Genomic DNA, 72089 nt, shown 5'->3' on the forward strand with positions numbered 1-72089 from the left:
AAAAAAAAAAAAAAATCTGTTTGTTTGCTGTTTCCCTCCAGTATATATTTTAAATATGCATGCATAGATCTTGGTTTATATATAGCTTTATGTGGCATGCTTGGGAATGTTCTTAACTGAAGATTGGAAAGAGCATTAAGATAAAATACCCGTTTTCTTAGTGTTCTAAGCTTTCATTGTCCATGTCTCACTTTCATAACACCACTATCTTCCCCTCACCCAACCCTTCAGGGCCTTGATTTCTTTTCCAGCATCATGACAGCACCCTTAAGGCTCTTTTGCAGTTCTGTGCTTAGTTTGTCCATGCAGATTTGCAGATGATATCTCAGACTGGGCAGAAAGTGTCAAGGTTATTAGTCTGATTTGTGACACTGTTCATCTTGCCGCTACTAATGCTATGGCTGGCATCTTTGTTATTTTTCCGTCCACTAGGAATCACAGCTTGGTATATACTAGAACATTAATTTCAGATGCAAATGAGACAAGATCGGAATTAATGAAAGGATGTGAACATGATTTTAGGGACATATTCTTCAAGTCAGACATCCTTTGCTTTAGTACTGCTTGTGATAAAGGTTTATTCTTGTTTGGAATTTTTTTTTTTGCTCAAATAGGCTTGCTCAATTATCTTTATCCCAAAAAGAGACAGTCTTTAGCTTACTTTATTTGCATACAGGGAGAGTCTGCTGGGGGCATGTTCCCATATGGTCTTTCAAACTGTCAGAGAATGCAGCCTTTTTATCCTTTCTTCCTGTCCACATTATCCCTCCTCGCTTCTTCACCAACTGAAGTACTCAGAGGTTACAGACTTCTTGGTTTGCTTAATACAGGTTCCCCCTTGTATGTGAGTCCCCTGTGTATCATACATCACCTGTATAATTAACTCTAATTTTACATCACCTGGGGCGAAGAAGTTAATATTAATTAACCTGTTAAGCCTGTGTAGTAAGTCCAAGTTTGTAAATTCAGGTTGTCAATCGGCCTTCATATCTGAAGCTTTATTGGGCCAGAGTATAAATACATCAAGTGAAGAGGAATTTGTAAGCTTCTGCCCAACTTGCAAGAAAGGATACCTTGTTTACAAACCCCTTTTATCTCATTTTCCATGTCTTTTTTTTTTCCTCTGCCAAAATTATATGCAACTTTTTCTTTGATTTTTTTTTCAAGTTTGTCCTTATAAATTGTAGGTGTCACTTCTTTGAAGTGATTGTGAAACCTGAAGAATTTACTTAAAATTACTTTTTTGTCAGTTGTACAAGAGAAAGAAACACTGATTTATTTATTTATTTATTTCAAAGAATTTGAACTATTACAGATTTTTTTCACCTGGAAGTTTTTGATATGGCCACTCTCAGGGATACCCGAAGTCGAATCTCTTAAACCTAAAATTCTTTGCTTAGGATTTTGGAAAGAAAATCTTGCACACAGTGCCACAAAAAGGTTTTATTCTATTCCTGAAAAGCTGAAAATTATCTATTTTTTGTCTGTTCAAAATTGTGTATCCTTGTAAAAGAATACCTGTAAAAGCTAACAACTGAAACTGGACGATAATGCGGTATGTATGCATACTTAGAAATGCACTGTGAAGAACTAAGGGAAGTTTCCTGAGAAACACTAGAGTAAAGCTGATGATAAGAGCACAGTAGAATCATACTTACTTATTTTGCTATTCTCTCTTCTTTCAGCAATCTCTTACTGTGTGAAAGTTCAACTAAAATAACCTCTGTGCCATTCCAGTTCTTATTATTTTTAGGAAAGTTTATATCAGACAAGTGATTGGTCATATATACATTCTATAATGTGTTTAATAGAATAAATCTAAGGTTTTGTATCCAGGTGTTAACGTTAGAAACTTGAGTATAATTAACAATATTTCTTTGAAAACTCGATTGGTGTGAGATACTTATGAATCATTATAAAAACTGTCAAGTCAGATCCTGGGAGGTGCTAAGAGAACTTATGCAGAAGCTGCAACATACATTCTGTGGTTCTTGCTACACATTTTAATTCAAGTACCTAACCAGCAAAGAAGGGATCTTTAATTTGTATCTTTAATTTTAAAAGTCTGACTACTGTTTTTTTTCTTAATTGCAATAATAACAAAATGGATACTAACCTTTTGATAAGCATAGTAGAAATATGATGGGAAGGAATGGGAAGAGTCAAAGGAAACTCAGGGCAAAGGCCAACAGTTTGTGGTAAGGAAGGTAAACTGGGGTGACAAGTAAAGCTGTGACATATAGCCAGGTAATGAGAAGAGAAATTTAAAGGAAAACACTGTGGTTAGCTAAAAAGGTGCCAGTTCTGAGTATGGGACAGGCTGAAAGACTGCATGCACAGACAATTCCTCTGATATCTTTAGGCTGCTCGGCATACCAGGAGGAGTTTAGTGGTCCGTAGTTCTTCTTTTTTACACAGTTAAACATTTCTCTGTGCTGCTGTATGTTCTCTGGTGATTAATTTTGTAGAAAATCACATTAACTTCGTGATTTTAAAACCCTTAGTGGTAAGTTATGTGCTATTCTACCCTCGTTTGCTTCCTGTTTGAGGTATAGAAAGATTTCGGTGAGTAATGGTTAATGTAACTATGCTTAAAAAAGAAGGTAGGCAGTATTATGTCATGTACAAAGTGCTGCAGACATTGAGTGACAGCTTTTTGCATCCGCACTGTAAGCTGAGTGGATAAGCTTTATCCTAGTAAGGTGCATGATCATAGTTGCAAGGGCATCTCACTGTAAAAGAAGTAGAAGAAACCTGAGGGAGTAAGAGGCCTCTGATTTGATGTATGGCACCATCATGTTTTCCCATTTAACATGAATGGGAAGGAAGTATAAACTCCTAAACATGATGAATCAGTGTGCAAACTGTAAATTAATTGATGAAGTAGTTTATTCACTCTTCTATAGGTTGTGCTCATTTATCTCCACAGAGGGATAATACACATTTAGAAGTCACAGTGCAAAATGTGAAAAAGGGGGAAAGGTTATACTAGCGCAGATGTTGTGCATTTGTTTTGCATATAAATGCTTTGTATGAGGAAGAAGTATAATAAATATGAGGGACGTTTGTTGAATTAAGTGTATTATAGGAAAGCTCATTGTACAGGCCTAGAGGAGCCAATTAACAAAAAAAAAAAAAAAAAAAAGGAAAAAGAAGCATTCTTTCAGTGGGACAAAACAAGATGATCTGGAAAAGTTCTTAGATTTGAGAAAGTTTTTTTTAAGTATCCTGTGTGGGGAAGTTGTACGCAAACATTGGATTTGGAGGAAAGGATAGAGGCTTCTATAGCAAGGACAGGTAATCTGAAAGCAGTTTTGGAAGAAATAGTAAGCTGAGAAAGTCACAGAAAGGGACTTGTATGCACAGCAGAATTGGGCAATGTAGAGGTTGAGATAGTTTGAGGTTTCTGTTTAAGTAGTTTGTTGTAAGGAGGAAACAGTAGGGGAACTGAAGAATTTTAGATGGGTGTCTTTGAGCGCAGTCAAATTCTGCGTGCATCAAGTGCTGGCAGGAAAGGCACAGCAGTAGTTAGCAGTGTGCAGGCCTGGCAGTCACTATTTCAGGGAGGCCAGAACTTTTCTCCAACTCCTCTATGTGCTTTGTTGATATTCTCCTTTACCCTTCATTGTGGTAAAACCATTTTTTCATCAGGCTGTAGAAGAGGCAGAATCCAAAAATCTGACAGATTTACCTTTTTAACTGCTAAACTAAATCTAGCTTTTTGCTTTAGCCACAATTAATTTTGGGGAAAAATAACTTTTGAGTATAGTCCAGACAGAAGCCATATGGTGCATTATAAGGAGTCCCAAAATTTACGGGACACAGGACCTAGTAAAGTAAATTGGACACGTGTTGAAAGAGGCATAGATGCACAAGCAGGGAGGAAAGGAGAAACAAAAGATCTCTATGGGGACAGAATTATTTCCATGGCTTCATGGTGGAAGACTTGCTTAGTTGTTTTGCAGTAGCAATCTGATTTGCTCTTTACATATTGCACAGTAATTTCACAACTAGGATGAAATACCTGTAGCCAGAGCAAATTTATGTTCTGTTTCCTGCTTTGTCATTCAGAAGTTGTGTAACTGAAATAGTCTGAACAGTGGACTGCTTCCATCCCACTAATGGAAATGAAAAGATATTTCTTCAATTTTTGATTTTTATTTCTGCATTTATCTGTTTTCAAAATTAATGTTTAAAAGTCCCTATATCGTAAAATTTGTCTGGCCTGAAAAAGGCCTTTTGGGTATTAGAATATTGGAGATTAGCTGGGAGGCAGAAGCTGAGTATTAATATTTGCACCTAGAGCAGTCAGACAGGCAGTCTTGTTTCATATGGCTCAAGAAATAGTCTGCAACCCTTTTTTTGGAAGACACTGCTATGTGCTAGCAAGACAGGTTGGTTTGTTTAGCAATAGAGATTAGTACATCAGTTTAAGAACCAACATATTTGTTTGGTGAAAGGAATCCATAAGTAATATTATGAAACATTTCATTTCAGCTTTAGTGAGTGATCAGCCTTGTTTTTCCTCCATAATTTTGCACTGGGGTCATTATAGAATACTTTTCTGTCTCAATGATTTTGTCTCAGAAGAAGTATTGGAGTCACAATAGAATACTTCTATCTTTTATCTGAAAATGTGCAGGGACATTTTCCTTGGGTTCCACGTACACTGTTTTTCAAAAATTGGCTCACTGTGGACTACTAAGCAACTGAAATTTTCCATGCTGGGGAAAAGTGGATGAAAGCAAGTCAGAGGTTTCAGTGACGAAGCTGATGGTGAAAAAAGGGAAAGAAGTAAGTGGCCACTCGACTACCCTCAATGCAACTGAGCATGCCCAAAGAGACATTGTCACATATCTGTGAGACCTTGGAAAAGTGAATATGTACTCCAGTGTACTGCATATGTATGTCTTAACTGTTGAAACCTAGAACCTGAACTCAGAGAGGGTGCGTTTGCTCCTCAAGTCACCTGGTGTGTGTGCATCTTGAGGAATAAAGGAAGGCCGCTTTCTAACACCACATAGGAGTTACAGTTTTCTTCCCAGATTTCAGATGACACAGGAGGGTTTTCTGATCATTCTGCCTGAAATTTTTCTCCTTTTTAGTCTTGTATTGTGATATTTTTCTCCTGTGGTATTTACAAGATTATTAAACTAATACATAGCACCTACATTACCTCCATCTCATTGTGTAATCTTCACTTTTACTCAGTCATGTGTAACTGATTTTCTTTTCTTCATAAATAACTTCCTTGAATCAAAGTTTTCTCTTCCCTTCAGTTTCATACATCTTTTTTTCTGATGTTCAGGATGCTTCTGGTTTGGTATTTTGAGTTCTCAGTAGGAGTAATGCAGAAGAGAACTATCCCATTTCATATGGTAATTTCTGTTCATCTTTAACAAAGCAAATCGAATTCCGCTCCACTGCCTGATCTCATACTTTCCAGGCTGCTGCTTCTCTTCCACTTGAAAATTGTTCAGTCTCCCCTTTGCAGGGTTTTCAGATAATTTCATTGAACCTACCCTTTTTTAATTACAACTCTTCCCTTCCCTATCTCAGCTGAGCTACTAGACCGTTTCTTATTTATATTGCTTGATATATATATTTTTCTCTTTATCTCCTCAGCCATGCTTCCCTGTCTTCCCTGTTTTCAGCGAATTGGGCAGATAGGGCCAGAAATACTTTCCTTAGTAAAATTGTTGTACTGGGTTGATGTAATGCAGTCTTGGATTAGGCTCCACGCTTTCCCTCGCTGTGAGAGCAGCCTTGATGTCAGGTACTCAATAGCAGTGTTGTCATGGGCTTTTTTGTTTACCTGTTTTTTACTAATATAATAAATTTGGATTTGTAGTCTTTTCTTGGCTGTGATGCAGGCTCGCTGTTTGACCTAAAAATCATTTGTGCTTGCTTCCTGACTAATGACACATTTATAGGAAAAAAATGCTGTCCATCTTCAGTACTGTTGTGTAGCAAGATGTTTACATGGACATATTCATGCTTTTGAAACGTAGTTACTTTTACAGTGAAATATGTCAACAATGCAGATTTGTTATTACCAGAAACGATGAAAACTCTTCTGTTGTGGTTACTGCCAAAGACAAAGTGTAATTACAGGAGGTGAAATTTAGAAACAACGCAGAGGAATTGGAATGGAAACCTTTTACAGTACATTGCCAAAAATACAAATAAATGGTTAAGACTCAAGAATACACTGTATATCATCTAGGAAATCCACTCTTGCTGATGCCATGAATGTCTCAAAATCTGTGTTTATTGGCAGCATACAAAACAACTGAGAATGAAGGGTGATGGGTGGGAGGTATGGGAATATAGTATCTACTGGGTCTTTGCCACTCTCTTACCTGTAGCTCAGTAGTAAATTATACAGTAAGACTATAAATGTCAGGTCTGTATTATTGTGACTTGACTTTTGTTTCCATCTCTCTTTCCTTAACCAGTATTTCAGTGTGAAGATCTCTGCTTTGACTTGATGTCAACGGTTTATGGGCTGGTTCCAAAACACTCAAAGGTATCAAAGCACTCCAAGCAACCTCTGAACAATTCAAGTGAGTCGTGTGTGTTTATTTGATATGTTGGAGTCTACAGAGAATCTTCATGGATTCTAATGCTGACATCAGTGCAAGAAGAGTGTCAGGAATGGATTGGCTCTGGATGGTCTGCTTCTTTCATCTAGTCACTTCGCTAGAAGGTAAGAATCAATTTCATGTAATTCTTAAGAGAATTTTCTTTAGAGGAAAAAAGTGTTTTCAGGATGCTTGTTCTACTAAAGATGATCATTAAACAAATGTCTTTCTTGGTTATGATGGTAATCACTAACTCCTGAGATATAAAGAAGTATTCATATTGATTCTAGAGGAAAGGGCAGTATTGTATCTAGAGAGAACAACACTCATATGAAAAACTAGAAATATTCATTAGTGAGACTGCTGGCTACCTCAGAAGTGAAGGTCTTAAATAATAAACCTACTTGCCCCAGGAATAAGCTGATTGTTCATGCTTTGCATGTATTTGGTTCTTGTGTTCCTGTTCTTGCTGCGTATTAGTGAAGTAGTCTCTAAAGATTTATACTGTTCTACAGATGTCACGGAATTGTCTCTAGATCTATCTGTGTCCATGATGGGGACAGCAGGCCCACAGGCCTACAAAAGAAAAAGAAAAGTGTCAGTGGTTCACAGGCTGGTCTGGCTTGGTCCTGTGACTAATGAGACAGAGGACCCACAAACCCATACTCGGGAAAGGGGAAAAGGGGGAAGGGCAGGGAGATAGTAAATGGGTCTAATGGGTCTAGAAACAGCAGTGGCAATGATCTGAGGAATGTTAACTTACTAAACATGATATCAGAATGCAAAATAACACAATAGAACACAATTTAATTGGAATTGAAGCCAACAAATCAAACAAAATGAGAGAGAGTGTCCAAACCGAAGACCTTACTCTAAAGCTGCAGGCAAAAAGCAGCAAGGCAGCACGCACTTCTCTGCAGCAAACAAAGAGAGAGGCTCCTGAGCTGCCAGGGGCTCCACCTCTCTTCCTCTGGGCGCAAAGTCCTCTGGGGAATGCAGCCCCTTGCCTCCCCCTCTGAGAGCCAAGCACCCAGAAACAGTGGTCCACGGAACTGGAACATTAACTCTTTAACTCCCAGTGCTTTGCATGATGTTATGATGTGAAATACTGACAACAAAAAAACAATAATATCACAAAGCCACAACAACAGGGCAACATACAGAGGGCTGAAATCAGGAATTTTTGCCCCTCCATCTGAATCATTTGTCTCAAAAAATAGACAGGGAGAGAATGCTTTGCGTTAAGAGGAGGTAGCCTGTGTTAAACCAGCAGAAAAGGAGACAAAAGGAAAAAAGAGTGATGAGAAGACAGAAAATTTAGGAAAGGGGGGAAAAAAAACTAAGAAAAGAGGAGAAGAAAGAATAGATGATAGGAGGGAGGATTGTGAGCACAGGATATGAGATGGCAGCTATGGGAGTAAGATGTAGAAAATCAGAGGTGGTTTTGAAAAAATCCTATTTGTTTGAAGAAGTATCCTTGCAGCTGCGTGTGCTCACTGAACTGCACTACATTGTGATGAATGCTCATCTCTCTCACACATGAAAGCTTCCGAAAAAGGAGAAGAATCAAAGGGGGACAAGGAAGGAAAGCCCTGGAGGGACAGAAAGGGGAGCAGTGGTGATCTAAGAAACAGCCAGTAAAGAATGGATAGAAAAAGTGTTTTGTTTTGTTTTGTTTTTCTTACAGTGAAGAGGAAACCTTGCTAAATTATTTCTTCACTTAATAGAAGCAGAGGGGAACGAGGGGGAAGTTCAGAGAGGAAATAAAATATAACAAATCCTTAAATATTTGAAACTGTTCATTACTGATTTTTTTTACATTATTTTAAAAAGTACAGTAGGTGTTATATGCTTGTGTAACTGGTAGAGGGAACTGAGATGCAGAAAGCAGGGAAAATGTCTAGATATGAAGTAATTCAGTGGTGCCTGCAAGAACATTTTTAGAATCTCTCCTGTAATCTTACAGTCATGACAGACTTTAGGAAAATACTGTGTGATACAACTTCACAGATCACATGTATGATAGAATAGGGCAGTTAAGAAGTGTGGCTGTCCATAAGCTGAAGTACAATCCTCAACTCAGTCAGGGAAGACAGAATCTTACGTTGTGATAGTATTATGTCATCCTGGGTTCAAACTCCAAAACTCATTTGAATCACAGATGTATTTCTGTTGTTGTCAAAAGGCAAATAACAATTATGCATTAGTGGAAGGAAAGTAAATGATGATTACCATGTAAAAAAATACCATTGGTTTATTACAGTTATCCATAAGAAAGAAACAAGGGCCATAGACATTCTGTTAACTTGCGATCATACGTAGTAAAAACTTGAAAATTCAGACTAGAGATTTAAGTTGAGAAATATAAAGAATATTCACTTTGGTCTTCAAGAAAACTTACAAAAATATTTTAGTCTAAAATACTCTAAAATGCCAATATTCTTAGTGACTGGAAAAAAAGACAACATCACATCCATTTTTAAGATGGGTAAAAAGGGTGATCCCAGGAACTATCAACCTGTCAGTCTCACATCTACTGGGAGAAATCATGGAGCAGATCCTCCTGGAAGTTATGCTAAAGCATGTGGAAGACAGTGAGGTGATATGAGAGAACTAGCGTGGCTTCACCAAGGGCAAATCCTGCTTGATCAACCTAATGGCCTTTTATGATAGTGTAACAGCACCAATGGACAAGGGAAGAGCCACTGATGTCATCTATCTGGATGTCAGTAAGGCCTTTGACAGTACCTTACAACATCCTCCTCTCCAAATTGAAAAGATATGGATTTGATGAGTGGACTGTTCAATAGACAAAGAACTGGCTGCAGGATTAAATCCAGAGAGTGGTGTTCAATGGCTCAATAACTGCATGGATAAGGGTGATGAGTTTAACCCAGAGGTTAGTGCTGAGACTGATACTCTAATATCTTCATTAATGACATTGACAGTGGGATCGGGTACACTCTCAGCAAGTCTGCTGATAACAGTAAGCTGTAGGGTGCAGTCAACACAGTAGAGAGATATGCTGCCATCCAGAGGAACTTACAGGCTTGAGCAGTGGACCCAGGTAAAGCTCTGGATTTACTGAATCTCACAATGCAAGGTTTTGCACCTGCATTAAGGCAACATCCACTACCAATGCAAGCTAGAGAGTAAAATGACTGAGTACAGCCCTGCCAAAAAAGACCACGGGTACTGGTGGATGACAAGCTGCACATGAGCTGGCAGCTTGTCCTGACAGCTCAGAAAGCCATCTATATCCTGGGCTGCATCAAAAGAAGTATGGTCAGCAGGTTAAGATAGGTGATGTTGCCCCTCTGCTCTGCACTGATGAGACTTCACGTGGAGTACTGTGTTCAGATGTGGAGTCCTCAATACAGGGGAGGCACAGATCTGTTACAGCATGTCTAGAAAATAATTCAAGGAACACCTCTCTTATAAGGACAAACTGAAAGAGTTAAGGCTGTTCAGTCTGAAGAAGAGAAGGCTCTGAGGTGACCTGATAATGGCCTTTCAGTATCTAAAGGGAACCTACAGAAAAGAAGGAAACAGACTCTTTAGTAGGGTCTGTTGTGATAGAACAAGGGGAAATGGTTTCAAGCTCAATGAAGGTAGTTTTAAGTTAGATATTGTAACAATCAGAAAGATTAATGTGATACAATGGTGATACAAGATGTGTAATGACAAACAGACTAATACAATAGAACGGTGTTATAAGGGAAGGAAAAAAGGACTGTTCACCCATCTCTGAAGATCTAGGCTAACAGGAGGAATCTCCAGAAGGAGACTCTTTCCTAGTGGCAGTCAGCCCTTAAAAGGTGCAGTCAGGCTCCGTCCCTTCCAGTTGAACAGGTGAAGGCAATTCACCTGTGCTCCCAGGTCTGACCTGGTCCTTTCCCCAGGTGCTCAATCAGTGGTTCAAGCCATGACTCAACAGTTACCATATAAATATAAGAGAAAAGTCTTTTACAGCAAGAGCGGTGAGGTATTGGAGCAGGTTACCCAGAGATGTGGGTGTCTTGTCCTTGGAGACTTCAAAGGTGAGGCTGGACCAGGTGCTGGGCAACCTGATCTTGCTGTGGGTGTCCCTATTCGTTGTGGGGGATTCGGACTAGGTGGCCTTTGAAAATCTCTTCCAACTCTAAGGTTTCTATCATTGTGAAACACGTCTCAACACTAGCAGAAGAAAATTGACTGCATGGGTAAAATCAATCAAGACAGTATTTTTTCCAAGATTTTCTGAGTCATTTTTTTCTCAAACAAAACTTCGAAATTTTCTATCAGTGGAAAAACAATATTGCTAAAAACTTAATATGAGTAGTTAAGGAACAGAAGGAGAAGCTGGAGAATGGAATAGAAAAATAGACAAAATATTCAAACCAGCCTTCTATACATTCTTTAGAGTTATATATGCAGAATGCTTTTCAAACATAATGAATGCAGTACCCTTTTATGGTACCTATTCGAACTTTAAACTCCTCAGAACTAAAGAAGTTCTTGTGTGCTCTTAAAAATACTGTTTGCTGTTGTCAGTGGTAAATTTTTTATGTCTAAAAAGAAGTCATTAGGCTGAATTGATTTAATACAGTTCTAGAGTGGAAAGTATCTATCCAAAATTTTCCAGACATGATATGTAGAGTAAAAAACAATTTGAATGGCAAGTATGAGGTAAAACTGCTTTGGAAACCAAAGACGTTTGTGAACTTGTTATTCTAACTTTATACGACAAAAGATTGCTCAGTGTTTCGCATTAAGATTGCACTTTACAGAGTCTGTGGCTTTTCAGGAGTTTCTGAGATTTTAACTTTGGGAGCGTTATTTTTCTAACTTCATACTGGGTGATAAAAATGTAGACATTGTTTTTCCTTGTTTTTGAAAAATTATGAAATAAAAATGTATAGAAATATTATTTCTGTGAGTAGCTACTCCTGTATGCTTGGTATTTCTCTTTACAGTTTGTCATTTAATATTTCTGGTAAATTAACCCTCCTAATCATAAGAGCTAGGGAAACACAGAATTTAAAAATGGTTGATGAGCTACAGTCAAAATATTGGATAGTGAATCATAACTCATTAATTAAGTAGCTCTTATTAAGGCCAACAATTGAATTTTCTGTGAAATATTGGTTTTGATTTGATTTATAAATGTTTACAACTGTAAACACAAGCAGAGTTCATTTCGCAGTACCAAAGAAGTGATGTATTCTGTATGTGAATAACTGTGTTTATTTTACAACAAATGATCCAGATTGCTGAAAGATTGGACAGACTTTCTAAATGTCTTCTGGAAGTTTAAGATATAGAGAGGATAATACTGCTTTGGTAACTTCTTATATTAATGTGCCTCCTTAGTAAAAGGGAAATATGGACACAGAAGTTAATCTTCTGAGTAAAAATGCTTGAGAGAGATAGAATCCACCTCACAAAGCAAGGCAAAGATGTTCTTGTCAATTGGATGGCTAACCTCATGTGGGGGGCTTTATAATGATATAGGGGAGAGAGAAAGTAAATAGCAGCCTTGTGAAGAAGCAATTATCAGAGAATAAAAGGCATAGGGTGATGTGATTGAGAAGGTGTCACAAAATCAACAAAATAGGGTGTAAGCAATGTCACCTTCTGCACTTGCTCGTAGGCAAGGAAATTCCTGTAAGGCATTGATACGGAGAACCCCCCCAACCTTTTCTTGGAACACAGCACACTGGGGTGTCCCTGTTAATTGCCTGTGTACTAATGCACATATTATCTTGAATTAACAAGATTGAATTAGATACGTGTTGCAGGGCTATGAACTTGTTGGAATCACAAAGAAATGGTGAGGTGTTTCCTGTTACTGAAGTATTGCAATGGAGGGATACAGTCTCTCCAGGAAGGATAGGTTGGGAAGACAAGTAGTGGCTGTTGCTTTTCGTGTGAGGGAAAAAAGCTGGAGTACTTAGAACTCTACCTGGGGATGGATGAGGAGCCAGTTAAGGGTTAGGATTAAAAGGAAGACAAGCGTAGTGTTTTTCTTTTTTTTCTTTTTTTTTTTTTTTTTTGCTGCTAGCCATCTGACCAGGGAGAAAAGTAAGTGAAGCACTCAACAGACAGACAACTCATGAGGCTCTGATCTTCATGGGGAACTTTAAAATTTGTTGGAGGGACAACACAACAAGACAAGCAATCTGGGAGGCTGCAGGAGTGCATTCATGATAAATTCTTCCTGGAAGTGACAGGAATCAATGAGGAAAGCTGTTAGGCTCATATTTGCCAAAAAGGAAGTGTGAAGGTCAAAGACAGCCTTGTCTGCAATTATCATGAGATGGAGGAGTTCAGTATCCTGGGGGCATGCAGAATGGTGAAAATCAAGCTCATAACTCTGGATCTCAGGACAGTAAACTTTGATCTCTTCAAAGATCTTCTTGGAAGAATCCTGTTGAATAGGGACCTGCAGGGAGGAAGAGCCCAGGAAAGCTGGTTAATATTCAGGGATCATCTCCTCCAAGCTCAAAAGCAATCCCTTTCAATGAATAGGAGATTGGGCAGAAACACTAGGAGACCAGCATGGATATGAACAAGGAACTCCTGACCAAGCTTGAGCACATGAAGAAAATCTACAGAGTGGAAGGAAGAATGGATAACCTACAAGGAGTACAGAGTCGGTGTCAAAGGAGAAAGCTAGGAAAGCTAAAGACTTAACAGAATTGAATCTGGCCAAGGGTGTCAGACAACAAAAAAGGCTTGTGTAAGAGCACTGGTGACTAAATGAAGACTGACACAGATCTGGGCTTTTTGCTGAATGAGTTGAAAGCACAAGACATGGAAAATGTTCAGGCACTTAATTCATTCTTTGCTTCAGTCTATGCTAGCAAGATTAGCCTTCATGAGACCCAGAGACCAGGGAGAAAGACTGGAGAAAGGATATAACCTTAGTGGAAGAAAGTCAGGTTAGGAAATACTTAGACAAAGTTGACATACTGAAGTCTAAGAGTGATGATGGAATGCACCCATGAGTGCTGAGGGATCTCGCAGATGTAGTTGTGAGGCCACTCTTGATAATCTTTGATCAATCATGATAATGGAGAGAAATGCTGGAATACTGGAGGAAAGAAAATGTCACTCATGTCTTTGAGAAGGGCAAGAGGAAGGACCTTAGAAACTGTATCGTATACTTGGGAATACGATGGAGATGTTAATCCTGGAAATCATTTCAAGCTATGTGAAAGGGAAGAAAATTGTCAGAAGTAGATAGTGTGGCTTCATCAAGGGAAAGTCACATTTGAGCAACAAGATAAGCTGCTGTGATTAAGTGACTAACCTCATAGATGATGAGAAGGTCGTGGATATTATCTTCCTGGACTTTCTTTGACATATGATTCTCATAGAAAAGATCTGCATAGATAGACTGGATGGGCAGATAAGTTAGGTTGATTGAAAACTAGTTGAATGTTCTGGACCAGAGGGCTGTGATCAGTGGCACAAAATCTAGACAGAGACCAGTAACTAGTAGCATACTAGCAGCATATGTGATGTACTGCATCTGGGGAGGGACAGCTCTGGGCACCAGTATACATGCTGAGGGCTGACAGTTTATCTGGAAAACAGCCTTGTTTTAAACACCTTAGGATTTTTGGTGGTCAACAAGTTGAACATATATAAACAGTGAGCCGTTGTTGCAAGGAAAGGGCTGTATCGGGCAAAGTATTGTCAGCAGGTTGAGGAAAGTGATCCCCCCCTTCTCAGCAATGGTGAGGCCACACCTGGAGTACTATGTTCAGTTCTGGGGTCTCCCAGCACAAAGAATGATACGAAGCTTCTGGAGAAGCTTTCCCATCCCAGTTGAGAGCCGTGAAGGTGATTAAGGGGACTGAAACACCTATGGGAAAAGGCTGAGAGAGTTGGGAGTTTTTAGCTTAGAGAAGGCTCACGGAGATCTTAAGAATGTATGTAAGTACCTGAGATGCAAAGAGGACAGGCTTTCTTCAGTTGTGTTAGGTGACAAGACTGGAGATAGTGGTTACAAACTGAAACATGATAGGTTCTGTCCCAACATCAGGAAACATCTGTTTAGCAGTAGATGAGCAAAATAATATGTTACTCAGAGAAGCTGTGTGGTCCCCTTCCCTGGAAATATAAAAGGTTGTCCTAACGTAGATCTGTGCAACCTGTTTGAGGAGAGAGTTGGGCGAGATGGCTCCCAGATGTCTCTTCCATCTGGGAAATGAAATGAAATAGCATTTACTTTTGTTATATTTTGTTATGTTACAAAGGAAGTTTGAAATGATATCAGTTTATTTGAAGGGGAAAAAAAAGTGAAATTACTTTTTTTCTCATAGAATCACCAAGATTGGAAAAGACTTCCAAGATCATCCAATTCAACTGTCCACCTACCACCAATATCTCCCCAGAATACCGTGTTCCTTAGTACAGCATCTAAATGTTTTTTGAACACCTCCGGGGGCGGTGATTTAACCACCTCCCTGTACAGCCTGTTCCAGTGTCTGACCGCTCTTTTTGAGAACATATTTTTTTCTAATATCCAAAATCAACCTCTACGTGAGGCCATTCCCTCTAGTCCTGTCACTACTTACATAGGAGAAGAGGCTGACCCCGACCTCACCACAACCTTCTTTGAAGGTCTCCCCAAGCCTTCTCTTCTCCTGACTAAACAATTCCAGTTCCCTCAGTTGTTGCTCATAAGATTTGTGCTGCAAATTCCTCACCAGCTTCATTGGCCTTCTCTGGACATGCTCCAGGGTCTCTGTCTTTCTTATAGTAAGAGGCTCTAAACTCAACATAATACTTGAGGTTGTGGCCTCACCAGAGATGAGTACATGGAGACAATCACTTCCGTGCTTCTGCTGGCTACACTATTTCTGATGCGTGCCAGGATGCCATTGGCCTTCTTGGCTGTCTGGGCACACCGCTGGCTCACGTTTAGCTGAGTGTCAACCAACACAGTCAGGTCCACTTCTTCCACACAGTCTTCCAGCTACTCTGCCCCAAATCTGTAGCACTGCATGGGTTTGTTGCAGACAGACAATTGGAAGAATCCACAGAGGGTGTGCCTATGCATTTATTTTGTATATGTATGTATGCTTATCAGTGAGCAAGAGTGTCTGAATAGAAGCAGCTGGAGTGGGGAATGCAAGATTTAGGTGCTCATACATTCAGGTGCCAGCAAATGGACAAAACATATACCTAGAGGTCAGTTACTGGGCGGTCGATGTTTGAGGACAGTTATTTCAGGGATCTGTACAGTATATAAATACATATATATATTTCCCACTAACAGACCTGCATCCTGACCAACCAGAAAGGTGAGCAGGATGAGGCCATTGGTGGTGCTGTCATAACTGGTGAGTGTTTCTGTCTGTGCTGATCTTCTTGGCTAGACATATATATATATATATGTGTAATGCCTACGTGTTTGTGTGTATGTGCCTATTGAGAATTCACACTCAGCCTTGCTACTGGTTGGACCCGGGGAACATTCAACCACTGGGTTAAACTTGGGCACACTGAGCTGGATCAGACTTGCTTCTGACAGATGACTGGATTAAGCAGAACCTAACAACATGTTTTTAGACAAGACCAGAAAATGGTTTTCCTTTCCAGAACTCTCAGAATATTCACAGTCTCTCCCCTTTTTCATGTTTAGACATGGTCATGAAAGGAAGAAAACGCCCAGTAATATTTCAGTTATTTTCAAGAAGTATGTGAATCCAGAGGGCTGTGCTGCTTAGGCATTCAGTGGCACAGCAAGGCAAATTTCCTGAAGGCTATATCTTATGTTAGTACCGTTTGCCTTATTTACCAATGTAAGCTTGGAAATACTCAGAATTCAACTGGATGAGACCTAGAGCAATCTACTGTAATCTAGCCTGGTCTTGAGAGGGATACTGGACAATATGACTTGTACACCTCTGTTCCATCTTGTTTCATTCTGTGATTCTATGGTTTGATCATTCTTAGCACCACCTTCTAAAACCACAGGTAAAGGAACTGTTTCTTTGTCTTCTTAAGATCAGATTTAATCTCTGGCTATGGATTGGCCTAAACTTGGGTTGTATAACTCCCCATTGCACCACTCTACTGTTCAAATGCTGAGGACAAGTGTGTTTCAGTCCAGAAAGCTATTAGGCCATCTCTGCCTTCGAGGATGATGTCCCAGAGTCAGTCATCCTTGGGTGAACTGTCATCTTTTTGCCCCAGGGCAATATTTTGCCTATAACGCAGGCAATATATTTCAGTGTCTTGCTGAAAGCACTGAATAACCTGAACACTGAAGAAGATTATTAATATGCCTATTATCATCAGTAGTAGTGGCTTCCAGTCTCTGCCAAGTTGAGCTTGATATTGACATCATTATACAATGCAAATGAAGAGATTGGTTTGTGTTTTAAGAATAGGCTGCTGCCTGTACTAATCTTTGAGATTTTTTTTACCCTTTCTAGCCTGTAAGAGCAGGAAACACTGAAATGCATATATAGTTAATTCTGAACTTGCCTTAGGAAGACTACTGTTTGATTGTTGTATTGAAGATCATATTTTTTCTTAATTTAGGGAACAGAAATGTAGGAGAATCTCTCCTAAGCTGTTTTTATTTTCTTTAAACTAAAATAACAGTCTCCATAAGAAACTGGAATCTCATACTTGCTAGAAATAGTAAGATTAAAGCAGAAGTCAAGGGAGAATTTTCATCACCTCTTGTGAAATCTTGTGAAAAACTCCAGATTACCCAGATATCCTGATTATTCCTCAATTTTAATCCAGTGTGGAATATCATTACTTTGGTGCTCTGAGGTTACCTAATTAAATGTCCTTAGTATCATGGACTGTCCTGGTCCTGGGAGTGATTTGCTGATTACAAGACCCTTGGTTTTGAATGAGATAGAAATGGTGCAAGCCAATTTTTTTTTTGTTTGTTTGCTTGCATGTTTTTGTTTGTTTCTTTGTTGTTTCTTTCCAGACCAATAAATTCAACTGAACAGATCATTGCTGAGTGTGCTGAAGCACAGCAGAATACTAATCTGGCTTGGCACATTGAGAATATGGACTAATACATCAGTACTAATGAACTGGCACAGTGAAAGCTTACACCTGTACACTGGCATGTAATTATCTATTCTGTTAAAATACTGTAACAGTCCCTTGTCATGGCCTTGTCCCATGCCACCTAATCATCTCCTAAACCTTAGCAGACAGACTGCATACAATCATATGGTTCTGTAAGTGCAGGGTTTTTAGCCATGTAAACATGACCTGTACTGTGTCAGTTGTTCTCAGAATTAAACAGCTTGTTAGATTTATGAGTATGTGCAGCCAGTGGAGCTGGGGAGTTGATTTGAGGCATATAACCAGTAGGAGAAGAGGAAACACAAAGGGACATTTGTGCACTTTTTTTTTTTTTTAAATGATTCCTAACGATATTTACTGTGAGATGTACAGTTATGTGCTTCAGGCAGCCTCTGTATGTGGAATATTCATGTGCTTGATAAAACATACCTTGCTTACTAATGAGAAGCCATCTGGAAAATATGCTTTCCACTAGTCATGGCAGAACCCAAGCTACTGAGCAGGTATTTTCAGTTTTCTCTCTTTTCCTGACTTTTTTTTACTTTTTATCTATCTTTCCCTGTACTGATATTTTTTCCTTTTGTTTTCTCCCAGATTTTCCACAGTATAGTTGCATTACACTTTGGTAAAACAGATGCACTCGGAAATGATTAGAAAAAAAATAATCATTCTTTGTTTAAAAATGACCTCATGTTATTTCAGCATGTCAAAGACATGCCTGGGAACCCAGTGGTGAAGGATTGACAAGACATGACATGCAGTCCCTCAGTCTGTGCAGTTCAGTCAGTAGTGTTCATTGGGGAATGTGAAGTCCTCCTGTTGGGACAACCTGGACAGGGACCATGCTTCAAGAAGGCATAGGCATTTCTCAGATATTTTCTCCTCAAATGTGCTATCTTAGCTTGAGTAATAAGGTGCACAGCATTTCATGAAGTCTGTTAGATAATTGTAGTGAGGTCTGGCTTAGCAATAAGCAGTAGCTCTTTCCGTTTCTGGCAAGCCAGCTGGGATGTTTTACACTGCTTTTGAAGCTGAGAACTGCAGTTGCTCCTCAGAAAATCCTAAGAAATAATTCATGTAGGAAACATAAGTGCTAGGACTTGCTGAAAGCTGAGGTCTGGATAAACACAGACAGTTGTTGATGTTTTCCTTAGAATGGCTCTACTCTATTCTTTCTGCTGATTTCTCCCTTTTTGAAGGAGGACCATTCCATTAGCCAAGGGGGAAGACTCACAGTATGTATAACCCAGCAGCTAGGACTGTCATAAGCATCTGCACTGCTCAAGGGCTCTCATCCAATCTAACAGTCAAGGCAGAATGGTGGGCACTTTTCTGAGAGCAAAGAATGCAGCTCTGGGTGGGAGATCTGCACTGTTTACTTCATTGCAATGCAGTCCTCAGATTGCAGAAAGTACCTAGACCTTTCTCCTGAGCCAGGTAGCTGATTACACCTGCAAAAGGTGTGCCAAAGTAGAGAATATCCTGCAAACAAGTGCTGGCACCAGGAGGTGGTGAGGAGGCTGCAAGACATTAGGGAATCTAAGAAGGAGGTAGATAGCCTGTACCAAATGCATTCTGCAGTGGATCCACATTTCATGGCCAAACAACCAAAAATTCCCCCACTGGCACACAGCAGACAGGGGGGCCAATAACATGGAGGGATGGAAGCTTGGGACAGCAGGGCCTAGCAGGAAGAAGATACTTCCCCTGAGGCTTGAGGTGCCATTGCAGATCTGCTTCACCACTGCAGCCTGAAGAGGAAAGACTCTCAAATCTCGTATCAGGAGAGATGCTGGAGGTGACTAGTACAGTCTGGTCCACTCCTAGGTTGACAGGTACAACTAAGAAAAGGCAACAGGTGATAGTGGTAGGCAACTTTCTTCAGAGATATTGAGGCACTCATTTACCAACTTGATGCACTATCTAAAGAAGTGTTTTTTATTACTGGAAGCTCGTATTGGGATTGTAACTGAGAAGTCATACACCCATTATTATCCACTGCTGTTTTTTCATGTGGGCATTGGTGATACAGCCAGGAGCAGTCTGAAGAATATCATGAAGGATTACACAGCCATAAGGGCTGCAGTTAAGGGACTCTGGAGTGTGGGTAGTTCTTTCATCAATCTTCCTGGTCAGAGAAAAGGAATATTAAAACAGGGAGCTGAATTTAGCGAATCAACAGATGGTTACAGAATTGATGCTACAGTCTGGGCTTCAGCTGCTTGAACTGTGAGACTTGCTTTGAGAGAAACCTGGTCTACTGGCCCATGTAAGCCTTTCTTTGAAGGAGATGGGTGGCTTGATGATTTGAGATATGGAGAAGGCTGAAGTACTTGTTGACTTTTTTGCCTCAACATTCACTGGCAAGTGCTCTAGCCACATTTCCCAACACATTGAATACAGAGGCAGGGACTGGGAGAAGTGAGAATCACCCACTGGAAGAAAGCAGATTCAAGGCGTGGGGAGATACAAGCCATCTGATTTCTCCTCTGTTCCTGGTAAGATCATGGAGCAGATCCTCCTGGAAACTATACTAAGGCACATGGAAAACAAAGAGGTGATTGGTAACAACCACCATTGCTTGACAAATTTGGTGACCAACAAGATTAGAGTACTGATGGATGGTGGATGAGGGACAAGCAACTGACACCATCTACCTTGACTTGTGCAAAGCACTTGCCATTGTCCTACACAGTATCTTTGTCTACAAATTTAATTGAGCTTGGAAGATGGACCACTTTGTGAGTAAGGAATTGTCTGGATGGTCACACTGAAAAGGTTGCTATCAATAGCTTGATGTTCCAGTGCAGACCTGCGACTAGTGGTGTTCCTCAGGGGTCAATATTGGGATTAGTGCTATTTAACATTTTTGCTGGTGACATGGACTGTGGGATTGAGTGTACCCTCAGCAAGTTTACTGATGACACCAGGCTGTGTGTTGTAGTTGTGCTGGAAGGCGGATACCATCCAGAGGAACCTTGACAGTCTTGAGCTGTGAACCTTATTAAGTTCAACAAGGCCGAGTGCAAGGTGGTGTAGCTGGGCTGGGGCAATCCCAAGCTCAAATACAGGATGGATGGAGAATAGATTGAAGGCAACTCTGATTAAAAGAACTTGGGATATTGGTTGGTAAGTTCAACCAATGAGCTGACAATAGTTAAAAGGGGGCCAATAAGAAAGGCAGGGAAAAAACACATTATTCTGGAATGTAGTGATAAATTGAAGAGTAATAGCTTTAAACTAAAGGAGGGTAGATTTAGATTAGATATTAGGATGGAATTATTCACTATGAGATTTGTGAGGCTCTGAAACAGGTTGCCCTGAGAAGTTGTTGTGAACTTTTAAGTCTCTTCCAACCCCAACCATTCTGTGGCTAATGTGGATCAGATCCCAAGGATCAGAGATAGTGAAACTTGCAATCCATAATCTGAAAATAGAAGTCTGAATAAAAGATGAGGTAGTCATGTCCTTAAAAAACACTTATGAGATAATTAATAAATACCATATGTAAATAAACTGGATGTTGCAGTTGTTTCTCATTCCCAGTATTTTCTGGGTTTTTTCTTTTACACAAAATAGAAAGACAGAAAATTTGAAATTTAAGTAAGTGAAGGAAAAGGGAGTGACTTTCCAGAACTTAGGGGAAAAAAAAAAGTTGACTTGTACAGTGTATATCAACACATGTCAATGTCTATTTGACTGATTTTTTTTTCTTCCATGTCTCACTTTAAGTGTACACAGAAAATTACACATGCTTGCCTAACAGTATTTTCCAGGGCATTTACAGACCTGATATAAACTGCTGGAGAATACTGAATATATAGCTTGCACAGTTACAATCTGTTCTGTATTGCTTTGTTCCTGAACAGAGAACACCATCTCCAAGAACAGTGAAATCTAGTACCTGTCTCCAGTGGTAGATTGATATTCAATGGAAATGCAGACTAGTTCAGGGAATAAGTTAGGCCTGTGAAATTTTGCATGTACTCTACTCTAGAGCAAATAATGCAAGAGGCTTTTTAATACTGAGCTTCTGATGAAGCTGGACTTGTGGCCTAATGCCCTATTCCAGAACAAAGTGAATACATTACAGATTCAGTTATCATCCTAAACTCCCACCACAGAAATTTTATTCCAGAGCTGGAAACAAACATGTTTTGGCTTAGTGTCCATATTTATGTATGCACAACCATGGTCCTATGGAAAGCCTGGCATATGTTCATGTAATTAACCTTTCTGCTCTGCTATTTCCTTTCGAAAAGGAGAGTGTTCTCCCCTGTACTGCTCATTACAATAACTATTCTATAATGTGATTGTGCTTCACTTTACCTGGTAGAGATTTTGTGTGGCCAGAATATTTCCAAACAACCTAGTAACCATGGTATAGGCATGATCATGTGCCCCATGCTTCTGTGTTGGGCATGCTTAATTTCCTAATATAGATGTAAGCTATTGTATTTAATCTCAAAATATGAATGTATATTCTGGGTGTGTAGAAGCTCTCTACAAGAGATGGCTTCTTTGATTTTAATTGTTAAAGACAATTTGTGAGGGACAGATAAGATGCTAGACTGACTAAAGCACAACATACTTTTTTATTTAATGTTTTTTAATATAAACAGAAATACTTCTGGATACAACTGGAGAAACCTCAGAGATTGGCTGGACCTCTCACCCTCCCGATGGGGTAAGCATTTCCTTTGCCCTTTTCATGACTTTATCTCTGCTGGGAAGGTGTGCATGTAGCTGATGAAGAAAGGGAGACTAGAATAAACAAGACTTGTTTTATGGTTTCATTTACTTAGGAAGAACTTTAACATATTTTGTTCAAACCACATTACTAAAAGAAGATGATACTGGGTATGATACTATTGCCTTTCTCTCTGCTTCTAAAATACTTAATAGGTCTCTATCTAACCTTCTGCTCAGACCAACTAATGGAGTTGAGTAGGAGAGACTGATGCATTAATGTTTTCTCCGTAGTGATCTCGTTTCTCTGTCTTGTCTGTGTTATGCATGTATGTAGAGATAGGGAAGTAGTGGGGAAAGATGCGACTCTCTGACTTTAAGATTCTCAACACCACATGACAATTTTTCATGAGTTTTGTTTCAAGACAATTTTTTCCTAAATGTTTAACAGTTCTTCTTTACCAGGTCATACTCAGTCCTGCGTAGTGTGTTGTTTTGCATATGACAGCAGCAGGTTCAAATCTTACCATAAACACAGCAAGAAGAAAGAAAGGGGAGAAGGCCTGTCCTGTATTTCTGACATAGTTGAACGCTGAATTCCTTTTTAAATTTTATATATCGTTTCTTCTTTTTCTCTTTATAGTGGGAAGAAGTAAGTGTCCGGGATGATAAGGAGCGCCAGATCCGAACCTTTCAAGTTTGTAACATGGATGAACCAGGTCAAAATAACTGGTTGCGTACGCACTTCATAGAGCGACGTGGAGCCCACCGAGTCCATGTCCGCCTACATTTCTCAGTGAGAGACTGTGCCAGCATGCGTACTGTGGCCTCTACTTGCAAAGAGACTTTCACACTCTACTACCACCAGTCAAATGTCGACATAGCCTCTCAGGAACTGCCAGAGTGGCACGAAGGCCCCTGGACCAAAGTGGATACTATTGCAGCTGATGAAAGCTTTTCCCAGGTGGACAGAACTGGGAAGGTGGTAAGGATGAACGTTAAAGTACGTAGCTTTGGGCCACTCACAAAGCATGGCTTCTACCTGGCCTTCCAGGACTCAGGAGCCTGTATGTCCTTGGTGGCAGTCCAGGTCTTTTTCTACAAGTGTCCAGCTGTGGTGAAAGGATTTGCCTCCTTCCCTGAAACTTTTGCTGGAGGAGAAAAGACCTCACTGGTGGAGTCACCAGGGACATGTGTAGCAAATGCTGAAGAGGCAAGCACAACTGGGTCTTCAGGTGTTCGGTTGCACTGCAATGGAGAAGGAGAGTGGATGGTGGCCACTGGACGATGCTCTTGCAAGGCTGGTTACCAGTCTGTTGACAGCGAACAAGCTTGTCAAGGTGAGATGCCATTTCCCCCCCCTTTATGTAGACACTTTTTTATTCTTTCCCTGTGATAACGTTTGTCAGAAGTTCACAATCATGTCTCACAGAGAATGAATGATTACTAGCAGCTTCTTCTCCTTGTGATTCCAGTTCCTCAGACTCAGGGACAGTGTCCTGGAACCAGGAACACAGTTGGAAACTCCATTCAGGCCGAGTTTAAACTGCAACCAGAGAGAATTTGTTGGGCTATATTTCCAGAATGAGAAATTGTAACTAGACGGTTCTAATGTGGTTACACTTCTTTATGAATATGCAACAATATTGCAGTAGAGGTGTCACATGGAGCAGAGCTGAGGTCAAAATCTAACATAACCTACCATCCTAACTATCTTGGGCCCTTTTGTTGGTGCTGTTGAAACCAGTGGTTAAAAAAAGAAAGGGGAAGTGGCAGCATCCTGATCATGCAACAATGGATCAGAGATCTGTGAGCCTGACTTGGTAAGGAACAGTGATAACTGTTTTATGATTAGATCTCTAATGTACTCTGCCCTGAGGCTGATGGTACATTGTGTAAAATGTTTCTAAGAGTAAGTAGAATAAATTGGCTATCTCTAAGTAATGGTATTTGGCCAAAACCTGACTACCCAGTCTAATATGTTGACTGTCTTCCCATTTCAATCTCAAGTCAATCTATTAGACCAAACTGTGGCTTATCTTGCTTATATATTATGTATAATGTCATTTTCATCCTTCCTTGGTTTTGATATGTATCTACTCAGCATCTCAGCAATATATAATGTTGCTACACCACAATTAGTACTCTAAAACATTAAATCTAATGTGGAGCTTGTTTTCAGCTTGTTTTCAGACACGATTTTTTAGTTGGACTGTAATTTATTCAAATAAGAGTTTGACTGGGACATTGAGAGTACAAGTATTCTGGTTAACACAAAGTTCAAATCCAATAGATTGTTAATGGTTGTCAATATATTATTCACTTTCTGTTTTTTTGAAGTGTTGGGGTTATGCAACATAACATTATTAAAACACAGTTCATTGTGCTGAAGATTTATGAAAGGAATTAAAGTTAGTACTGCTTATTTGTTTATTCTTTGAGAACAATTAAAATGTGTGTCTCTTTTTATCTTGCTCCTGAAAGCTACATTCATACAGTATTGCTCTTAAAAGAGAAAACTCAGTCAGTCATATAGTGGTTCTAAATAGCCCTAGCATTGTTGTCTTTATCAGTACTGCGACTAATCCAAAATCCAGGTAAACCAGTCAAATATTTAGTATCAAGTAGTAGTTGTAAGCACTCAAACACTATGGAAATTAGAATAGGCAAGGAAAAATGAGGATTTAAAAAAAAATCTTAAAGATTTTCAAACATTCTGGCTTTTGTAGGCTTCAAAACACAGACACTCCACTGCAGTCCCACTACTGCCAGGAGCTGGGCATAGAGGAGAATAGTCAAATATATTAAGTATTACAGTTTTTCAAACTCAGAACGCTACTCCTACTAATTGCTTCCTGAGCATAGAATAAACAAACAAAAAGCAACCAACTAGTAATCCTTAATGTTAGAAGATGATTTTTCTCCTCACGTTTTTTGTAAACTCTTGAGGACCTGAAGTCTTATGCTAAAAATATGTTGCTGTCCTGTCAGAAAGAAAAAAAACATTCAGCTGGTTCAATTTGTCCTCTTGTTTATACTTTATAAAGTGTCTTTCCCAGTACTTCTCCTCTTCGTATATTCTCACTTCTTCCTAAGAACTAAAGGATTAGATATGTGATTATATAGTGTTCTGTGTGAAATAACAGAGCAAAAGCAGTAGTCTAAGAGCAGACCTCTACTGAATGTCCTGCATAGAGCTCCTTTTATCAGGACCAAGGAGTGAACTAGGGATAGGAAGGAGAAGCAAATTCCATAATAAAGTCTCTTCTTTAGTAGAAGAGTGTGGGCACTGCCTTCTTCCTCACCATATGGAAGTCCATGGAGTCCTTCCCGGAACAACTGTTGCCTGTTTATTTAGTACTAAGAATCTGGCAAGAAGCATTCAGAGTAGATAGAAAGCCCTTCTACTTCTCTGCTTCCTACCATCAGTTAAGATATTCTTTCTTTCATTAGTTTCTTAAGAGTGCCTGATGATTCTTACTATATGGCAAATTTCTCCAGCTAAACAGAATGGTGAAAAGACATCTAAGATAAGTCAGCCCTCAAGCTGATATGGTGTGGGCCAGCTTCACTTTTCACTTTATCCAAGTAGAATTTCTTCTTTTGCAAAACAATCAGAGAGGAGAATGGCAGCATACAGAAGAGAAGGGAAAGTTGGAATTTTGTTTTATTTTCTTCCTGGAGAACCCCTCAAGAGTTGGTACTGGGATCAGTACTCTTCAATACATTTATCAATGACTTGGATGAGGAAATAGAGTGCACTGTCAGCAAGCTTGCTGATGACACAAAACTGGGAGAAGTGGCTGACACACCAGAAGTCTGTGCTGCCATCCAGCAAGACCTGGGCAGGGTGTTGAGTTGGATGGGGAAACACTTAATGAATTATAACAAGGGCAAGCGTAGAGTCTTGCATTTTGTGTATAGGTTGGGGACTGACCTATTGGAGAGCAGCGTAAGGGAATGGAACCTGGGGGCCCTGGTGGACTGCAGAATGACTATGAGCCAGCACTGCACTCTCATGGCCAAGAATGCCATTGGCATTCTCCGGTGTATTACAAGGGGCGTGGTTAGTAGGTCGAGAGAGGTTCTTCTCCCCCTCTACTCTGCCCTGGTGAGGCTGCATCTGGAATATTGTGTACAGTTCTGGGTCCATCAGTTCAAGAAGGACAGGGAACTGCTTGAGAGAGTCCAGCACAGAGCTACAAAGATGAGTAAGGGAGTGAAGCATCTCCCTTATGAGGAAAGGCTGAGGGAGCTGGGTCTCTAGGTGTCTAGCTTGGAGGAGACTGAGGGGTGACATAATTAATGCTTATAAATATGTGAAGGGTGAGTGTCAGGAAGATGGAGCCAGGCTCTTCTCAGTGACATCCAGTGATAGGACAAGGGGCATTGGGTGCAAGCTGTAACATAGGAAGTTCCACAAAAGTAGGAGAAAAAAACTTCTTTACAGTGAGGGTGATAGAACATTGGAACAGGCTGCCCAGAGAGTTTGTGGGATCTCCTTTGGAGATATTCAAAACCCACCTGGACACATTCCTGGGTGACCTAATCTAGATGTTCCTGCTCCAGCAGGGGTATAGGACTTGATGATATTTCAGGATCCCTTCCAATACCTGACAATCTGTAATTCTTTGATTCTGTGATTCTTGTCTTGTGGGGTTTTCTGCACCTCTAAGGGTTTTTCCTCACAAAGGGTCTGGAATAGAAATTTCTGAGTGATTAGGTCATCTTAGATTATTGGCTCCCATATTACTCATTGGTAAATCTCAAATTGATAGATTCATTTATGGAAGCAGTTGCTCCTGGATTTCATTCCCACAAATCAGTTTACAGTGTGATGTGTTTCTTGGCATTCACTGCCCACTGTTTATCATGGACTCTTAGCTGAAAGTCCCATGGGTTATCAGATGCTTTTGCAAATAGTACTTAGAATTAATGACTAAAACATCATTTAGAAAATATTTCAATAATGAGAATGTTGGGGGGAAAGAGAAGAAATGACTATTTGATAAAGTGCTAAGCTGACACTTTCTTATGAAGGAGTAAGGTGATCTTTGAACTTGAAAAGTCATTAAAATAAGGCTGTTAATTTAATGATGTTTCTCTTTTTCCCTCTGAAGTCCAGAATACAAACTAACTCCAGAGCAGTCCTGTCACTCAAGCTTTATATCTGTTTTTCTTCTATCTCATACTAGTATCCAATACAGTGTTTGCCCCATATCATTGAAAATGTGCCATTACTGCATCTGTGTTTTTCTACATCTGCAATTGCCCACCAGCTACCCTGCTGCTTATGTATCTCACAGAATCAGCTTTTCTTCTTTTATCCACTTCGATCTCTGAGGGAGAAAAGATCATAGAAGTGTTGGAAAGAACACAAATCGAACCATACTTTGAAAGGGATGGGGAGTGGTGGGAGCTACTTAGATCGTGAGATCATGAGGTATAGATATGCTTACTGAAGTCTCCTGGTTAGAGTTAGACTGCTTTGCCCTCTTGTTGGGTATCACAACATATGCAATTTCTGTGATAAGGATTTAGTAATGGTGGAGAATGAAGGGGCAGCCTCTGTTAGAAGAGGTTAGGGGCTTTCCTGTGCCAGGCACAACTGTTTCCAGATAATTCTGCAACAGCCCAAGGACAGGACACAGCTGAACTGATCAGACATATGGCATTTCTAGGCAAGCATGTTTAAAGGAAAAAATACTAGACAGAGAGAGGAAGAGAGAATAAAAAGACTGAGAAACAGCAGAGAGAATGATAGTCAGAGCAGAAGAAGGAAGTATTCCAGCCACCAGAGTAGATATTCTCTGCAGCCTGTGGTAGACCCAATGCTCTAATGGTGAATACTTCCTGATGGAACTGCAGCCTGTGGAGAACTTATGCCAGGGAAGGGCAAAAGCACGAGGGAGGAGTTGCTATGCACTGACCACACACATCGCATCTTCCCCTGTGCGTCTTGGGTGAGGGAGAAGATTTTGGTGGGAAGGAGTTACAGAGAGGGGAGGAAAAGTGTTGTTTTAACTTTTTTTTTTTGTTTCTCATCTACCCAAATTTATTTTAAAGAGCAGTAAATTAAGTTTCCTGGAGACAAATCTGTCTTGCCTGTGATACTAACGGGTAAGCAATCTTTATCTCAATCCACATTCTTATGCTATTTTCTCCCCATGTCACGCTGAGGGTGGGGAGTGGCTGGGTGGGCATTTGGCTGTTTGCCAATGTATTAAGAAGTGAGCTGGAGAAAATAAAATTGTGATTGTATTGTATTCATTGTAGAATGAATCACAACCATATTACTGAGGGCTAATATCAGTTATTAAACTTTGTCCATTAAACCTCTCCATGAAGAAGGAGGAGAGCTAAGGGAAATATGTTTTTAGTAATATATTGGATTCACAAAATCTTGGCAATGGGGGGACTGCAGGGTTGATTTCTTTGTGGAGAGATCAGGAGCTACCTCATGTTGGAAGGGGACTGTCCCATCTGGTGTCAACAGGAACACACTACTGACCAGAGCTGAACCACCTTTGTAACTACAAAACTCCATTCCTCTTTACAGCTGATCCATTTCACGTCTTTGTCTTGCATTGTCCTCCACTATTTCAGGAGAGCAAGCATCATGACCCATACCAAGTTATCCTTTTTTAAACTCCACGCTGATAATTTTTTGCCTAGTCATTCTCATGTGAGGCCCTTTGCACACCCAGTTTTCCCTGGCTATGATCTCAAGTACTCCTATATTCCTCTCAGTTTTACTCTAATATCAGCTCTGACACTCTGTTCATTTTTGATACTCTCATATTCATATACTCGTATACTTTAATATTCATTATTGTCCCACTCTGTTTATTTGTTGGACTATTTTACCAACAGATTAAATAGGTGAATGGAGTCACTTTAAAACCAGCCACTAGGTCCATTGCAAGTAAAGGGATGGGTGTCTGATTTTTCAAGAATAGGTCATTATCAGATCATGCAGTGATGCAAACCATGTCTTAAGGCTCCCTAACACTGTCTTGAACTGATGTAACAGGGCACTGGTAAAAGGTTTGCATATATATTGTGTGATTAGAGAGGAGTGATATCTGGGCAGTGACTGATGTATATTTCCTGTCTAACATTGTGCTCAAAACAGCCTCAGAAAAAGATCAGAAAGGTTTCTCAGGGCTTTATTTTAATATGGTCTTGAATGTCCTCAGGAATGGAAGCCATTTAACCTCTCTGCAGAAATTTTCCGTGATGATGGAAAGAATTTCGTTGTACTTTGTCAGAATATTGTGTTTTTCAGTTTATGCCTGTTACCTCTCATCTTTCTACTGTGCACAACTGCAAAGAACATAAGTCTGTCTTCCCAGAAAAGTCTTTGAAGACATTGGAAGACTGCCTCTAGATTCCCCATGGCCTTTCTTCTTGAGGTTAATAAAATGAAGTTTACTCAGCCTTTCTTCATAGAGCAGTTGCCCCAGTTGTATAAATATATAAGTGGCCATCTGCTGAACTTGCTTCAGTTTTTCAATAGCTCTGAGGGATCCAAAACTGGATATAGTAATATCAATGCACTCCTAAAACCTTTGCATCTCTGCTAGATAACTGTAGGGGCATGGGCCTTCTTTCATTCAATCCTACAAATGCAATTTAATAAGAAATATTTTCGGATTACTAAATTTATCAGTAGCCAATATCAAAGCCAGTGGATCTCTTCTGCCCTCTTCTAGAGTTCTTTCCATCTGACCTCCCCAAGCAATTGCCTTCTAGTATTGCTGTGCTCTCTCCTTCATTGTAGGACAGCAGCCAGAAACAGTCTGGTGACTTGGAGAGGATATTCTGATCAAATCCCATCCAATAATGTTTCTTTAACTTTCCATTACTCTGTTGCTCATGAGATTTGAGCATGAGAATGTGTCTGTATAAACTACATATGTATGTATTTATAAGAATTGGTCAATTTTTCCTGGACTAGCAACAGCTCCCGACATATACCACCCTTTATTGTTGTTATCTATTTTTATATATTGATCTTCTCTTTGTAAATCAAACAGTTTCGTTAATCTAGTACCTGTACTATTTCTCTTCCTACACTTGCAGTCAGAGCAAATACATCTCAGACGTGTCTTGTTTCAGAACTGATCAGTCACACAGTTGCCATAATTTAAAATGGAAACACGAATTTTTCCTAAGCAATTGCAGGAAAGGAATTTTCCCCAGAGCTCTTATCACTGTCTCAGTCAAAAGGAGAATGATGTTTTGCTCTTCTAAGTGTCTTCCTAAGTCCTAGCTCAGATCCAAAGCATGACTAGGTACAAATAGTCAAAACATGTAACTGTGTGCCCTAAAAATGGCACTGCAGATACATGTATGTCTATTGATATTTCTGTCTATTTTTCTTGATCCTTCTCCTTACTCTATTTTGTTTGCTCTCAGAAGCTTTCCTTTCTTTGCTTATTGCTGAAGTGGGCTTTTCATTATGCCTCTTCTTCTCTCTTGCTTTCTTTAGTTCTGTCCTCTTCTACTCATGATCCCAAGACTCTTCTCTGCTGTTTATGATATGCTAGTCCTCTATCAGAAAATGGTTCTCTAGCCTCTCTGAGGAACTTTTCCTCAGAGCATTCAGATAAATGCAGACAACACAGCAGGGAGTATTCTAGGGAGGAGCTAAGGAAAATTGGGTCAGTGTCTCTGAGATGAGCTGTGCCCAACTAAACTGTTGTGGCATTCTGGCACTGGGCCAAGATGCAAAAATGACTGAGATATGCTGGGAGAAAAAGCACCTGCGCATGCCAGAGTCAGCCTTCTGCTATCATAGCCTTGATTAATGGGAAATGGCAGCTTACTGCATCCCTTGAGGTGCTAGCTCTGCTAGCTTCTGTCCTTGCGTTAGATTTCCTCAATTGATGAGGCCTAACTGTGTTTTATTGGTAAGTACTGGTCCTGGGGGATGATCCAGTGACAAGGCCTGTAGCTTAATTTCTATTGATTTTTTTTTTTTTTTGTGAGGTTATTCTATAGGCAAATGGTGGAAGTGTTCAGGAGAAGCTGTTCTTGTTCAGGCTTTTTCCAGTATGGTCCTAAGATGGTGATTTTCACTAAGGCAATACGTGTTAGTCCTAGTGATGGTGGGCTCCTTTCAGCTTGGATATTCGTTATTGACTGTTTCCAGTAAACACAGTAGACATCTGCAGAGACTGTAAGATCACAGAAAGTGAACATAATGCCATGATCTGCATTAAGAAGGGAATGTAAGGCACACAAAAACTGATAGTGTAAAGAAGGGAATCCTGCAGAAATGAGAGCTAGACACTATGGAAAGATGGTCCTAGGCTCACTACAACTGCTGGACTAAAAGGAGGTAGCTTTAGCATATTTAGGTTGCCAGGGAAGTTTTTCTCTTTCCTTCTGAGTTAATCTTTGATACCTTATTTATAGAGTGACTGGACTGAGGCAATGTTAGGAAGAGCCTCATGTCATGGGAGCGATTATTGGTGCCCTCTGTGAGTAGTAAGCTATCATATTTTAGGCAAATTTTGGAAAGGGATAAAGATGCTCACGAATGTGTTCAGCTGTCTGACTGAATACAGAAGCTGAATTCACATGGAAGTAGAGGGTGTGTGACAGCTGTGGTCCTTGACCATGCAGGATAGTCTTCAGCTACATGAAGGTCAATTAGTCTCTACTATAGTCAGTCCACATATATTGGACAAAATGCAAATGAAAAATGCAGTTAACTAGAATTTTAGGTCATAGTCTGTTTTCTATTTTTTTTTCCCCAAAAATTTTCATTAGGAAGGTGAAGGAGATGTGTATCTTATTTAATCTCTACAAATCAGCTTAGCTTCTAATATGCTATGTGATTTCAGTTTGCTGGTTATTTTTTTCCTTGACATAGGAAGTAGAAATAACAAGGGGTGACAGAAATAAGAATTTGGAAGTGTGATCCTTGCTCCGTATCTGCCATTTCTTCTGGAAATACAAGCATCTAATTACTATCATTCACCATTATTGAAGTCCCTATTACAGTCTGACTCTTCCAGGACTTACCACTCTAGCACAACACATGTGGAGGTTATGCTGTAGCCAGAAGACTGCCAACAGAGAATGTGATACTAAAGACCTAAAGCTCATAGGACTTCATGGATATTATTGACTGCTGTGTCTGGAATATGGCTGTATACAGGCCCGAAAGTATACATCAGAAATCCCCAATGTATTTAGAAAACTCAAAGCAATAGGAATTGAATGCATATGAAAAGGAGGATCAGTAAGTGAGATACTCTTATTTTTCTGAAGTTACTTGTTAAGAAAAATGCATAAATGGTCACTTAGAACCTAAGTGACTTAGAAATAATTTCTAAAGTTTGTTATTGTTCCTTTGTTATTGTTATTGGAGGTGGAAGCCCGCTTTCCTTTAGCGTAGTAAGTAATTACCAGGTGAGTTAATTCTTCAGTGTCTGGTGTGGTGTTCCATTTCAGAACACTCATTAGATGTCCTGACTTCATATTAACAGTTGCATACAGTGTTCTTCTCTTACACAGTTCTCTTTGATATATAACATTTTTGCTATTCTCAGTCTTTTGGATTCTTCTGCTTATGGTAATCACTTGGAGAGTTTTTCTCTTGAATGTAGAAAGCAGCATTCCCATCGGTCTTCTGAAATCAAAAACACATTTGGGGTCTATATGAAAGCTTCTCATTCCCTAGAAATGTTCTTTATTGCGAAACTAAATAAACGAATGTCAGTCCATGAATGAACTTTCACCACAGCTAATTAGCTGGTAACATCTAAAAATTCTGTGTCTATTTATATAGAAAAGCAGCTTTAAAAGCATGCATAAAACCTGCATTAAAATTATAAAAGCTGTGTCCTAATATTTCGGCAAAGATCCAAGTACTTTCTGCTAGGTAATTCAGTACAGCATCTTTGCTGACCCTAGAATGTGTTATACTCCCATATTCATAGTAATTTATTATATTTTTCATTTTCTTTCTTGTGCGAAGGATTTTCATCCTTGTTTCAGCTTTTTCCATAGGCGTGTTCCTGTAAATTTTCAGATTGAACTTGACCAACTTAAGAGGCTTCTAGCCATGCCTGGGAAGTTTCCGGAACTACAGAAAAACAGTTAGGATTGCCTTTATGAGTTCTGGCTTCAATCTGATGCAAAATCAGCCATGGTAGCTTATATTACTTTATGCAATAAAACTGTCTAAAACAGCTTTTAAAAAAAGCAATTTTTTCTGCTATGCCAGCTGAGAGAAAGTAGATGTGCAAAATTGCACCTTAAACAATGCTCAAGTTCAGAGCTGATATTTTCTGTACTGCCATAAAATAATAACCTGCCGTAGCTAGTAACAAGTTTTCCCAACACCAGCAGCACGAGTTAAATATAAGTAAGGTTGCATTGTTTCTGGTATCTGAATTAATGAGTTTCCTATTCTTTTCTGTGTTATTTTCCTCTCCTTAGCCTGTCCCATTGGTTCCTTTAAAGCATCTGTGGGAGATGACCCTTGCCTTCTCTGCCCTGCCCACAGCCACGCTCCACTGCCAGGTTCCATTGAATGTGTATGTCAAAATCACTACTACCGATCTGCTTCTGACAATTCTGATGCTCCATGCACTGGTAAGTATTTGAAAGGAGTATTTGAAAGTAGGAAGAAGGGCAGTTAATGAGAGACGACTTGTCTGAATGATTCATGGAAGTTCCAACTCATCTCTTCTCATAATCAACAGTCCAAAATGACCCTGGGCTTCCTTCTCTTGATGACTGTAGATAAGAAGGTAGAAGTGTTCCTACATGCTATTTACAAAGTTGGTACACCAGAGGAACTGTGTGTTTAGAATATTGGGATGCTGCAATATCAGATACTTAGAATGAAGATATGCCAGATTTTAAATGACTCATGCAACGTTAAATAATAATAATAATCCCAGATCACATCCTTATTTATGAGTTAAAAGATATAGATTTGAAAGCTGGACTATTCATTGGATTAAAAATAAGTCAGATGGTCATAGCCAGAGAGTTGTTATCCAGGTGGAGGCTGGTGATGAGTGGTGTCTCCCAGGGGTCTGTCATGGGATTGGTACTCTTTAACATCTTTATCAGTGACATAGATGATGGAATTGAGTGCACCCTTAGCAAGTTTGCAGGTGACACTAAGCTAACTGTAGTTGACACCACAGAAGGAAGGCATGTTATCCAAAGCAATCTGGACAGGCTTGAAAAGTAGATCCATGAGAACCTAATGAAGTTCAGTAACTCCTTACGCTTGAGTTCAGGGCAATCCCAGATATGTTTACAGACTGGGAGAACTCCTTGAGAGCAGCCCCACAGACAAAGACTTGGTGGTTCTGGTGGACAAAAAGCTGGACATGAGCAAGCACTGTGCACTTGCAGCCCAGAAGACCAACAGTATTCTGGGCTGCATCAGAAGAGGTGTGGCCAACAGAGAGAGATTGTACCCCTCCACTCTGCCCTTGTAAGGCCCCTCTGGAGTACTGCATCCAGGTCTGGGGCTCTCAGCATAAGAAGGATCTTGAACCATTGAAAAGGGTCCGTAAAAGGTCCATGAGGATGATCAGAGGGCTGGAGAGCCTCTGATATGAAAAAAGGTAAGGGAGTTGGACTTGTTTAGTTTGGAGAAGAGAAGGCTCCAGGGAGACCTCATTGCAGCCTTCCAGTACCTGAAGAGAGCTTATGAGCAAGCAGGGAAGCGATTTTGTATATGGTCTATATACAGACACAGGGGAATGGCTTTAAACTAAAAAAGAGGAAATTTATGTTAGATGTTAGGAAAAAAGTTCTTTACTCAGAGATGATGAACCACTGGGACAGGTTGCCCAGAAAAGTTGTGGATGTTTTTATCTCTGGAGGCATTCAAGGCCAGACTGGATGGGGCCCTGGGCAGACCGATCTAGCATCTGGCAACCTTCCCCATGGCAGGGGGGTTGGAGCTTGATGATTGCTAAGCTTCACCCTAAGACATTATTTAATTCGATAATTATGAACGTTAATAGATCAAGAAAGTAATTAACCCCAGGAAAGGAATTTGAGTTGGTGATGAGCTCTCAACAGTCTAGTTTAAATAACACGTCAAGAATCCCTCATGAATTTTATGGCAGTGATGGAAGTAATTCATGTCCCAAAGCAACTTACAATTTCTCTATGGCTATGAAGTTAAACACTCAGATATTAGGAAATGTGTTTTGTTTTGTTTTTTTCTTCTGTATTCTCTTGCTATATATACTGCCCGGACTCTATCTGCAACAACATCAAGCAATTTCTACTTCACAGGGATTTATTTCTTGAGCAATTGTCTATCCTTTTGCACTGGCTGCAATAATAATCCTCAGGGAAAGCTAGTATGTGATTATACTATTAAATACTATATCACAATACAAGTACAATACAAATACATTACAGATACAAAGTGGCAAAGTTAACAAAATCAAATTTAGTTCTTATATTTCTTGACATTCTAATCCTTCATCTTACCTCCAATATATTTTAACCAGTCTTCTGCATGCAATTTTTGGCATTTTTATTTTGTTCATAACTCTGGAATCCCCTAGGTACATGTATCTATCTACAGGATATGTTCAAATGCTCCAGCACTGAATGAGACTGTAGATTGAGAGATTCCCCACAAAAACCTCATCCAGCTGTTATAATAAATAATACAATCCTTTACATTAATCAATGCAAATGTACAAAAGACTATCAGCAAGTATCTATGAAACCTATAGGTAGATAATAGAAGAATAGTGAGAATGAGAATTCTTGGTTCTTGTTCAAGCCTTATGGAAGGATGTGTTCTGTAATTCTTTTTTCCCTTACTCCTCCCTGTTATTGAGCTCAGCCACTCTGTCCCTGCCTTTTCTGTCTCCATGTCCAGATTTAGAAGTGCGACTCTGCTTCTTATATTTACTTTTCTTACAGCTTTGTCTAGCCTTCAGTGTCTTGTCCCATTCGTGTCCCCAAGCTGTCTTCTCATCCTCTGCATTTTATACCTTCAGTTTACTGCCTCTGATAGGGCAAGTGGTGTGCTGTACTTTAACCCAGCAGGTGGCTGAGTACTACACAGTCATTCACTCACTCCCCTTACTTCCCAGTGGGATAGAAAAGAGAATTAAGAAAAGCAAAGTAGAACTTGTGGGTTGAGATAAAACTATTTTCTAAGACAGAGAAAAGGAAAAGAAAAATAATTATGACATATATAAAAAAATATATATAAAAATATATAATATGTCTGTATGTATGTAAGGTGTAATGCACGAGCAATTGCTCAGCATCCCACATCCAGTGCCCAGCTAGCCCCAAACAGGGGAAGAAAGCTAGATGAACTCCCACCCTCTTCAAAACTCATTCAGCTTGATGTCAAATGGTATAGAATATACCTCTGGGCAATTTAAGTCAGCAGTCTTAATTCTGTTCCCTCCCAGTTCATTGGGCCCTTCACTGAGAATGGCCCTGGCTCTGTACAATGGTTTTTAGCACGCAGCTATAAACTTCAGCATGTTAATCTAAATTGTTTTTCTCCTAGAAACAAAACATAGCATACCAGACACTGAAGAAAACAGTTTCATCCCAGATGAAACTAAGATAATATCGACCCTTTATCCCATAGCATTTACATCATGCTCAAGTGTCACAGCTTCTACACATCCTAACAAATCCTATAGTCTATGGGCCTTTAATGTAGATTGTCTATGGTATTCATTTTAGTTCATAACTTTGGGCTTCATCTGTTGTAACAGTCCTCCAGTGCAGGAAGAATGATTCACAGTGTTGGATTCCTGCATCCAGAAACTAATTCTGGTTCCACTGAAGTTTTTTTGTTTTTTAACCTGGGAAATTCTTATTGTACTGCTGTTAACAATTCTTACAATAACTGTAATAAAATGGCATGCAGCATTATGTAGTAATTTAACGTCATACAATTTAAATTATTGGCTGTTCTCACCCAGCATCAAATCACCTTAAGGTATATAATGGACATCCCCATCCTTCCACATTACCCACAATGTGCACCCAGGTCCTTGAACAAAAGCAGTCCCATGAATAGGCTTGCCTTTGCCCAAGGCAAGAATAACCCAGGCTGTCTTGCCCCACATGGAAGATGTGTAAATATGTGCACCACTGGCATTTTATCCCCTTCTGCAGTATGTAGGATATTTGATTGGGCAGAACTAGCTCAATTGGCAGATCTCTGAATGTTGATTAACCAGGTGTGTCCCAGTGTTTGTATGTCCCAGTGTTGTCAATGTATTGCAGGTGTTCAGGAGCTGTCTTAATTCTGTTCCCTCCCAGCTCCTTTGGCCCTTTGCTGTGAATGGTCTTGGCTTAGTACAACATTGCTTAGTAGGCAACTATAAACACTGGTATATTTTCAACATTTTTTTTTCTCCTAGAACCAAAGCATGGCATCATACCGGGCATTGAAAAAAAAACAGTTCTGTCCCAGATGAAACTAAGACATGGTGGAGGCACAGAGTGGGCTGTTTTTAATGCTGTCAGAATGCCATTTGAGAATCCTCCCGTAGCAGGAATAATTGTAGGGCAAGTGCTGTTCAGCTGTTGCAATATATGGAGAAGGCAAACTAAAATCTGAGAGAATTCAGAGGTGTTAGGTGCCAAAGGAGAGATCTAGAGGCCTCAGTGGAGACAAGTCTTCACTAAGCTTGTATAGAATTTAGTATTTCAAAGGTTTGAGACTTTTCTAAACACTGGATGTTCTTTTGGGGAAAAATATAAGTCATGCCCTTGATACAAAGACCTTTTTAGTCAATTTTGTATCCCTAAAATATGATTGTGTAGCTATTCCCTTTGTATATAAATGTATGTCTGATACAGAAAAGAGCACATTTTTTTAATCTTATCCAGAGAAACATCTAGAAAAGAGTAAGAATGAGAAGAAAAAGCATCTTAATTTTTAATCTTCCATTTTTTTCCCTACTTCACTGTCTTATTCGCTCCTCTACCTCTTTTCCATTCTTTTGTAAGATTTTTGTCTTTCATACTGTCTTCTAGGCATCCCTTCTGCTCCCCGTGACCTCAGCTACGAAATTGTTGGATCCAGCGTGCTCCTGACCTGGCGCCTCCCCAAGGACTTGGGTGGCCGCAAGGATGTTTTCTTCAATGTCATCTGCAAAGAATGCCCAACAAGGTCAGCAGGGACATGTGTGCGCTGTGGGGACAATGTACAATTTGAGCCACGCCAAGTTGGCCTGACAGAAAGTCGTGTTCAAGTCTCCAACCTACTGGCCCGTGTGCAGTACACTTTTGAGATCCAGGCTGTCAATTTGGTGACTGAGTTGAGTTCAGAAGCACCCCAGTATGCTACCATCAACGTTAGCACCAGCCAGTCAGGTGAGAAGCCTCCTGCATCGGAGTCACAAAATTTCTATGTCTGTCTCTCATTTGATTTGCTTCAATAGACCAGAAGCTTTTTTTTTTGCCCTTTTTTATCTTTCTCTATTTTATTTCATTTGAGTTGCGCTCCGTTATTTACACATCTTGTTTTTACTGGTACTTTGCTCTTACCTTTTTATCCTTGTTTTGATAAATGATTTTGGAATGTTATTCTCTTGTCAGTAAGGAACAGATTTTTTTTGCCTTTTACCATGATAGAACTTTTAAAATATCTTACATTTTTCACAAAGCTGTTGTGATCCTTGTCGCTAGGATCTGAACAAGAGAGAGATGACTAGGAACTAATTATACTTCATGATAATCACTAAAATACAAATGATTTATGTGGGCAGTCAGAGAAAAAAGTAAAAAAAGAGGTAAAAGTGTTGAAGGGGAAGTCAAATTGATGTATAAAGAAGTTGTATATCTGGAAGAAAGAACAATGAATTTTGTATTTCTGTGAACATCCTGCACAAGGACTTAATTACAGAAGCAGCTGGAGAGAGCATGTATACAGTTCTGCTAAATGTTAGCAATTAGAGATTGGGTGTGTATTGTTCTTTATAAGCATGTATAAGCAGGTATGGAGAGGAACTGTACACAGCTTGGTTGAGAAGGTACGGAGAGGAATAATACGATAAGGAGGAGAATTAGGGGGAACAATTTAAACTGAGCAACATAAAATGTCTGTAAACATTTAGAGATGTGTAAATGTTTACACAGTTGGATTTCATACTGTAGTTGCAGAAAGCGGGGGGGGGAAAAATCAGTAAAGCTCAAAAAGATAAAAGTGATGTGAGATATGAAGTTGGTTAAATCACATCTTTTGATTTCTGCTTCTTCTGTGCCTTCAAAAGGAAGGGAACACATATACAACCCAAGCAACTTCCTACTTTTACCAAATGCCAGAGGTTTTGAACCATTTTCTCAAAGACATGGAGTAGCAGACCGTATACAGGGATACCTGGTCCTCTTAGGAGTCTGGCTGCAAGTGGGTGGTCAGTTTTTGTTTACAGTGAAAGGCCTGCCTGTATAATTCATTTGGTAATTTCAGGCAAATCCTTTGACTTCTACCGAATATAGGCAGGTATTCTATTAATATCCTAAAGAATTCTCTTTCTTCCTGCTGCTCCTCAGCCTTCCTCATTCGATGTAATTTAAATGAACAGCTGCTTTCTCCTTCTGCCTAAAATCACCGAATCTGCTTTTTTGCTTTTGACTTTTCTCACCACTCCTATTCTCCTTGGTGTCTCTTAGCATGTCTGGGCCTGTTGGGTTTCTTGGATATCTCTCCCCAAAGTGGTCTCTCACGCAGTAATGCAGTCTTCAATGAGAGAAGGTGGGATTCCTGAAACAGTGTATTTTGAGCTGGTTGATTTTGTGTTCCCATTTTTTCTCTTGCTCTTCGGTGACTTTGCTAGGAGTGAGCTTGAAATGAGCCATCCTGGATTCAAGGTGATAGCTCTGCTGTGACAAAACCCTGCTTCCTCCATTATACAGCCTGTATTATGCATGTCCCCCTCCCTTCAGTGCAGTTTTTCACATTAGTTTAGCTTACTATTGTTATTATTATTATTTTAGCAATTATTATTACATGGCAAAGGTGGATATTTCAGGTTGTTCTGTTCTTAAAGAAACAAGGAGGGGACAGGAAGACATGAAGAGCATAAAAATCTAAATTGGGAAAAGATGAGCTGTCCGAGTGAATAGACATATCAGAAATTTTGTTTCCATTGAATTAAAAGTGACAAAAGAAATACCCTTTAGTACTGATAGCTTCTGAATATTCTGCTTATTCATGCATTAGAGTTTTCTGACTTCCTTCATTTGCTGATGCAAAAAAAAACTCCTTCCCACACTCTGACTCTTTATTAAAGATGTCATAGGTGGTATTCTGTCCTGGCACAGTTCTACTTTTTTTTCTTTTTCCTTTTTTTCCGTGCTATCTATTTGCTCTTCATCTTTGTCTCCAGAACACTGTTCATCTAAGGGTTTGCTTATCCCTTACAGTCTGATAACCTAATTCAAAGTATGGTAGGATCCTCTATTTACACAATCACATTTTATATGTGATAGCATGATTATGATATTCCTAACCTTCAGTGACTGTGTTTTTAGAGTTAGAATAAGAAGGACTAGCATAGAGAAACTTTCTTTAATATTAGACTTAACTTTTTTAATAAGAATTAATCTTTCATAGCAAAAAGCATTTGTAATATTTTTGGATAGTAATAATGTGATATAAAATGAGGCATTATGTGACTCTGAGGCAAGGCACTAGGAGGAAGAACTGTCCCAGAGGAGAGACAAGAGAAAAGGGAATTGCTGAAGTGATAAGGATGAATAGCTAAAGAAGTATTGGGTTATGTAGAAGGATGTTAGGAGGCCATTCCAGATTGCATGAATTGCATGGAGAAAGGCTACTATTTAATTTTAACGTGATTATTCTTCTTTAGACAGCAGAGAGCCAGGCACAGAGTGAACACAGAACTTAAAAACCGATCATCATATTATTGGAAAAAAAAAAAAAATCTAATTAAAATTTTAGTAATTATTTTAACAATATTTCTTCTCTGCCTCAGGGCAGAAGTCAGGCTTTCATTTTAGGGACACTGGAAAAACTCTCTGTGCACAGCTGTAAACTGCCTATCCATTACTTCTTTTTCCTGCAGTTTCCACTGTGGCATGAAATAATACTGAGTTGTATTATTGAGTTGTATTATTCAGAACTTACTCATTCTGAAACTTGTTGCATTTCTAGTCAGTAGAGGAAGAGAGAGAGCAGAGAGAAAGATGCAAATTTTGGAGCATGTCCCTGCAGAGTTTTAAAAGCAACTGGAGTTTTTTAGCTGAATCCAGATATTAGGATAGCTAACACAGGACAAAGGTGATGTGATCAGATTGCTTTGTACCTGTGGAAAGATATCTAGCAGCCTTCTGCATCAGCTGGGTTAAGACCAGAGGGACCTGGCAATATCAAAGAAGCACAGAAATGCAGAAATAAAAGCTGGAGAGTCTGAAGGCTTGTGTAGGAGGTTGGGTGAAAACGATAGTTATGGATAATACCACGAAATTTCAAAGGATCCAATAAAAGATTTTCAGGTGGAAATGAGGAAAAGGCTTAAATTCCAAGTATGATCTGAGTTTGTAAAGGCAAATGGATGAATCAGTCAGAAAAAATAAGAAAAATTTTCTTGAAGATGTTTGCTCTTTCAAAAAGAAATCTAAGTGCTGTATTTACCTAGCGGTTAGACTACTTAACATCTTTCATTAGGTGTTACATATGACACTTGTGCAAGAATTTTCCATACACTTGCTATTTTATAAATATTTTAATAAAAAACAGTCTTTTCAAACTTTCTTAAAACATGCAGACCTCATATCTCACAATATGCTGTTTGCATTCAGTGAATAGTTAGTGGAGCTACAAAGTGCTTCACTGTATACATGAAAGAAGCTTTGAAACCAATGTTCTGTTACACAAATTGTTGAAGATCAGAATGCATACAAAGGAAAACATGCTCTTAGCACTTTGGTGGCACAAGAGGCAAGGTAGCATAGGTGTTTTCTTACAATAGCAAACTTTGAACTTTGTATTCCCTAATTTACTAACACTGGGAAAAGACCTTTGTCAGTAAGCTTCTGACAGCAAATACGAACTTATTTTACACCGATCCATTCACGTTTCACATCACCTCATTTATATGAGGTTTCACATACTCATTTATATGAGGTGTTTCAAAGGAGAAATCTAGAAAACTCTTACTTGAAATGTGGGAAAGCTCTCTGGCTGTGTTTAATGTGTTGACCTTAGATAAGAGAGAAACTTGAATATAAAAATCTGAACTCAGAATGCTGGTCAGAAGTGCATTCAAACTGGACCACAGGGATAGTGGGAGTCTTAAACACAACAGTTGTTTTGCTATCTGGATTACAGCTTTATTAAGGGCTGGTCTGAGATTTAGGAGCTACTCTGAACAGTAGGCTGCAGATGAGGCTATGAAAATGAGATGCTTTCATTCTCTATCATCTGCAACTGATCTGGGACCACTGAATGGAGAAATACTTCAAAGTCTGTCCCTTAATTCATTTGTGTCCTCCAGTGTCAATCTTCTAGTTTGCAACAGTGATGTGGAAGTGAGAGAACTCTGTTATTTTGGGAGCTCATTGTTGGTGTTTTGTTTTGGTTTTCCCCAGACAAAGAATTATACTGTAGGGGAGAAGCTTTAGAGAATAGTGTGCTCTCCTTTTGCTCTTATCATATTGTATGTCCAAGCATGACCCTAGAGCAAGGAAGTACACTCTGTCAGTATACTTTCATTTTGTGTGTAAATATTTAAAGTTTGAAGCCCAAAATAATTTTAGCTACAGTATATATATTTTCAGAACTCCTGTGCATGATCAGTTAAATGTCTGTCCCAATTTTCAGTGACTATATCTCTACTCCCAGTAGAGTAGAATTGTACATGGTTTCCGGTTGTTTTACAAAGTAAAAAGGGAAATTAAGGAAGGGAGTGACCCAACCTTTTAATTTTTCATAACAAATATTCAACTATAGGACTTGCTTAATCTTTTCACTTTGCAGTCACTCTTCTCTTTTATTCCAGTGCCCTCCTCAATCCCTATGATGCATCAGGTGAGTCGTGCTACCAGCAGCATCACACTGTCTTGGCCTCAACCAGACCAGCCCAATGGGGTTATCCTGGATTACCAGCTACGGTACTTTGACAAGGTGAGAAGAGAGTGTTGCAGTGCAGATTGCTGTATAGCTATTATGCAGGAGAGAATGGGGAAGTCTTCTGTCTGGAAGATTCACCCTTGGATCAGGTTGGATGAGGCTGAGAAAAATGATCCAATTATGAAGGAAGATCAAACTGTAGTAAGCATCAGAGTTATGCTTCATCTAACATCTGTCCATCTGCATTTCCCAGCTTGAAACCATCTAGAAATGATGTTAAAGAGGGAAAAGACGCTTGTAGCTAAGGTAAAAAACTGTGAGTGAAATAACTGAATAAATTTAGCATCATATAATACAGGAAACAGTGGAAGAAGCTCAAGTTTCCAAGAGTCTATATTGGAAATGGACTCACTGCAACTGTCCTGTGTCTCCATTTATGCCTCAATGGACACCTCTAAGAAATTCTGGCAAAAAGAATGCTCTCTTTCATTTACTAGCTGGCAGATCCCAGTTACATGTTTATGTGCTGAAATGACAAGGTGACACATACAAAGTCATTCTCCATTCACTTCTTTCACAACTCCTAATCTTGAGGGGAAGAGGTCCATAGGGCTGTTCAGACAAGTTGCCATTCTCTATATTTGATCTCTTACTTAAATATGTGCAGAATCTGTAGGGCTACTGTTTCTTCTAGCAGCAAAGGGGCCTGCTGTTTGTAACAACCTGCCTGTTAGCTTCTTGGATATATTCTCACTCAGAATTCTCCAGTGAGAATCACATGAGTCTAATAGAATATCCCGAGTTGGAAAAGATTCACAAGGGTCACTGAGAGCTTTGTGGGGAACCCAGGCATAAGGGAATGAAAAGTAGCCATGAGAAGTGACATTGATGTTGGGGGGCTCTGTAACAAATTCAAAAAATATTACACCCACATGGAAACTATCATTCCTTGATATGAAGAGCCAGCCATATTGACAGAAGTCTCACTTTTTTTTTTTCTTTTTTTTCTTTTTTTTTTTTTTTGGTCACTGACATTCACAGGCAGAAGATGAGGATAATTCATTTACTTTGACTAGTGAAACTAACATGGCCACTATATTAAATCTGAGTCCAGGCAAGATCTATGTCTTCCAAGTACGAGCTAGAACAGCAGTAGGTTATGGCCCATACAGTGGGAAGATGTATTTCCAGACTTTAACGGGAGGTAAGTGCTACCATTTTGTATTCACATCTGCACATGCCCATCTTTTATTTGTGTGTCACTCTTTTAATTATCTTATCCTCTGGAGAATGCTATAAGACACTGCTACTCAACTTGTATATTGCAATTTGCATATGCAGATTGTTTTCACTCTGAGAAAATTCATGTTGTCAGAGCATGTTGTTTACAATCCCTTAGCTTTGACTACCTTCCTATTATCCATTCCTACTCCTTGATTTCATATACCTTTCAGCAGGAGCAGTGTGTGTCAATAGAACTCTCCTTAGGAGCATAGCACAATATGCAGTTGTTTGGTCTTCACTTGTGACAGGGCATCTTATTTCTGAATGCTCTGTGAAAGTCTTAAGACAAGTGAGACAAAGGACATATACACAGAACCTTACCTTCTAGCAGTATTACCATCCACTCGTGCAGAGAATAATGTACTGCATTGTGATGCCCTTTACTCTTGTACATGTGTCTACAAGCTAAAATAATAGTATGAAATGGGATCAAAGCCCAGGTTTAGAGCCAGCCAATGCTTAAATGGCTTAAATGTGGGTGAACTAGGAAAAGGAAGAATGAACTGGGAGGGAGTACTGGCTTTCAAAAATAGGAAGGAAAGCACTCGAGCAGCAAGGCTGAAGGGGTGAAAGGATAACTGAGGCAAGCATTTGCTAAATGATCAGGGTTAGCCTGGGAGGCAGAAGGCTGATAGGAATAGAATTATGGCTGAAATCTAGATGAACAGATGGGAAACTCTAATTGTACTTGTTCTGTACATTTGCATGTGTGTGTATTCTTTTCTAGGAGAGCACTCGGAGATGGCACAGGACCGACTGCCACTTATTGTGGGCTCAGCACTTGGTGGTCTAGCTTTCTTGGTAATTGCTGCCATTGCCATTCTTGCCATCATCTTCAAGAGGTGAATTCTTTGACTTGCTTATGTCCCAGTGCCTGCACCCTAGACAGTGAAGCTTTCTTACCCTGCTACTTAACACAATCCCCAGAGCAGCTGCCTGATCTACAGTTAGCTGTAGCCAGTTTGCTGAAGGATAAAAGCTATACATCCCAGATCATTCCACGGAACACAGATTCATAAAACATAGGGTAAAAAAGCAAGTATCACTTTCAATTTTGGAAAAGAAAAAATGTTAACTCAATGTAGAGATAGTCTGATATGGTAAAAGAGCAGGGCAGGAATCTTAGAAAGGAAGAAAAGTGAGGGTCGCTGGAAGAGCAATGTAGAGGTATAAAAGTAAACAGTGGAGGAGGGCTAAAGAAAAAAACAGTCATCACCTGCTCCTTCAATGTAAGGGTTTGAACTTAATTCCCTAGACTGTCAGTAATGAATTCATGGATCTTTTCTCCACTCTGCCACTGAACAAAATGAACTTTTTAACTTTCTTTGTTGAATTACAGAACTATATAAATCTATTTTTAGGAAGTGACACCTAGTTTTAGCTCTTTTTTGTTGTTGTTGTTCTCTTTTTTATTTATTTAATTTGTTTTCTTCATCAGTGTGTATTCACTTTTAATATTTTTATTTCTGGGAAGAAAAGAATGAAATATTGTTATATTTACAATGTACAATTTACAATTTACAGTAAAGTTAAAATGCAATTTTCTTTTTCAGTAGACTGCTGGATTCCATCTCATTTCTCATGTCTAAAGTGGGGTTGCACACAGTAGTGTAAAAACTACCAAGTAGAGAACAAGCTAGGTTACCAAGAGATCTGCAGGATCTTAACAGTATCATATATACCTAAATTCAAGGACTCAAGTCTTTCACTGAGAAGCTTACCGCAATATATGGGGCAGACTTCTGCATGTTTTGACTTTCCTTTCCTTTACGTCCTGCAGTAAGAGACAAGAGACACCATACACAGACCGCCTGCAGCAGTATATCAGTACACGAGGTAAGTGTTCTTAAGCAGCAAATGACAAAGACGTATCTCTTCAGGACTCAGTAGAACCCATTTTCCTCAGGGGCGGATTCTGGTGATGTTTTGGACTGTCTCCTCCACTGCAGGACTTGGAGTGAAGTATTACATTGATCCTTCCACGTATGAAGATCCCAACGAAGCTATTCGGGAGTTTGCCAAGGAGATTGATGTGTCCTTCATCAAAATTGAGGAAGTCATTGGATCAGGTAGTATGAGAAGCTTTGGAATTTGAACTTTCTTATCATAACTTAACACACTAGTGGCCTGAAGTGGACCAAATACTGACACATCAAGTCTCTCTCTCTCCAAACCAAGTTTAAGGCACCCTTTGAAGATTCATTTGACTTCCTCATATGACTCTGAACAAGTAGTCCCCAACCTGACTGAATTCAGAGCCTTCATCAAGAACTTTACCTTGACCTAAATGGTCTTAAGTAACGTTGTTTCCAAGCAGTTTCAGAGATCTTCCATATGGGAATGTTTGAATGCACCTGACTAAACACTTTTCTGTGTTTCCTTACTTGAAGTGTGTTTCATCCCTTCCTAACAGGAGAATTTGGAGAGGTGTGCTTTGGGCGCCTAAAACACCCAGGGAAACGTGAATACACAGTAGCTATTAAAACCCTGAAGTCAGGTTATACTGATGAACAGCGTCGAGAGTTCCTGAGTGAGGCCAGCATCATGGGGCAATTTGAGCATCCCAATGTCATCCATCTGGAGGGTGTGGTCACCAAAAGCCGACCAGTCATGATTGTCACAGAGTTCATGGAGAATGGATCGCTGGATTCCTTCCTCAGGGTACCATAACTGGAATCTCCCACAGCTGTTACCTCTTAGTCTTCTACATGCCATTCTCAGACCTGATAATTGCCTATCCTTCCTCTTCCCCTTGTCTCCACAAGTCCTCAATAGCCCTCTGTGCGCAATATGAGTATGTGCAATAGGAATAACAGCAAATCAGGCTGTCAGTTTTTGAAGCCCATATTACAAAAGTTCACCTATCATCTATGCATTGTTTTAGACCTCTCAAACTCAACAATATGAAATTATTCCCTTTATACATGGCCTTTCACTTACTGTGGACATATTCCAAATTTGCCTTTTAAATAATGCTGTTCAGAGTTAATTCCACTGAATGTTTTCAAGTAACTTCCAATAATTAAATTTGTTATTATTTTTGGACTCAAGAATCTCCAGTGTTTTTTTCCAATAATTAAATAAAAATACAGATATTTCTGTACTACAGATGCTTTACTTCTTTCTTCATTGATGCACATTATAATTCAACCCAGCCACTTCAGCAGGTGCATTTTGAAAAGCACGGGAAACCATTGTATAGAATTGAATAGAACTCATTGTAAAAATCTCAGAACATTAAGAGTGGATTTTTTGCTTCCCTTCACTTAGACATCTTAGTAGTTAATGGGAGAGTAGACATAGGATGCTAAAGGAGGATACAACCACAATATGAGATTTATCTTCAGAAGTACATCATCAAAGTCTGACTTCATTTGAGATTCAGCCCTTTAGGCCCAGTTTCCTTTCTTATTTGCTGTTCATGAGGCCTTAGAGTTCAGCTGAAATTAAGACGTTTTCTAACTTCATAAATCTACCTTATTAACTTTCTCTTTGAAAGTCTTCCCTATAGGCTTAATTTCCTGTGGTCATAAAAGCCTGTGTTTGCCTCTTCACTTGCAGCAGAAGGAGGGACAGTTCAGTGTGTTACAGCTGGTGGGAATGCTACGAGGGATTGCAGCAGGCATGCGCTACCTTTCAGACATGAACTATGTGCATCGTGATCTCGCAGCACGTAACATCTTAGTCAATAGTAACCTTGTATGCAAGGTCTCAGACTTTGGTTTGTCCCGCTTTCTTGAAGATGATGCTTCAAATCCCACTTACACTGGAGCTCTGGTGAGTTACCACTGTGGAGTGATTTACTGCAGTGCTACCCACTATAAATTTGTTCTCTGTGCACCCTTTTTAGCCCATCTTGAAACCTGTGTGACCAGTCGGGTGAGGGTGAAGCCTCTACCTTGCAAGCTTCAAACAAAGAAAGAATGATAACTTGAGTATCTGATTCCCTCTGCCATGTGAAATTGAGTCTAAGTGAAGTTCTTTGTGGGATGATGGGGAATAGGACAAAAAGAAGACAGGCTTCATAAATTAGCATAGATGCTATCTTTTCTTTTACATGGGTTTCTTATAGGAAATTAAAAGAACTGAAGGTAAGATTGAAGACTGTACTACTACATTTGAGGAAATAATAATTTTTTTCCTGTAGAAAAGATAATCAGCCTAAATTTGGACTTACTACCAATCATCAAATGAACTTATTGCCTATAATGTTCTGATGCCTTTTATACCTTCCACAAAAGTGGTGTGATTTTTAAGAGATGTATTGAAACTACCATTTAACATGCAAGGAATAAAGAATTCTGTCACTGAAAGGGGAGATAAGTTTTAGATACACGTATTCTGAAGAACCAACACACCTGAATCGTATTTCGTCTGCCAGGTTGTAACTGCGTGTCAGAGAGGTTAAGATGGAAAGAAGAGAGATTTAATGATAGTCACTCAGTGTATCCATCATTGGAGTTGCAGGTTGAGATAGTTCATGTTGTGAGTTATGGTCATACAGGATCCTCTCTTAAGTGGTATTGAGGTGACCATCTGCAGATCGAACCCTGTTTCAAATTTGTTGCCTCCCGAGGACTCAGATGAGGGATGTCACTAGAGTAATGAAAAGTTTATTACAACTATTACCAACTCCTCTCTTTCATGTAGGAACCAATGATGTTGCCTTAGGAAGTTTCAGGTAATCAAAATGGATGATTACTAGAGAATTCAGGTGCTTAGGTAGTGTTTTCTTCTATCCTCCTGTTGACATAGAAGGATATTGAAAGAAACAGACAAGTACAGGACAACGTCTAGCTCCAACACTTCTGGCAACGATTTCTTTGCCAGAAATCTTTTTTGTAACCACTAGGAATGCTGTGGATAAGGCAAGGAATGACACAGTTAATGGGAGTGTTTACCTTGGTCCAGGGAGCGCTGAGGGCTTGGGAGTCTATCTAAAATGCCTGTACATCAATGCACGTATTATGAGAAGCAAACAGGAGGAACCCAAAACTTCAGTCTGTTCTCAGATCTGTGACAGTGTTGTTAATAATGGGACTTGGTGCCCCAGCTGGAGTGCTGGGATAGAGGACTATAGTCTGTCTAGGAGAGATGGGCAGGGCAGACATGGTGGACGAGCTGCAGTATACAAAAGGGAGATATTTAATTGTAGGTTTTTTTTCAGTTAGGAATAACCTGCTTGAGTGCCTCTGGGTAAAAGGATTAGGGGTATGTGCAACAAAGCAGACGCTGTCTGCTTTCATTTCTATCATAGTTCACGCAGCCAGAATGGCTGATTAGTTATTTAATAGACAATTAAGGGAAATCTCTGAATTGGTAGTCCCTGTACTTTTGGGAGATTCTAACTTCTCTGATATTAACAGGGAACATCATACTGTAGTGGCAAGTAAGTCTGGGAAATTACTGAAGTATGTCAAAGATAACTTCTTGTCACAGATACTTAGTTTACTAACCAGGAAAGGTATGTTCCTATACTTGTTCATGAGTACAGAGGGCATCATGGAAGATGAGACTGTTGCTGACTGTCTTAGCCAAAGTGGTCATGAAATGTTTTAATTTAACATTTTTAATGAAATAAGAAAAATGGTCAGCAAAGTTGTCATTCTTGATTTTAGAAGAGCAAACTTAAATACTCAGGGAGTTAGCAGAATTCCCTGTGAATCTTCCTCTAAGGGCCTGGGGGTCTACAAGAACTGATTACTTTTTAAAGAACCCCTTTTAAAAGCACAGAAGCAGGCAAATCCACTGTGTCGTAAATCAAGTAAGCAGGGCAGAAGACCAGCTTGGCTGAATAAGGAACTCTTCTTGGAATTCAAGTAGAAAAAGGAAGCAGCATGATCTCTCTCTTGGCAAGGTCAGGCCATACAGGAAGACTGGCTGGAGAGCAGTGCTGCAAGAAGGGATGTGGGGAAGCTGGCTGGTATGTTCAGTATGAGCCAGCAATGTACCCTGGCAGCTAAGAAGACAAAATGTGTTCTGGGATGCTTTAAACACAGCATAGCTGGCCAGTCAAAAGAGGTAATTATCCTATCACATACAGCATTGGTCCAAATTCTCTTGGAATACTGCATGCAGTTCCGAGTTACACAGTTTAAAAAGGATGTTAAGATACTTGAATGCATCCAGAGGATTGCAAGAAAGCTGGTTAAAACTTTGGGAAGCATATCCTCTGAGGAGTCGGTGAGAGTACTTGATTTGTCTAGTTTGGAGAAAAAGAGGCTTAAAGGGATTTTTTGTTGCTCTTTACAATTTCCTGAGTACAATTAGTAGAGAGTTGCTCATCTTTTATCCCATTTCTTTTAACAGGACACATGGCAATAGCTCAGAGCTGTTTGTGAAGGTTCAGACTAGACCATAGGAGAAATTTCCAGTTAGTCACTGGAACAGTGATTGATATCTTGTGAGTCTCTCTTTTTAAGAGGCATTTGGATAATGTAGTTGGACTCAATCATTGTAACTCCCTTCCAGCTGAACTATTCTGTTCAACTATTCTATTCTATTCTGCATGGCTTTCAAGTTTGAAATTGTTGAGACTTTTAGGAGGATTTGACTGTCTGCTACCTCTTAAATGCTACACAGAAGAGCTATAAAACTTAAATTCCATTATGTTAAGGATTTGTAGCAGCAAGTGGACATGAGTCTATGTTGTTTGTTTTTTTGTTTTGTTTAACTTGTACGTTTCAGTAGAACGAGGTGGAAACTTTTAACATACTTTGAATTTAAACCACCAATGTGTACAAGACAGCATTAACTGAACTGGCACATTATTTCAGAGTTGTGTCATTCTGCTGGAATCTGACCTGGTCAATGTTGTCATTTTCCCAAGTAGTCCTTATCTCACTAACATTCTGATTACTCCCTGATACTTTCTAGGGTTGCAAAATCCCCATCCGTTGGACTGCCCCTGAAGCTGTCCAGTATCGCAAGTTCACTTCCTCCAGTGATGTCTGGAGCTATGGCATTGTCATGTGGGAGGTGATGTCCTATGGTGAGAGACCTTACTGGGACATGTCCAACCAGGATGTAAGTTGGGAAAGTGGTGGGAATGTACATCTGCCTTTCTGCTCTGCGTCTTCAAGCAGAAGAAAGTCATACACTGCCAAATGACTGAAGCTTGCCTTTTACTTTCCTAGCTGTGATAACACTTTGTTCTACTTTTTTTGGCAGGTAATTAATGCCATTGACCAGGACTATCGCCTACCACCACCCCCAGACTGCCCAACTGTTTTGCATCTGCTGATGCTTGACTGCTGGCAGAAGGAACGAGTCCAGAGACCAAAATTTGAACAAATAGTCAGTGCCCTAGATAAAATGATCCGCAAGCCATCTGCTCTCAAAGCCACTGGCACTGGGAGCAGCAGGTGAGATGAAGCTTTAATGCAAAATAATACAGCTGGTATCTGGGTAGACATCATAAGGAAAAGAAGGCAGTAACTCAGTCTATATACTGTTTTTCCAGTTCTCTCTTCCGAAACTGAGACCAATTAATAAATAAAAAATGGAGTAGACAGTTGGAAGAGATGTATATCCTGATTCAGTTTGTGAGTGATGAGGATGAATTAGGAGTCGTGAGTGCTGAATGTGACAAGAAAGAGATCTTGACGAGTTGAGAGACCTTTGGGAATGTGAGTAGGGACAGATCTGGTGCAGCTATACAAGGTACTATGTGATCACATAAAACTCTGTGACAACAAGAGGTGTTAAAGGAAGAAAAGACCATAGCTTGTGGAGTGAAGGAATTCTGTAGCTAAAACTAATCAGAATTGCAGCTTACATCTCATATTTTCCCATCTCTATTTTGCTACCTGATAGAACCAGAGGGAGGAAGTTAGCAAGGGAGAGGTCTCCAGAGGGAGGTAAATGGAGCTAAGATTAGAAAGCTGATAGGCTGATAATAGAATTACATCCTGCTGATATGGAGGATTTTGCTGCAGTTATAGACTCTGCTCAGTGCAATGTACTGCAAAGCTTGGAGCGAGGAGGAAAATGAAGTAATGCCCAATTTACTAAAAAACAGCATAGAATTGCTCTGGACACATTCAGATGCCAGGAAAAACATAACATGGCATTCATAAACGGTGTTTTCTTTGACTTTTTATTGCTTTCTTCTGTCTGATGTGTGTTGAAACCCAAATGACACACTATCTTATAGGGTTCTTTGTGATCCAAAAAAAACCAACATCCTTGAGAAGCAGAGCTGTTCACAAAGGTAAAAAGGTACAAGGTCTCATCTCTGTGCCTTGGAAACTGCAGCTCTTAATTCAGATGATAGGTTTAGACCCAGAAAGTGGAAAGATCTGGGATGAGAGGAGGAGATCGTTCTTGAGGGAGTATAAAATGGGAAGAAAGGATCAACAGCTTAGGTTGGGTAGATAGTTTTTAGGCAGAAGGAAGACATAATCTAGAAAAAAACATCAAGGTGGGGCTTTGTGAATCAGATCATGAAGAACAAATGTAATTGTTTAGTCCATGCTGTGCTGTTCTCTCTCTCTCGTAAGTGACCTTATCATGGTCACCTGATGCTGATAATGGAAAATTTTAGAAGCTGACTCTTTTGCAGACCATCTCAACCTCTCCTGAGCAACTCCCCTCCAGATTTTCCTTCACTCAGCAATGCCCATGAGTGGTTGGATGCCATCAAGATGGGTCGTTACAAGGAGAATTTTGACCAGGCTGGTCTGAATACATTTGATGTCGTATCACGCATGACTCTGGAGTAAGTATAGAGACAAAGAGCATAGTATGCAATGCAGAAAGTGAGAGATGCAAAGTAAGAGCTATATGGAGAATATATATGCATAAAACAGGAAAAAGAATCTAGAGCAAAGTAGCTACTCTGTCTTACATCTTTATTAGGACTTCTGGTTGCCCTCCATACCATTATATATATACATATATATATATATATTCTGTTTCTGTAAGCATTAATACATAAGCACTGACTGATGTACAATACAAAACATATTGTCAGTGTTACAGAGAGAATGTTAATTAGAAAGTTCATGACACCTGGCACAAACAGGAATCACTTAAGGGGGTTGTGTAGAACCAGCCACGCTATATACTAAGTATATACAGCTTGCTGAGGTGATCAACTCCAGTATAGGCATGTTCTGCAGTGACACAGAGGATCAAGGTGTGCAGCGATGTTCCTATGATTGAAGATACTCTGGGGAAGTGGAGAGAGCTACCAGACATTGTGAGAGTGGCTGACGAGGCATGGGCAAGATCAGGAACAGAAGCAGTACATTTAAACACAGCATAACTGCCATTAACTTGCCGGGGCAATCAGCTGAAATCCAGATGGAGAGGCCACAACCTTCCTGTGCAGACCCACATATCCAAACAGACCTCCAAAGGGCTGAAAGAGCTGCCCAGACCTTCATTTTCAAGGAATTACAGATTTTGGACATCTCCCTAGAGCCTGAGGGCAGAAGTGGGTGTCATAGGTGCAAATGTGTCCACCTGGATGAATGTTTTTGAGCAAGTTGCCAGGTTGCACGAAGAAATCATCAGGCAGTGTAGTAGTCTATGCTGTGCTGTTCTCTCTCTCTCTTGTAGTGTAGTAACCAGGAATCCAAGAAGAGATTGATGCCTGGTATTGTGTACTGACCAAGTGACAGTCATGCTTAAATTCCTGAGAGGGGAAAGCTGACTAGTTTCCAAACCTGAGGTGATGGACTGCACTGACACACAGGACAAGTGAGACTGGACAGACATCTCTGCTAAGAGCAGAAGGAGGCACTACCCTCTTGCCTCTGATGTGCTTCCAGGACTCTGGGGCTGAAAAAAGAGAACTACATAAGTAATGATCAAGACCCAGGAAAGGGCAACTGCATAAAGTTGGTCCAACCAACCCCCTATATTAGAATTAGTGATTTTATGTTCCTCAGAAAAATGTTGAAGGGATTGAGAGCAGAAGTGGCGTTATCCTCTGTCCTCCCAGTTGGAGAAGGAGGCAAATGGATTGAGTGAATGACTGGATGCAGGGTTGCTACCATGCTCAGGGATATTGGTTTTGTGATCTTGGACACACCTTTGAGAAACTGGATGTAATGATACCAGATGGGACACAGCTGACCAGTTCAGACAAGAATGTTCTGGGCAGCAAGATGGCTGGACTTAGTAGCAGAGTTTTAAACTAGATTCAGTGGGGTAAAGGGATGCACTTCTGAGTAACAGAGAAGATCCAGGGAATCACCAACACTTTAGGAAGCAGCAGTGAAAAAGATGTGAATTATCCCCCCAAAATTAGGAAGGGCTCCTCTAAGAAGGTAATGCAGCCAACAGCCTGGCTGAAGTGCCACTACACCAATGCATGCAGAAAGGGAAATAAGCAGGAGAGGCTGGAAATCATAGTGCTATTGGAAAACTATGATGTCATGTCTTTCAAGAAGATATAGTGGGTTGAATCATACAACTGGAATTTTATGATCGAGGACTACAAGATTTTCAGAGAAGGAGAGGTGAGAATGTTGCCCACTATGTTAAGAAATTGACAGATTGCAGAAAGCTGCCTCTGAGAAACAGCCATGAACAGGCTGAGAACTTGTGGTTAAACATCAAGGACTGGACCAATAAAGAACATGTGGTGGTCAGGATCTACTGCACACCTGATCAAGGAGAGCCTGTTGACGAGACCTTGCTTCAGCTACAAGAGGCCTTGCATTTGCAGACTGCTCATCAATGCAGAGAAGATCATTAAAGGAGAGGTGGACTGGAGGTGGTCTGGGCTTCAGTGACCATGTTTTATTTATGTTCGTGCTCTTGAGGAACAGGAACTCAACAAAGAGCAAAGACACGGACCCTGAACTTTAGAAAAGAAAACTAGAAAATGTTCTCTGTCCTTGGAGACGAAGGAATTGAACAAATCTAGCAACTCTTTAAGGAAACCTTTCTTAGAGTGCAAGAACTCTCTGTTTCCATGTATAAGAAATGAAGCAGGGAAGGCAGGAAATTGGTATGGCCAAGCAAGGAGCAGCTAGTCAAATTGAGATTTAAGGCAGGAAAATCACAGGCAGTGGAAGCAAGATATGTGGCTTGGAAAGAGAACAGGGTTGCCATCAGAATATGTAAGAATGGGATTGGATCAGGATAGCCAAGGCACATATGGAACTGAGCTTGGCAAGGGATGCAAAGAATAACAAGAAGGAATTTGGTAGGTAGATTGATCAGAAAAGAAAGGCCCTCTGAGAAATGAGAAGAGAGAACCAGCTACAACAGACATGGAGAAGACTGAGGCACTCTACTATTTCTGTGCCTCAGTCTTCATTAGCAGTCAAGCTTTCCATATTTCTTAAGTCCCTGAACTTCTAAGTGGAGACTGAGGAAGCAACATCCTTCATACTGTAAGCAAATAACAGGTTCAGTGAAATTGAATGTGTGTAAGATATGGGGCCCAACCCCAGTGTACTGAGGAAACTGGCTGGTGTAGTTGCCATGCCATCACATTTGAGAAGTCAAGACTATCGGAAGTCTCTGGTGACTGGAAAAACCAAACCATTATCCCACTTTTAAGAAGGACTGAAAGGAAGACTTGGGGAACTAAGGCTGGTGAAATTCTCCTCTGTGCCTGGGAACATCCTGGAGCAGATTCTTCTGGAAGCACTGTTAAGGCACACGCAAGACAAAGATGTGATCTGAGACAACCAGCATAGCTTCACCAGGGACAAATGATGCCTGACCAATCTGATGGCCTTCTATGGTGGAATGAATGTGTCAGTTGACAAGAGAAGACTGAACAATGTCATCTACCTGAATTTCTGTAAGACCTTTGATGAGGTCCCACAGAACATCCGTGTAACTAAATTGGACAGAAATGGATTGGATGGGTGGGCTATTCAGTGGATGAGGAGTTGACTGGATGGCTGCAGCTGAAATCATGGTCAGTGGTTCTATGTCAACATGAAGGCCAGTGACGAGCAGTGTTCTTCAGGGGTCTGTCTTGGGACTGATGCTTCTTATCTTTATTATTTACATAGCCAGTGAGATCAAATTGACCCTGAGCAAGTTTGCAGATGACACCAAGCTGAATAGTGCAGTTGATACTGCAGAAGGAAGGGTTGCAATCCAAAGAGGCCTGGATAAGTATGAGATGTATGCCCGCATGAACCCAACGAGGTTTAACAAAGCCAATTGCAAGGTGCAGCTCTTTGTTCAGGGCAATCCCAGATACGTGTACAGACTTAGAGAAGAATTCATTGAAAGCAGTCCTGCAGAGAAGGATTTTATTATTCTGGTGGATGAAAAGCCAGAGGTGTGTGCTTACAGCCTGTAAGGCCAACTGTGTGCTGGTCTGCATCAAAAGAGGGGTGGCCAGCAGGGAGAAGGAGGGGGTGATCCCAATTCTACTCCTCATGAGACCTAATTTGGTGTACGTTGTCCAGATCTGGGGCTATCAGCACAGGAGAAACACAGAACTGTTGGAGTGGGTTCCAGAGGAGACCACGAAGATGATTAGAAGGTTGGACCACCTCTGCTATGAAGAAAGGTTGAGGGAGTTGGGTTTATTTGGTCTGAAGAAGAGAAGGCATCAGGAAGGCCTTACTGCAGCATTTCAGTACATAAAGGGAGTTTATTAAAAAAATCCAGAATGACATTTTACATGATCTGATAGCGATAGGTTTTAAGCTAAAAGAGGGAGATTTAAGCTAAAAGAGGGAGATTTATGTTAGATATTGGAATGAGATGATCTTAAAGGTCCCCTCCAACCCAAACCATTCCGTGATTCTATGATGATTCTATGCTAGGACGATATATTTTTTACTCCAGGAGTGGTGAGGTACTGAAACAGGTTGCTCAGAGAAATTGTTGAATGCCCCATCCCAGGAGGTATTCAAAACCAGGCTAGATGTGACAATTGACATCTTGATCTAGTTCGTAGCAACCCTACCCATATCAGCTAGGTTGGGACTAGATTATCTTTACGGTCTCTGTCAACTCAAGCCATTCTAAGATTCTGTGATTCTATGAAGTGTTACATAGAGCACAGGAGCCAGGAAAATATTTCTTTTTTAAATCATAATCTATCAAGTTCTGGCCACACCTCCTCTACCCAAACATTTGCCAAGCAAAAGCAGAAACCTTTTAAACTGTTTCGCAGACATGGATAACCACATATATCAATATGGAGTAACAGGGAAAGGAATTGGGACTGTTCAGAATAATAAAACCATTTAAACATTTTCTACACCTTCTATTCTTTTGCAGAGATCTCCAGCGTATTGGAATCACCCTGGTTGGTCACCAGAAAAAGATTCTAAACAGCATCCAGCTCATGAAAGTTCATTTGAATCAGCTTGAACCAGTTGAAGTGTGATGCTTTAATTCTTTATTTCACCAGACTCGAATTCTGAGAGGATTCAGAGGGATTGTCACTGTAAGAGAAGGAAATGGCAAGATGCTCCTTGAAGACTTATTGCACCTAGAGAGTAGACATTACATGTCCCATTTCATCAGCAAAAAGAGAATCTTGCCATGATTCAAAAGCAGAGCTTTTAGCTCTGCTAGCTGGTGGTGTTTAAATATGGCTGGCATACACTAGGAGTAGGTCAGGGGAGGGAAGGTTATAGTAATGCAGGGGGAGCTGGTATAATAGTTTGGACAGATCACAAGCACCTGCTAGCTCTTCTCCACTAACTAAAAATATCAGACAATTCTCCAAATGTCATCAGCAGGCTTTATCTGTGACTGGGAACTCAACAAAGTGGTAAAGACATAAAAGCCACAAAGAAATCAGAATTTTTCCAGAAGAATATCAGCATATTGTGAGAGATTATCACTCAGTTGGAAATGGACATTGCTTCCATCTGCGGTATGCCAGAATAGTGAGAAAGTGGAGTTCCACTTAATACATAGTATTGGTAAACAATGAGATACATCACCTGGTAATTTTTCACAGAGGTTGAGAGTAAAGGGGTTGAAATTCTGTGCTATAACATACGCAGTTCTTGGGTCTGTCCCATGATCCAGAAGGGAAACTTACTAATCCATTGTTCTGAGGCAAGGAACAAGACTTAGATGCATAGCATCTATCTATGGGAGTGTAAACAGAATAAAAAATAATGGTTCGTAAAATCCATCCTGCTGAATTTTCAATTGGAGAGCCCATTCTTGAGAAGAAAGGTGCAAGTTGCACTCAATTCTGGTTTCATTCTTTTCTAACTCTCCTCCAGTCCCTCCCCTCTACCCAGATATGCAGATATGGAAGGGAGTAACAGAAATAAATCTGAAGTCCTTTGCAATGGAAAAATGTTTTCTCCTTTTCTCACCCTGACAAGTCATAGCAGTCCACACTAATACTGATTGAAAACTGTTTCTGAGGAAAATGCAGATCTGCAGTAGTCAATTCCAAATAGACAACTGGATCAAAGGACATGAAACTCCTTCACAAATTCTTGTCAGAGAACGGTACCAGTCGCAGCAGTAACTTCAGTCTCTAAAATAAGAATAACTATGTTCTCGAGATCAATCATACTGCCTGGTCAGTAGTGCATGAGAATGACCAGAGGAGTCAGATTCTCTCTCCCTTTTTAGATAGACTGCCTAAGAAAAGATCTCTTTGTGGAGGGGAAGAGATTCAAGACTTAGGATGTATCCCAGTGTCTGTCACTGAGCAGAAGCAGGAAAACAAGAAGCTCAGCTTGAAAGTAAAATTCAACCAATACACTTGTTTACCTCATCAAGACATAAGAAAGGAAATGGAAATAGCCTTGCTAAGCAAGACCACAATTAAGACACTGCATAAAAAGATACATTCTTCATGTCTGGAGTGACTCACCGTTTTGATCTGTGAATGATTTGGTTCACCATGAACTAGTCATCAATCACTGTATTTTTCCAGCTGTCAGGGTTAGAGTTGCACTTCAGCAGTACTAATTCCTGTATAGTTTTAAGAGTTTCCCCCAGCAGTTAAAAGATATAAATCACTTTTTTCACTTATGAATCTCATTATACAATAGGAGGTGCACCAGAATAGTTACGCTCTAATAGCCAACACAGTTCAGATTATTACAACATAAGAGCAACATATGCTAACATTTTCAGTTGGAAGAGTAAGAACAGAAGTACATTTTTTCAAGAAATAAAAAGTCAATCCAAAAACAATCCAAAGGAATAAGAACAAAACATTTGTAACAGTACAAAGAGAACGTGAAGATTTTTTTAAAATGAACAAATCTAGAAATGGTCCACCTGTAAAAAGCAAGATTCTATAACTTTTAAAAGAATTTCTAGGATCTTGTAATGCTCAGAAATCCAAGGTTTTGTGTGTGCTGACTGTCAGTTACACCCACAGCGTATGAGACTGAGCAAGAGTTGCTCTCTTCAGAAAGGCTACTGAGCAGAAAGTGTTGAGGGGAATCTAGGGTTTCTAGCACCTTCCACAGAGGGCACAAACACGTGTACATGCATTCACATATGAGTATGTTTTAACAGTTCTGCAGGCCATTTGGAGAAACAGCAGGCTATGTTTTTCATACACAGTGGTCCCTTTTAGTGGTCAAGATAAGTGGAGAAATTAATGATCTAGTTCAAATTCTGTCTCTTTTTAGTCCAGTGGAAACTTAATCCTACGTGCTTTTTCAGCACTTAATTTTTCTGCAGTAGGAAACAAAATAGGAGCCTTGTCTTACTCTCAGACTAGTGACAGTGAGGGTTAATAGCCTTCTATGGGGATCTGCAATGAATTTATCTGCTTGGTGAGAATGCAGGCAATAGTACATTTACTGTTGCATACCAAGTCTATGATAAAGTTGTTTACACATACAAAGGATAATGATTTACTTGCTTATTGTAGCTTAACCTGGCAGCTAAATACCACACAGTTATTTGCTCACTCTCCCACCTACCCCCCTATATAGAATGAGAGAGAGAATTTGTAATAAAATAGAACTCATGGGTTGAGATAAAAAAAGTATTTACTAAGGCAGAAGAGGAAAACGGAAATAGAAAAGCAATTATAGAATATATATTGCCACAAGGCAATTATTCAGCAATAAATACAACATCGCACCAGCAGTGCAAGGTCTCCTTCACACTGATTAGTGCTCCCACAACCCTGGAGCAGCAACTGTTCTCTGGCCAACTCCCCATAGCATTATGGCCTTCCCCGTGGTGTCATTAGTAAGGCACCTGTCCTGGCTCTGTCCCATCCCCTGCACCATCATGGCATCTGCTGTTCTCCACACTCCATTGCTCAGGAACAACCAAACATCCAATGCAATTCGCACTGTTTCATCTGAAATCAGGACACTGCTATACCAGGATAGGTAAGTAGTGATAAGACATCATAAATCTCCCTGTTCTTGAGTTTGGTTGAAATATTCCTACAACTGGCCAAAGGGGTCAATATTCAAGATGTCCTGTTGTAGCTAGAGTTGTGCAGAGAGAGGTTTGAGGTAGCAGATGGAATGCAAAAGGGCAACTGTCTCCTGTAAGAGGTCCCTTTATATATTCTCAGGGGATCCCTATTTTTCCTCGTAACTTGGGGTGCAAAGACTGTTGTGTTTAATATATCTTGTGTGATTTGTCATCATGTCACTCCTCAACTTCGCAAATATGAAGGAAAGGTAATCCTGTACTAGTGAATAAGCAAAAGATAAGATGGAAAAAAAAGCACTAGAAATAATATCCTGATCTCACTTTACTCAACCCTATGTGAAAATAGAAATCTCACTTTCTGTTCCAACAGACATCAGTGGGGATCTTCTGCAATATATGAGCACCCTTAACAAGTAGGAATCAGAATCAGAAGGGAAAACAGTGGGATCCACCTAGACATCTGCTATCTGTAATTACTAGAAAAAAAGAGAAACAATACAATAAAGTTTTACAGACTCATATTATCTGCTGGAGAGTCAGCTGGGAGATTAACAAGTTATTATATGGAGTAAATGTGGATAATATCTGTAATGTGTATAATAGGCATTACAGGATGCAGAAGCAGAAGAAATAAAGAACATCCATGGCTTCCATGAGACCAGCGTAACAAATACAAAAGTCACATTTTTCTAATCACCTTGAAATTCATTAATGACTTTATGATTTTTGTTATTGGTATTCCACATCACATAGCTGTAATTATCACCTAGTCTCACCTCTGCTTGTAAGTGTTCAGTTTTTCCCTCCATAAGAAAATCCACAACTCTTATGAACTGAACTGTCCACATGTCTTTGAGACACAAGTTCTATCTCTTCCAAAACTGGAAAGCAGTCTGTCCTTTCCATCAGATTCATCACAATTCACAAGAGGGAATTATGTAACTGAACTGTTCTCTTACCTGCATTTTCCCAAGTTCATCCTGCTTGTAAGCCACTCTCCACAGGGTGGCATCCATCACAGCAATGAGCAAGCTGAGCACAAAGAGAGCGGCAGAAGCAGTGAAGGTTAAATATCTGATGCAATACATGAGGGGTAGGTCTATTTCACTGGTGGCAGGTCCATTCATCTTGGTAAAGAACTCATAAGTACTGAAAAGCTGTTTAATGTAGTTGTGAAAGTGGCCATCAGGATCTTGGGTCTGGAAGATGGTTTAAAAAGCTAGCAAAGAAAACAAAGGACGAAAAATACAAAAAAGAAGAAAACTGAAGGCCACTGTCATGGCCCTTGCCAGCATAATCTGATAATCTGTAAACTATAGCATCGGATTTTAGCCCAAATATTCGTGTCATCCTGGTCTCTCCTATGTATCCTAGTTTCAGTTTGGGGCAGTTAATTTTCTTCCTGATAGCTGGTATGATGTTGCGTTTTGGATTTAGGATCAGAACAACGTTGATCACATACCAACATCCTCGTTGCTGAGTAGCACTTACACTAGGTCAAGGACTTTTCAGTTTCGCATGTTGTCCTGACAGCAAGGAAGTCAGAGGTGCAGCAGGAGCTGAGAGAGGGCCGAACCAGAATAGCTGATCCAAAATGGCCAGAGGTATTTTCCGTACTACATGACATCATGCTGAACAATAAAACTGCAGTAGTTGGCCAGGGGATGCTTTTGCTGCTGGGGAACTGGAAGTGAATTTGTATTGCCTCTGAAAAAAAAAAACAAAAAAACGAGAAGAGTGTAGATAGTCTCTTACTAGCAGTACTGGAATTTTTCCACAGTTCAATCAAATTCCAGTTGTTTTCTTCTTCTGAGTTCACAGAATTTGGGTCCTTTAAATAACTTCTTTTAATGGAACTAAGTCAAAGCAACTTTTCTGCTAAGATATATCAGGTCATCTATGACAGAAGGGACTGCATGAGTAGGAGAGCACAGAAAAAAGAGAAAGGAAAAAAAAAAGTAGAAGACTGAAGGAAAAGAAAAGAAATAACAGAGTAGGCATTTGAACATATTCACAGTATGTATAGAAGATTTATAGCCATACCTGCGTGTCCTAACTTGACTTACACAAGTACTGGAAAACCACATACAAATATTCTGTAGAATTTTGTTGGTGAATATTTAAAATATGCTGGTTTTGGAAAATTATCTTGGCCTTTTAATCTCTACCAGCTTGTTTGTGGCATCTTGTTGGCTAACATATGCTTACTCACATGATGCAAAACCAAAGATCACATCACCGTGAACCAGCTGAGCTGCATGAGGTCCCGAAATACCATCTTGACACACTCCATTCTCCAGTTTATTTCACCCTATGGGAAGACAGTGACTATGGCGCACTTCACTAACACATACCAGGTGCACCAAAACAATTCAAATTTTACTGTCCCATCTTGCTCCCTGGTTTGTTTTGCTCAGTCACATCTGATGACTATGGCACACTTCGCTGACAGATCAGGTGCACAAAAACAATTAAATATATTCCGAGCAATCTGTTTGCACGTATGATCACATGTATTCTAAGCAAATAGTGTGTTAGCCTATGACTAATCAGTATTCTAGGGACAGGAAGTTAGGGTAGAGAAGGGTAAATTAGGTTGAGTGAAGTTATACAAATTTTTGGAAAGGTAAATTAGGGCAGGAAAGGTTATACAACCTGTTTCATTAATACATCCGTCGTGGGATGGGGTCCAAGGATGGGGCGTGCATGCAGGCTGGAGGAGTTTCAGGCTGGCTGAGTGAAACTCTGAAAATTGTCCTCCAGCGTCCTGACTTTATACCCCTTTTACACACGGTTTGCCATGATAAGCAAGGGGCAGGGGGCAAACTGTTACAAGGTATGCAGGTTAAGATATAGATAGGGGTATGACCACAGAAAAGCAGACAAACTTCCATTCGTACCATAAGACCTTGTTTTCAGATCCCAAAAATGTGAGGGAATTACCGATGTATTAATTATCACACAGTTCTATGGTCTCCGTATTTTTGCTAAAGGCAGTACTTCTTCTTTTCCCTGAGAACTTCTGGTCATAACTCGGTCCCTTCACACGTGTAGTGGACTGCATGGTATTAGACAAGGAGAGTGACAGAGGCATAACTGTGGCCTTTTATCTGACCTGCATGGCTAGAGGCAGTTCTTGTTATCAGCTAGAGGACAGCTACTGGACCTACGCCCCATCTTGTTCTTTGATCTTGCATGAACTCTCTTCAGCAGGCTCTGCTTGGGCTACATTCCACATATCTGCAGCTTATGCAAAGTACAAGTAAAAAGACTAAATTGTTTCACAAAAAAACCAAGAGCATGTTACCATGAAAGTTAAGGCAGAAGAGGAAAGACTGGTCATCTAGTCTGATTTCCTTTACTCCTCAGTACTTTACTTTTCACCCTTCTACTCACTGTTAAGTTTAATTTTTACTTGAATGAAGGATATTAGCTAGAAAGACATCTAATTTTGATTAATTCAGGAACAGTGAATCTACCAGACACCTTGATTAATTTCCCACAAGGCTACACAATCCTTAATTGCAGTTTGCCTTATACTTTTTTTTGCTGTACCAACTGAGAATAAAGAGTTATTTGTAACATGATACTTCTAAGTTTCCCACCACAATCAGGTTCCATCTTCACTTCTCTATATTCTAAAAAATTGAAATATTTAAATATCTCCTGTCACACCTCTCATATTGCCCTTCATACTATTGTTATGGTTCATTGCTTCGTCGCATTTTTGGCCATTGTTTTTAAGTGAATATCAAGACAGACACCATTAGCCTAACCAATACCATACACGGACAGAAAAATCAGGCTCCCACACTGACTCTGCTGTTGATCCAACCACAGACCACAGGAAGCCTTTTGCGATGGAATTCATTGACCAGTAGAACACACAGTTCATTCTCAGTTCTACGTTTTTAGGAAATTCATTCTACGTAGAAAGAATATTTCCCTAGCTTTTATTTCCCTAGCTGTCAAGAACTAGCCTTAGATGAAAGTTTTTCAGAAATGAGTCTTCATATTAGCATTTTACAATGCTAATCAATCTTTAATCAGCATTGCCAATCTCTTCCACAAAATAATAATCACCTATAGCTCACATTTGAACATTTTATCAGAGCTTTGCTATCCAAATAATATACAAGAACAATCTGAATTAAAATGCAGTAGTGTCTGCCACACCTTCACTAGATGCAGCTTTTTATGCTTGCTCAGTACCCCCTTGTCAGAAGAATCAGTCATCTAATTATTCTGAAACTCTAAATCCTTCTTAAACACAGTGAGTTTTGACCCTGTATCTCCCATTTTATGAAACAAGGGCAGAGATTTACAAAATCTTGGGTCTTATCACTAATGCATTTTGTATACTACATTTAAGGCTTTATGAAGTTATAAAATCTTTCTCTCCATTGCCGAAAAATTGAATAGCCTCATAAAAGGTAGACAATACCACATCACAAATGTTTGCTCATAACTGCTCATTTATGGCTTTTTTCCTAAGCGATTTTTGTTACAACAGTTTTGATTTCTTAGTTACAACGAGAAAGCATCTATCAGCTCAGAGCAGAGAAACACTGAGTCACATGTGTGACCTGATAGGTAAGCGCAGCAGCGAACTAGGACTTAAACTCAGAAAACAAAGTCTTAAACTACTTCTTCTTATAGGTCCAGCAGGGCAACTGTGGATGTCAGGCCAGGGCATTTAGATGTTAAAATTTGTTAGTGCATCTGGATATTAATACTGTAAAAATATCTTGTCTTTTATTATAGTCATAACCGAATACAACCCTTTGATCTCTGCCTTTCAAACAATTCATCAACTAGCATAACATAAACCTGTTCAGCTCAGTATTGGAGAATTTGTCCAAAAGGATGCTGTTAGGAATGGTATCAAAGACCTTACTAAAACTTGAAAGGATTACAATCCACCGCCTTCTCTTCACCCACTAAGTGGGTGACCTTATCATAGAGGAAGATTAAATTACTAAGGCCAGTTTGTTCCTCATATTGAATTTGTACACGAGCATTTCAGATGTGCCCCTGAATTCTCAGTGCTCCTCATAGCAGAGTATATACCTTGCCAATTAGCCTCACCACTCTCAAGTTGTGCCATACAACCTCCTGGCTTAACATTAGGGTTCCTACTGGTATCCTTCTGTCATCAATCCTAGCTTAAAGCTCTCTCAATTAGTCATGCCAAGTTATGGTCCAAGAAATTTTTCCCACTTCAAGTGGAGGTCCTAAGAGGCTCCAGCTGAACTCATCTTAAAGACTCTTCAATCATTATAAAACTCTAAATTATTGTGGAGGCACCTTTATTGGAGCTTATAGCTCAACTGTTTCTGTCCCTGTCTCTCTTCATTACTGAGAAGATTGATGAAAACACTACCTGTGCTCTAAAACATAAGAAACAAACATTTTGAAATAGTGTGGAGCAAATGCAGGGGAAAAAAATGTAAAACTAAGCAACAGCTTTGGACCTAAAGTTTCTAAAAGGCTGAAAATGCAGCAAACACATGAAGAACAGGGCTAACTGGATTCTACAGCCTCTTTGAGCAACTTGTGCCAGTGTTCAGCACCCTCACACTAGAAGATTTTCCTGATGTTCAGACAGAACCTCCTGTATTTCAATTTGTGCCCCTTGCCTCTTATTCCTATCACTGGACATCACTGAGAAGAGCATATCTCAGTTTTGTTGTTGTTGTTGTTCTTGGTGTTTTACAACATCTCTTCATGTTTTTGCACTTGTTGAACTGTCACAGCACCCTCAGCCTTTACTCATGTGAGAGAAGGTAAAGTATCCTGATTGTCTTTGTGGCCATTTATTAGATTCTCTCTAGAAGAGCCATCTCTCTCTTGCACTAGATGACCCAGAACTGGACACAGCATCCCAGACATGGGCTACCAGAAGTGAGTAGAGGGGAAGGATCATCACCTTAGACCTGCTGACAATACTTTAATGAATCAGACCAAGGTGCATTAGCCTTCTTAGAAGCAAAGGTACATTGCTGGCTCATGGTTGACCTAGTGACCACCCGGAAGCCCTGGTCTTTTTCTCAAAAGTCACAGAGCCAAAGGCGGGTATTTTTACATGCTTTCATTTTGGTGTAGGAATCCTCCTTTGGTCTTACAGAATGGGGAGAAAGGACAATTCAAATAAGTATGAACTGACTCATAACAAAGAAAATACTTAGTCTTCTAGATTACTTATAAGCATCAGAAAATCAAAAAAAGAAGGAAGGTAAATGGATTTTATTAACCTTATCTTCTGTTCAGTCTTATTTGCTACATATAATTACTGTTAACAGAGCAAAATAGAACATGAGTGGATGTACCTATTCAGCATTTGTATGAGTGAGAAGATAGCCCTGATCTCCTATCTATTATTTACTTAAAACTACTGGGCATATCCTGAGCGTTTGGTTTGATAGCAAGGAGGAGACTTTAGCAGATACAAAAGGCACTGACTGATTGATGTCACCATAGGCAGCTTTTCTGAAGCCCTTCTCCCAGTTTGTAAAACTGTGTATCCCATTTTTTTTAATACTGGTTCAACCACAAACCAGTATTTGAAACTCTGGGTTTTTGTTTGTTTGCTTTGTTAACTGGGGGATAAAAAACACAAATACAAAGCAAAACAAAGCAAAAACAAATCACCTGTTTTTGAGAATAGCTTCAAGGAAAAAAGAATTTTATCTTGTCAGAATTTAATATTTTGTCTGGAAGAAACCTTTGGAGGTGTCTTCTCTGGGATTTTCTTCTTAAAATGCCTGCTCACCAGGTTCTTCAAGTGAATTCTGAACATCTCCAAGAATTTAGGTTCTTCAGGCTAGAAACTCTGGGAAGTTTTTCCCATGCTGAGCCTGAACTACCATCAGGGGAAGAATTTTTTCCTTAAATTCCATCAGAACTTTCCATAATGCAATCTGTTTCAGTTGCCTCTCTCTTTCACTGTGTTATTCTAAGAAGAGTGGGATGTCTCCTTTTTCAATTACCCTCCTCCAGCACTCTAAATATTACACTGATCCTTAACTGTACTCATTTCTGTACTGTAGATCTCAGCCCAGGACTTTTGCTAAATGCAGTCTCATCTATGCTGAAGTAAATAATCACTTCTCTGCTTTGTTGACTATGCTTTTTCTAGCACATCACAGCAAGAAGTTAAAGGCATTACCTCAAAGGCACAATTCTTACACATTTTCTTCTTGGTGTTTGGCAATTTCATTTCTGCCAGGCCATCCTCTCATTACTTTGTCCCTGGCCTGTACTGAGTCATGCAATTAGTTCCATTTCAGAAGCAGGACTTAGCTCTGAATTACATAATGGCAAAGTTTCAGCTTTCTTTCCATTCTTTTTACAATCTATTATTCAGATGTGTGACTACAGGAAGAAAATAGTTCTTCACACCTTTTTAACTTCATTGAGCAAGTGGATATTTTATATCTAATAAAAACATAAGATAAAATGTCATTCAAGCCTGTGGTTTTCTTTCTTTGCATCTGAAGATTACCTCAACAAATACAGTGGTATTTAGGTCTGTTTGGCCAGTAAGCCTTTCTGGAGAGATGGACCACCGTGCCAAAGAGAATAAACATTTGTGAAAACTGAGTACTTGATAGATAAGAAATAAACATGACATTTGTTTTCATAACATATTTATTTGTTAGAGGTGGAAGCAGCAAGAAATCCTGTCATCAAAAGAACAGCTTTTTTGAACAGTTGCGTTACAAATGATTGATCAAATCAAATTTTCTTGCTCACTGAAAAATGAAAATTCTCACCAGTGTTTCTGCTGCTTCTAAAATGATGGTGGGAATAGAAACACTCATAAACCATGTGTTATGCCAAGCACTGGCTTCTATTTTTCAGTGGATAGAAAAATCTCTTTGGAGCAAAATTTAGCGTGAACAGATAGTGGGTGTAAGACAGAAATAATCATCTGCAAAGAATTTGCTAATCTAAAAACGTGTAGCATCACTCAGACCTAAAAGTGTACCTCAAATGACTACTACAAGTACTTCTCCGGACTTGAAACTATCCATTTTGGATTGTTAGTGTACGATGTAATACAAATCTGATATCCACTCTGATGTAATGAAACTATATGACCACAAGGTGGCAGCAGAGACCTGAGTGGAACATAGAAGTGGCTTAAGGAAATCCTATGTTTGAAATCTGTTGTTTTTCCGGGAGGAATTACGTAACTCGGTATATGAGTAGAAGTAAGCTGTTCAAAAAACTACCAATTTGCATACCTGGACACTGATGCAAAAGCTAAGTTTTAATGACAGAAAAGTAGGGGAGTTCTCAGATGTATTCAGAATACAAAACAACTGTATCAGGTTGGCAGTTAGGTGGGTTTTTATTTGTAAATAGACCTGCCGTGATCCCTGAGAACAACAATGATTTTTACAGTGACATTTAGATAATTATGTTAACTGCATCTTGGATACCCAGAAACACTTTTTGATTTGCCTAAAGCTGTTTCTAGAAATTTAACTTGCGTTCACCAAGACTACTATAGTATTGTCCACACATATTTGGACCGGCTTAATAAAGCTAGCACATAATCACACTTTAAAGAGTAAAAATGTATGTTTATGTTTAGAGAAGATCTACGTGAAACAACTTCAAGTATATATAAAGCATTTGAATTAGGTTTCGGTTTTTAAACTTGCTGCTATAAACTAGCTCAGTATGAAGTCTGATCTTTATCGTCATGTGAGATTAAGACAACTCTTCTTCCTGAATAAATAGACACTCTGCTTTGGAAGTGTGCACATAGTTTGATAAGAAAAGGAGCCTTTCAAGAATAAGTGCAGAGCACATTACTCATTAGTGTTTATTTTGACTGCCTTCCCTACAAGGACAAATTGTTAGTTCATTCTTGCAGCTCCTAAGGAACAAAGTACCCAGCCGTATCATATCTACTTGATTTTTTTCACCATCCTCACCTCCACCTGAGCAGAAATTAGAATCACCCACACACTATATTCAGTGTATTATTGGAAACAATACATCTGGACAGTTCTTTAGGGATATGTCAGTAAACCTTGAAAATGAAACCTTTGTTTCAAAATAATAGCCAGAGATTAAGAGATTATTTTTTCAGAGTTATTAACTTTGACTATTCTTACGCCATGCAACAGAGATTGAATCACATATTAGAAAAGTCTCAGGTCAGAATATGCATTAATTTTACTTCAATTTTGTCAAGATCCAACTGTACAGTTGTGTATCGTTTGGCCAGGTGCCTACTGTTCCTTTATTCTTCGTGCGATGTTAAAAAAATAACAAAAAATATAAAACCAAGTAGAATATGTCTACATTTAGAAGGGATTTGCCCTCCTGAAATTACACAGGTAAAATATTCTTACAGTATCTGGAGATAAAAATTACATTGATGACAATGACATCTTTACTGAAGGGGAAAATGTGAAATAAATGAACCTCAATTTTCATGCAGTTAGAGGGAAAAAAAGATACTTAGACATCATTCAAATAGACCAAAGTGTCATTTATTTTCCTACTATATTGCTGCTGTGGGTACAATTATTTTGAAATCATACCGGTCAGATTTCTCTATTTTTACCTTGGCTGCTTCCATTCTTCAGTATTCCAGGGATAGTTCTCTTTATATTGAAATGGAAAAAAAAGCTGAAACGTTTCTGAAAGCTATTTAGATTCACGCCATCTTAATGTAAGTCATGCTAGCTTTGAGACTGCAGTGAACCATCTTTCTGCTTCTTGAGGTATAAAATTTTATATTCATTTTCGTGTTGCTGTTTTCATCTGATTGTCTCAAATCTTTTTCAGAACACAGCTATGGGTTTTATTTTATTTTTTTCTATTTATTACGCAGATGAGGAAACTGAGATGTTGAAAGTGATGAAAGTGTGGTCAAATTCACAAAGCCAGTCGAAATGAAAATGCCCAACTCTAAGGTATCGTGTCATTCAGTTCCCTGACGTAACCACTAAGCCCTACTGTCAGATACCAGGGAGAAAATTTGCCTCTTTATCTTCAAACAGATAAAACCCAACCTTAAAACCATTATATTTATTATTTCAGATCCACTTCATGAAAAGAATTGTAAACAAAAATATCACAAGTTATTAATATTCCTTTACTATGGTTATCAAGTTTAGAAGTCTGGTAAGTTCCAAACAAAATAAATCCTTTCCTTACTAAACTAGAGTTCTATTCCAAAGGTTAGTCTAGAAACTTATCTACTGCTCCATCCTAGGCGTAGGTAACTCAGGACATAAGGATTTTCTCTCCCCTGGAAGATCATGTCACCCTGGAGATCATCACATATATTTCCATTTTAAAAGCCTTAGGGCTCAAGTTCTTTAAGAACTGTACTAAAGAGGAGTAGTGTTCTATTAGAAGGAATATGGATTGCATGACATCATAAAGTGCTGGTATCTTTTAAGTCTCTAAATACTGTATTTTGCCCAGAATATGGAGCTGAATTTTGAGAATATTGAGAATTACCTTCATTCTGAACTTCTGATATAAAACGCAACAAAGAAGTGGAGATTCTATTTAAGCTATTTTGACTAAATAAAATATATGTGAATATGTCTGTGGAGTAAATGACTATAAAAATATTGGTGTGACAATTGAGATGTTTGATTTGGAGTACTGGAGAAGTCATTCTTTTTCAAGAATAAAACTTGCTTAGTTTAGGTTAAGATCAGAACATAATTCTCTTTAAATTAGGGCTCAGAATTGCGTTAATTTTGGCCACACAGTGAATTAGAGAGAAGTTGGTGCAATGTCACTTCAAGATCATAGATCACCTTTGTCCTTTGTAAATGGAATATCATTGCAATTTTCTGTGAAATCCTTTTGTAGAACTTTTTGGCTAAGGTGAAGCCTGGGCACATCAAACTACTCCAAATCTCTTAGAACTAAAATGCTGTAAATATCTAAACATCCGTACTTGAATTTACTCTACTAAAGCTAATGTACTTGATGATTTGCTGGTGCTGGTTTTGCAGTTTTTGGCAAATACTTTATCCACATGAAAATTACGTTTGGAACCAATTTTACAACTACCTTCTAACCAAAAA

The 72089-nt window shown here is 39.5% G+C and overlaps 1 protein-coding gene across 1 annotated transcript; it reads left to right on the forward strand.

The window, feature by feature from the left end:
• Positions 1-6458: 6458 nt before the first annotated feature.
• On the forward strand, positions 6459-58948 carry LOC122177753 (ephrin type-B receptor 5). Its single transcript, XM_042867458.1, has 16 exons — positions 6459-6709; positions 22262-22326; positions 22972-23668; positions 33786-33941; positions 38352-38690; positions 43340-43464; positions 44452-44614; positions 45422-45536; positions 46475-46530; positions 46644-46763; positions 47108-47355; positions 48256-48471; positions 51571-51720; positions 51865-52058; positions 53258-53413; positions 57907-58948. Exons 1-16 carry the CDS (start codon positions 6616-6618, stop codon positions 58013-58015), a joined length of 3003 nt encoding a protein of 1000 aa, XP_042723392.1. The 5' UTR covers positions 6459-6615; the 3' UTR covers positions 58016-58948.
• The last annotated feature ends 13141 nt before the right edge of the window (positions 58949-72089 follow it).

Source organism: Lagopus leucura, unplaced genomic scaffold (genome assembly GCF_019238085.1).
Source record: "Lagopus leucura isolate 7727_CA_CO unplaced genomic scaffold, USGS_WTPT01 Super-Scaffold_100001, whole genome shotgun sequence".
Lineage (NCBI taxonomy): Eukaryota > Metazoa > Chordata > Aves > Galliformes > Phasianidae > Lagopus > Lagopus leucura.

What these genes read in the sequence shown, in the direction of transcription:
- LOC122177753 (XM_042867458.1), top strand. Translation starts at nt 6,616, where the DNA reads ATGGATTCTAATGCTGACATCAGTGCAAGAAGAGTGTCAGGAATGGAT. An exon ending in TTTCCAGACTTTAACGGGAG is followed by an intron (nt 44,615 to 45,421) that starts GTAAGTGCTACC and finishes ATTCTTTTCTAG; the next exon opens with GAGAGCACTCGGAGATGGCA. An exon ending in CGCTGGATTCCTTCCTCAGG is followed by an intron (nt 47,356 to 48,255) that starts GTACCATAACTG and finishes CTTCACTTGCAG; the next exon opens with CAGAAGGAGGGACAGTTCAG.